This window comes from Oryctolagus cuniculus, chromosome 19 (assembly GCF_964237555.1).
Source record: "Oryctolagus cuniculus chromosome 19, mOryCun1.1, whole genome shotgun sequence".
In the NCBI taxonomy this organism is placed as follows: Eukaryota; Metazoa; Chordata; class Mammalia; order Lagomorpha; family Leporidae; genus Oryctolagus; species Oryctolagus cuniculus.
The window spans coordinates 30,599,394-30,660,341 of NC_091450.1; the positions used below are offsets into that span (position 1 = coordinate 30,599,394).

Genomic DNA, 60,948 nt, shown 5'->3' on the forward strand with positions numbered 1-60,948 from the left:
CCTCCCAGGTCAGCCTGGCCTGGCCCAGGCCGGTGCTGCATTTGGGGAGAGACCCAGTAGATGGGGCATCTCTCTCTCTCTCCTCTCTCTCTCTCTCTTCTCTCTCTCTCATTGAATATAATAAGAACAGGAGTTCCCCTGGTGCACAGACCCTGGAGTGGTTTTTCAGCGAGCGTCCGTCAGACAAGAGTCTGCAGTGACAGAAAGCAGCGCCGTGGGAAGGGTAGGAGTCCAGCCCCATTGTCTGTCCAGCACTGGACCCCAGTCTGGCCGCAGGGATTCTCTACCGGTGAACAGGCTGGGGATACACAGGTTGTCAGTTCGCTGGGTCTTCGTGCTCGCCAGGAATAGTTTTTCACAGAGCCGAAACGCTCCCCGCCGTCAAAATAAAAGTGGCATCCAGTCCCCGAGGGGGCAAGAGTAAGGTCAATCACCTTGATTGTTCTTTAACCGTGAGAAGCCGTCAGTATTACCAAACAGACAGATCTGTTTGCGTAACCAGGTCTCTACAGGATTCTGGGAATAAAGGTTTTCCTAAGTGGATGATCTGCACAGCGATAGCCTTCGGGGCTCTGACGAGCAAATGTTCCTTTAATTACGAGGGAGGCCAATTACCACGGCATCGTCACATTGCGTTGCGCCAGCGCTGCGGCGCCGGCACTGTGAATTCTGGGGAAGCCACTCGAGGCACATTATGCCAGAGATGAAGACGTTTTAGCGAATTCAATTTAATCTACAACATTAAAGTTATTTTGTTGAATAAAACATAATGCAGTAATGAGCCCGTGTGTGAACCCTGTAGCGGAGGTAATAACCACTGGGGAGCCGGCCCTGCTTGTTAGCGTGAGGGACAGCGTGGCCGAGGGAACCTCGCTCTATCCGAGCCGCCTCTCAGCCTGGGTGTCCCGGCAACTGAGGGAAGGCCACATGACTAACCCGGGGCCATTCCCAGAGGTGCTGCTGCCCGCGGTTATCTCCCGAGATGCCTTGCTCCCAGCCCCAGCCAGGAAGGACTTCGTCAGCAGCCCGGGTGAACCCCTGTCTTCATGCCCTGGGCCCGGGAGGTGTGCAGGGCGATGTCGGCAGAGCAGCATGACAGGGGTGGGCAGAGCTTCTGCAGCCGTGGTCTCTCTTCCGCCACTGGTCAGGGGATGGACGGCTACCCCCGCCCAGGACTCAGCTGTTCTTGTTTGTCAAACAGAGGAGTGGAGGGGACGTCAACATTCCCGGACGGCACCTGTCTATAAAACACTTCCTGTTCATGCACACAGGAACCCTGACTCGCGCTGAGATGATGCCATCGGCAGCAGGCTGGGCACAAGCAACATCACCTGGGGACACAGAAAGTGACACGGACAGACGACTGCCCAGGAAGAGCAAGAAACGCTGGGCACACGTTGTGCTCAGTGTGCCAGAAGTGGTCCTGCACGCCAAGGAAGACTACAGTTCGCAGCCTCCCTTGCAGGGATGTTTGGGGTCATGTGACTGCATTTCCACCAATAGGAATACAAGAGACCACATGGCTGCGGGTCCAAGATGATTTAACTAAAGGGTGGGTCCTCCGTGTATCCTTCCATCCGGATCTCTATGGCAGAAACAGCTGAGGTGCCTGGAGAACTGACCCTCGCCTACGTGGGGTCGTGGAGCCCTAGGATCTCGCGGTCATTTGTCACCGCAGCAGTGTCCGTCATTGCCCTGACTTAGGAAGGTTGAGTCCCCACTGTCGTCCAGCAGAACGACAGACACCTGACTTCAGTGACACCCTCACCTTCGTTATATATTCAAAAATAGGCGCCGGCACTGTGGCTTAGCAAGTAAAACCGCCGCCTGCAGTGCCGGTATCCCATAGGGCCCCAGTTCAAGTCCCAGCTGCTCCACTTCTGGTCCAGCTACCTGCTATGGCCTGGGAAAGCCGTAGAAGATTGGGCCCCTGCACCTGTGTGGGAGACCCAGAAGAAGCTCCTGGATCCTGGCTTCAGATTGGTGCAGCTCTGGCTGTTGCAGCCAGTTGAAGAGTGAACCAGCAGATGGAAGTCCTCTCTCTCTCTCCCTGCCTCTCCTTCTCTCTCTATGTAACTCTTTCAAATAAATACATAAATCTTAAAAAATAAATAAATAAAAGATAAAAACCCTCTCCTTACAAAAACAAAAAAAGATAACCTGTATCCCTTGTAAGCATACATGATACATTTGCAAAAACCCGACCACACACTGGGCCCTAAGGAAGTCTCAACAAAATCCACCAGTGAGTGACATTTATTTCCTGAGCATAAAGCAACAAAATCAGAACTCAGCAGCAACAAGAGAACTAAACAGGGGCCAGCGCTGTGGCTCAATGGGTTAATGGGTTAACGCCCTGGCCTGAAGTGTTGGCATCCCATATGGGCACTGGTTCGAGACCCAGCTGCTCTACTTCCAATCCAGCTCTCTGCTATGGCCTGGGAAAGCAATAGATGGTCCAGGTCCTTGGGCCCCTACACCCACCTTGGGAGACCCAGAAGAAGCTCCTGGCTCCTGGCTTCAGATCATCGCAGCTCCAGCCATTGCGGTCAATTGAGGAGTGAACCAGCAGAAGGAAGACCTCTCTCTCTCTCTCTCTTTCTGCCTCTCCTCTCTCTGTGTAACTTTGAATTTCAAATAAATAAATAAATCTAAGAAGATTTTTAAAAATGTTCTCAATGGCCGGAGCCGCGGCTCAACAGGCTAATCCTCCGCCTTGCGGCGCCGGCACACCAGGTTCTAGTCCCGGTCGGGGTGCCGGATTCTGTCCCAATTGCCCCTCTTTCAGGCCAGCTTTCTGCTATGGCCCGGGAGAGCAGTGGAGGATGGCCCAGGTGCTTGGGCCCTGCACCCCATGGGAGACCAGGAGAAGCACCTGGCTCCTGCCATCGGATCAGCGCAGTGTGCCGGCCGCAGCACAGCAGCCACGGCGGCCATTAGAGGGTGAGCCAACGGCAAAGGAAGACCTTTCTCTCTCTCTCTCTCTCTCACTGTCCACTCTGCCTGTCCAAAAAAAAAAAAAAAATGTTCTCAGGGCACTTAAAAAAAAAAAAAAAAAAGAGGACTAAACAGGAGCCTGTGTTGGAGTAACCATGCCTGGGAGGAGAGATCGCGGTGGAACTCCCTAAATGTTTACAAGCGAATGACAACAACACTGAACCTTTCAGGGTCAAGGTCAGCTCGTCAGCTCCTGCTCTCCTCCTGCCCTTCTAGAAGTTGAGGGGGCGTATTCCACCCCTGCATTTACTGTGACGGGCTGGGGGCAACACAGCCGAGCGGGCGGCAGGGAGTGGGGTGCCAGCACACGCCCGCGACCGTACACAGCGGCACCAGCAGGGACCCAGCTCCATCTCGGCACTGTCCCAGGGTGGCATTCACCAGCGTGGGCAGCAGGTTGCAAGTACCAGCAAGAAAAGAATGCGAGAAGAACGTCAGACAAGGTTCACACGGCCAAGAGAAGTCGGTGAGAGCAGAGAGAATGCCTCGCTTTAGCTGCAGGGATCTGTGTCCCCCTGCTCCGAGCACCCCAGGCCCCTTTCCAGACCCTAAGGGGTGCATCCTCCTCCTCTTGCGGCCACAGCTCAGCAGACGGCGCCCCAGCCTGACACTCTGATCCCATGCAAAGGGCTTCGAGAGGGAGGTGACTTCCACTGCAGCAGTGGCGAGCGGGTTAATGGCTGGAGTCTTGTCAAGTCCTTCCAAGTGCTTCTTATACACCGGCTGGTTTAGGCCTCACATAACAGTGAGGTAAATGAGACGATCTCCATTCTACAGACAAGGAAACTGAGGCAGAGAGACGCAGCCCAAGAGCTGGAGCTTGCTGGCGTCCAGATCTGACCCCAGGCAGTGGGACTCCCAGTTCCAGGCTCCCTGAGTCTGACCCCTGTCTGCTCCATGCCTGGCCCTCCAGTACCTTGTTTCTGGTGCTCCCCGCAGCCATCCAGTGCAGATCCTGTTGCATCAAAGACCCCCATGTCCCTTGCCACTGCGTCCCCGCATCACAAGGCTCCCGGCGGCAGATGAAGGTGTCGGTGGCCTGGACACACCTGAGAAGCCGTCTTGAACACGTGCCCTGGAAGCTGTGGCAGTCTCAGAGCTCCCCAACTGCTGTGCGTCAGTCCCTCTATCAGGGTGAGCAGTGAAACACGGGTGCTGAAAAGGGTGGGCCGGCCGTTAGCAGTTAAGGTGCCTGCATCCCCGAGAGTTTTTAGGTTCAGTTCCCAGCTCTGGCTCCTGACTCCAGCTTCCTGCTAATGTGCACCCTGAAAGGCACTGGCAATGGCGTAAGTAACTGGGTCCCCACCACCCACACGGGGGACCCAGATTGAGTTCCCAGCTCCCAGCTTCAGCCCTGGCCATTGCAGGCATTTGGGAAGTTGATCGGTGGATGAGAGCGCTCTTGCTCGCTCGCTCTCTCTCAACACCACAGTCCCTGTGCAGCTGCTGAGTCAGCCCGTCCCGACCACCCAACTTTCGGAACGTTCATCTCTGCAAATCTGCAGTGAACTTGAGACCTGAGATTGTCCTCTGGATGAACAGGGACCGGCTCCGAGTTCCCACTGGCAGGTGCAGGTGCAGGTGCGGGGAGGGTCACCGTGCAAGCCGCACAGGTGGGAAGGGGGCCTGGATCAGCCCTGCCACAGGGCGCTCGCTAACAGCTGTCCCTGTGTTCTCTCACTTGGGCCACGGGACGTCTGCGAATGCTCCTCCACAGCCGAGGCAGCCAGAGAGGGACAGAGGGGGACAGTGATGTGACAAGACGGCCGTGTCGTGGCTGCAGCTAGGTGAGGGCTATGCAGCGTGCATTGAACTGTTCTCTCTACTTTTTACCTAAGTGGAGTGTTCTACAATAAAAATGTCTCAAGCACCCTTAGAATAATTTGGCAATCTCTAATAAAACACCAAATAGTGGTATGTGTCTATACAACATTGACTCAGCAATTCTACCCTGGAAAATCAGCCACCCAAGACACCCAGCCCAAGTACCTAAGGAAGCAGGGCTCGGTGTGGCATCTGTTGAAAGGACAAAGGCTGGGAAAATGTTCAACAGGAGGGGATCGGGGAAGTAAAAGTACCGCTCACCCAGACGGTGGAGCACTGGAAAACCACGCTCCACGTGTTAGAATCGTCTCTAAGGCGAACGGCGGAGAACAGATCACAGCCCCCAAAGACGGCCACGTCCAAATGCCTGGGACGTGGCCACGTCAGCTTACATGGCAGCCTGGGCTTGGCAGTGTGGTCAACTTAAGGAGGGCGAGACGAGAGGACCATCTTGGCCCGCCCTGGTAACCTGAGGGGGTCACGGGGGTCTTGAAGTAGGGAGGGGAGGGGCAGAAGCAGAGAGCCGTTGGAAGAGCATTGTCTGTGGACTCAAACCCCGAGGAAGGGGCCGAGAGCCAGGGCGGGCAGGCAGCCTCCAGCCAGGCCCTTGCAGGCTTGGGGCCTCCAGAACTGGGATATCAACTGCAGGGTCATTTTCAGGCTAGAAACCGATGCCTTCAGCCACTGCAGTTACACAGTTTGTTACAGCAAAACTAAGCCAGCAATGCATAATTCACATGGAACAGGCAAGTGCAACACTGCATTTACAGCAAGGTATCAGCCACAGGAGAGGGACCGGCACAGACACAGATGCACAAATACACATGAGTTTAAAAAAAATTACAACCAAATAAACTTATCTTTTAACTCCAGTTTCCATGATTTTTGTGGTGGGGAAGAGGGAGACAGACTGACTAAGCTCCCATCTGCTAATCATTTTCCAAATACAAGCAACAGAAGCCAGAAACTCAATCCAGGGGGCTGTGGCTTAGTGGGTAAAGCCGTCCGCAGTGCCAGCATCCCATATGGACACCAGTTCAGGTTCCGATCCAGCTCTCTGCTATGGCCTGGGAGAGCAGTAGAAGATGCTGCACCCACAAGGGAGACCTGGAGGAGGCTCCTTGCTACTGGCTTCGGATCAGCACAGCTCCAGCTGTTGCAGCCAACTGGGGAGTGACCCAGCAGAGGGAAGACCTCTCTCTCTGCCTCTGCCTCTCCTTCTCTCTCTGTGTAACTCTGACTTTCAAGTAAAATAAAATAAACCTTTAAAAAAATTTAAAAAAGAAACTCAGTCCAGGTCTCCCTCATGGTGACAGGACCCAAGTGCAGAATTGGGAGCTGGAGCCAGGATTCAAACTCAGGCATTCCAGTGAGGGAGGCCGGCCCCCCTCCATCATTTTTTTTTTTTTTTTGACAGGCAGAGTGGATAGTGAGAGAGAGAGACAGAGAGAAAGGTCTTCCTTTGCCGTTGGTTCACCCTCCAATGGCTGCTGCAGCCGGCACACCGCGCTGATCCAATGGCAGGAGCCAGGTACTTATCCTGGTCTCCCATGCGGGTGCAGGGACCAAGGACTTGGGCCATCCTCCACTGCACTCCCTGGCCACAGCAGAGAGCTGGCCTGGAAGAGGGGCAACCGGGACAGAATCCGGCGCCCCAACCAGGACTAGAACCTGGTGTGCCGGCGCCGCAAGGCGGAGGATTAGCCAAGTGAGCCGCGGCGCCGGCCCCCCTCCATCATTTTAACACAGGCCAAATGCCTGTCCCCTGCCCCAACTCTTCACTGGGCCCTCATAGGAACCCACTCTGGGCAAGGAAGGTGGCCAGGAGGGTGGGGAATGGGGACAGGGGAGGCGTCTTTGCTGTGTGTCCCGCCTCATGTCCTCTGAAGCATTCTACCAAAGTCAGCCGTCCATCAGTCCTCCCCACTCACTCCCTCTATTTAAAATGTACGTGGCTGGCTTGCATCTGCTCCAGAGCACCCGGTCCCAGTCCCACTCCTTCTGCTTCCAATCCACCTTCCTACTAACGCACACCGGGCAGGCAGCCGGTGATGGCTCAGGTATGTGAGTCCCGGCCCCCATGTGAGAGACCACGATGGAGTTCAGGGCTCCTGCCTTCAGCCTGGCCCAGCCGTGGCAACTGGGGGCACTTGGGGAGTGAACCAGCAGAGGGCAGAGCTCTGTCTCTCTTGCTCTCTGCCCTCCAGATCAAATGCAAAAAAAAATAAATAAGAAGAAATGTATCAACTCCAGGAAGCAAAATGGAAACCGAGTCATCACTACCTAGACAGCTGCCCCGTGCTCAGCCTCCTCGTAGCGAAGAGAAACACAGGAGACAGGAAAACCTTGCCCAATGGCGCGGGCCTCCGGGCAGCCCCCAGCCAAAGACAAACTCAGAGCGGAAATTGCCCCAAATAATACCTAAGCTCACCCTGCTCACCTCCTGCAGGCTCCCTCCGGCTCTGCCCGCTGCCCCAACGCACCCCGGACGGCCGAGGGAGCAGCCCAGGATGCACACTTGTCCTGGAGCCTGGTCTGTCCTTGTGTACTCCTCGGTACAGCTGCATCCCCCAAAACCCCTTGCTCTGCCTAAAAACCTCCTCCATTACCAGCCTTTAGCTTCAGCTGAGGAAGCAGAGAATTCTAATAGCCACAGGCAAAAATGCTTGCAGCCCTAAAGTGATTAGCTTTATGGGAGCCATTATGTAAATTTATGGCCATTTTGAAGCTAGGCAGCCTTAGGGAGACCTAGCAGAGAAAGGGGGAGGGAGCAGAATTTCAAAGTTTTTGATGACCCAAGTTCACTTAAATTCAATTTGCTTACTGAAGCTCTCTGCAATTACTCTGTGGCCTGGGCACCCTCAGCTGTAGGTTTTGCTTACATCCTGCCCCAAACCAGGTTCCCTGAGATTCAAGATGGTGACAGTGAGGAACAAAGGTCGGTTCTCAGCGCCAGGGTGGTTTGCAGGCCTCACCTGGATACCTGGCCCAGGCGTCAGCCCGCACTCACCCCTCACAACGGACAACACAGAGAGGCAGCTGCAGACTTGCCAAGCCCAGAGACGGTGAGCCAGGAAGACACTGCTGACCCACCTCAACCAACGCCGCAAGGATTCACTCAGCTACTCCTCCTGGCCACCTGGTGAGATGGGCACTCAGAGAAACCACCATGAACTTCATACCTTGAGGGAAGACAATTCAGTTTAGCTGAACGGGCAAGACACCAATCAGGGTTCAATGCCGGCTTTGGCTCCCAATCCCAGCTTCCTGCTAATGCAGACCCTAGGCGGCAGTGGTGATGGCTCAGGAAACAGTTCCTGCCACCTACCCAGGAGATCTGGACTGAGTTCCAGGCTCCTGACTTCAGCATGGCTCAACCCCAGCTGACCATGGCATCTGGGGAGAGAAACAGTGGAGGAGAACTCTCTCCCTCTCTCCCTCTCTCCCTCTCTCCCTCTCTCCCAGTTGTTAAAGGTGGACCATTCAGGGGCCGGCGCTGTGGTGTAGCGGGTAAGGCAACCCCAGCGGCTCCACTTCTAATCCAGCTCCCTGCTAATGCACCTGGGAAAGCAGTGGAGGATGGGCCAAGACCCTGGGCCCCTGCACCCACGTGGGAGACCTAGAAGAGGCTCCTGGGTTTGGATTGGGCCAGCTCCAGGTGTTGTGGCCATTTAGGGAGTGAACCAGCAAATGGAAGTCCTGTCTCTCTGCCTCTGCCTGTTTGTACTGCTGCCTTCACCTGTACCAGCACCCGCTTCCTGGGTTGCGAGGCCACGCCTATGAACGCACAGGGCAGGGACGGCCACACACGTGCTCAGATCTCAGGGGCCACATCAGGAGGAACCCCAGCTCCAAGGTTCACCTGGAAGTAGGGGAGATCAGACTGAACCTCATGGGGGAGTATAAGTGCCCCTTGAGGAGTCTGGGACCCCCGCCCCCCGCCCAGTGTGCAGCGGCTCCACCCACGCCATTCCTTTCTCAGGAAACTCGCGCAGCTGCCCAGTGCCCAAAGGTGGACACGCAGGCTTGAAGGCACAGCTGGCTCCCACCTGCTTCTCCGGGGATCACAAAGCCTCAGAGGCTGCCCATGGCACCTGCAGAGGGTCCTTTGACCCACAAAGAACTGGGATCTCTCCTCACTGCTCTTGAGACCTTGGCTCTCCCAAGCCCGAGGACCTCCATCTGCAAAGCAGGGGTGGTGTGTGCCCGTTGCACAGTTGCCATGGTTATTAAATGGGGCCATGACTGACAGCACCTGCCACAGCTCTTGGAGAGCACTGGACCAGAGGCAAGCAAGCGCCTGTGGGTGCTGGGGGTGCCATGCACTCCATGTCTTCATCCCCCCCCCAAATGCCTACACTGAAGTCCCCAGTGGGATGGCACTCGAAGGCGGGCTTTGGGGAGTAATCAGTCACCAGAATAGAACCCTGGCGTGGGATCAGCGTCCCAGTGACAGGGACCCCAGAGAACTCGCTCCTCCTCCTCCCATCACGTGAGGACTCGATGAGAGGGCGGCAGTGGGCAGCCTGAAGGGGGCCCCAGGGCCTGCCCTGCTGAGACCCTGATCTGGGCTTCCAGCCTCCAGAACTGGGAGAACCGCATCTGATAAGCCACCCTCTCTAGAGTACTTTGGGACCAAGACGGGCAAGGGTCAGGTGGCAAACATCTCAGGCTTGGCAGGCCACAGAGCCTGTGACCATCACCCAACACCACTGCTGCCATGGGAACTCAACCAGAGACAGAATGTAAACGAATGGGAGGGGCTGTGTTCCCATAAAACTTTATTGACAAACACAAGTGGTGGGCCAGACAGAGCTGTGGGCTGCATTCGCCTCACTGCCATACAGTATCCTGTCTGAGCTGCACCGGCTCCTGTGGCTCCCACACACAGCCCTGCACCCCCGCACGCCCAGCCTCCACGTGAGCTGATCTCAGCCCAGAGACGTCCTCCTGTGTGGGGCCCCTCCTGGCCTCCGTGCTCTGTCAGCCTCCTGGTGACTGTTACAATCCCATCTTCCAAACTGCACAGGGAACCTCAGCCGCCCACACAGCATATCTCGAGGGCTCAGCCCTGCCCACAGCACACCCCGGAGAGGGTCAGTGAACACCGTGGACAAGATCCACGGGAGTCTGGCCCCCGCCACCTGCACGCGTGTTCCCAGCACTCAAGGGCTCCTGCTGGATGGTTCAAGAACAGGAGCAAGCAAGCTTGGCGACAGAGGTCAGAGCAGACGGATGCCCAGAGCAGGGCAGGGGGTCTAACTGACCAGCGAGTCTCCCCTCTCCCTAACGACACCACCCGCTCCTCAAAGTGGAACAACCTACTTCCCTCTCCTGTGTGGCTGCAAACTCACCCACCCTCCCCAAAATTTGGCCGGGCCCTGCCCTTCGCGGGGGCTGGGGACAGACCGATGGGGAAGCAGCCTCTGAACGAGCAGGAGCCGCCAGCTGTACCACCACCACCCCCCCCCGCCCTGTGCCAGGCTTGGCAGCCAAGAAGGAATTTTGGAAGGCTGATTACACATTCTTTTTATTGGGGCTATGCTTGTCGTGGCAGCTGTCCCCAGCTGGAGCTGCAGCAGCTGACCTAAAGCTACATGAATGGTGAAGCAGCCCCCCCCCCCATTGCAGTCTGCCTCAGGCATGCAACTCCGGCACCACAACGGTGCCTGCTCCACCCCTGTTCCACCCAGCCAACACCCACCTACAGGGGACAGGACAGATTGTTTTTGTTTTTGTTTTTGTTTTAAGATTTATTTGAAAGAGTTACAGAGAGAGGTAGAGACAGACAGAAAGGTCTTCCATCTATGGTTCACTCCCCAGATGGCCGCAACAGCCGGAGCTGCGCCAATCCAAAGCCAGGAGCCAGGAGCTTCTTCTGGGTCTCCCACGCAGGGGCCCAAGGACTTGGGCCATCTTCTACTGCTCTCCCAGGCCACAGCAGAGAGCTGGATCGGAAGAGGAACAGCCCGGACTAGAACTGGCATCCATATGGGATGCCGGCGCTTCAGGCCAGGGCTTTAACGCGCTGCGCCACAGCACCGCCCCAGGACAGACTGTTCTACACGGATCCGTGGGAAAGGAGTGGAGCACCTGAGATCCTTACAGATGCAGGAAAGGTGATGGTTGGGATTTTCTGCAAACTAACCTGAGTCGGGGCTGAGCTGGTGTGGGGTGCAGGTCTGGAAGAGGCACGTTGTGCTGGCGGGCAAAGCCTCTGCCCATGATGCAGCCATCCCATCATGTGGGAGACCTGGATGGACCTCCTGGCTTCAGCCTAGCCTGGCCCCAGCTACTGTGGCCATCTGGGGAATGAAGCAGAAGATCAAGCTCGCTCGCTCGCTCGCTCTCCCTCGCTCTCACTCTAACTTTCAAATAAATGAATCTTTTTAAAAAAATACTTTCAAGCCTTATGCTAAAGTACTGGGCTTCCTGATAAAGACGACATCATCATCATCATCGTTTCCCTTATCTTACTGATGAGGACCCTGAACGTGAAAAGCTGAAGAACCCTGCCCAAAAGCAGTGGACACAGCACCTGCACGCAAGTGAACCGAGGGGGAGCCCTGCTTTGAACACCGAAAGCCTCCAGCCTGACACACGGGCCCAGAGCGAGCCTGGACGACCCTGTGGAAATGCACCCAACTCCCATGAAGGTTAGCGGGTTGCCATTAGCTTTAAAAATGCGAGAAACTGCACTGGAACCAGGTCTTCCATGGGGGCATGAGGGCCTGTCCAGGAAACCCATCACCAGCACTCCAGTTCCCCTCCAGGCACCGGCGTCGCACATGACCACACGACTGCTCCGTGCAGCAGGAGCCAGTGTCTGTGCTGAGGCCTTGTGAGCTCACCAGGCCACCTTCCCCTGCGAGGGTGATGTGGAACCATGCAGAGCCGGGCCCTGGTCAGGCCGCATGCATGGCCTGGTGAGCAGCCCAACATCCCAGCGCAGCCTGGACACGAGACACGGCCGAGAACAGACTCGCTGCTTCAGAGGCACAGGGACCCAGGAGCCGCTGTGGCTGCCACACGACTCACAGACCACCATAACCGGAGGTTTTTACCATAAGCACGGGTACTTTTAAGGTCTGTGGCGCGAGCCAGGAACACTCGGATCTGCCACGCTGTCAGGCTGCGGAACCCCAACAAAGCCCACGGGCATGAGTTGAAAGCAACAAATGGAGCCGTCACAACAGGCACAAGCGACTGACCGGTGACGGTGACGAGCTCCGGCAAGACGCAGACGCTGTCAAAGTCATCGCTCGCCGCGTGCCCGAGTGCACCTGATGTCGGCTAAGGAGAACGCGAGGTGCCCGAGCTCGCGACCCGGGGTCCAGAGAGGCAGATGCCAGCGTGCAGCCACCCCATGGGTGCTTGTTTAGGAAGCCACTCCCACTCCCGCGGCTGTGGAGGGAGACGGCCGGAAGTCGGGGGAGGAACAGGCGGAGGCTGAGGCAGAGAACCAGGAGGGTCTACCTCGTGGAGAAGCCGGGACAGACTTCTCTGTGGAGGTAAAAATTAAGCCGAGACGCAAAGGACGGGCAGAGGGCAACCACCCCAGCAGGCACAAAGGCCCTGTGGGAGCCAAAGGTTTGGGGGCGCAATGAACCAAGAGTGGGGGGGCCAGGGTAGCCAAAGCGGGGTGAGGCCGCAGGGGTGTGGACGAGGGGGCGGGGGCTGGTGGAGACATGGGCTGCGATGTTTGTATTCGGCAGGCAGTGGGGAGCAAAAGCAGGGGTGAGGCTCTGTTTTCACCCTAGGATCCCTCAACCTGCCAGGCAGGAAGTGCAGGGTGGAGGGTGGAGGGTGGAGGGTGGAGGGTGGAGGGTGGAGGGCTGAGGGCTGAGAGCTGGAGCAAGATGACCTGAGCCCAGGCAGGAGGGGTGGGTGCCGGGTGCTTGGGACACCCATGTCCCAGGTCAGAGTGCTCCTGGCGACTCCACTTCCAACCCTGCTTCCTGCTAATGCAACCATGGGAGACAGGAGGCAATGGATCAAGTACTTGGGTCCCTGCCACCCATATACGAGACCTGGATTGAGGTCTGGGGCTCCTGACTTTGGCCCAGCCCAGCCTCTGCTACGGTGGGTATTCGGGTTTTCGGGAATGAACCAGTAGATGGATAGCCTCTCTTCCTCACTCTCTCTCTCTGCCTTTCAAAGAAAATGAAAATAAACACATTTTCAAATGACCAGTCAGAAGGCTGCTGCCACAGCCCAGCTGAGAAACGGTGGCACCTTCAGCAGAGAGTGAAGACGGAGAGTTGGGACCACTGGAGAGAAAGCTCAGAACCCAGCCCCATGGATGCAGACAGAGCCCAAGAGGAGTCAGGGGCAACACCAGCCCACTGCGTGCACAGCTGGCCAGCGCAGGGCCCCTGGAGGGGGCAGAGCCGTCCACCAGCCCAGAGGAGCCCAGGCAGGAGTCAGGCGCGACGCCAGGTGTTCAGAGGGGAAGTCTAGGCTGAAGACCAAGTTCGGGACTTGGTTGCTGGGGGTCAGCATGGATAGCTCCAGGCAGGGGGGCCCACCCATGAGCATGGGGTGTTCAGCATGGAGGTCCCGGCTGCTCTGAGCAGGGAGAGACGGCTCAGGGAAGCACACATGACCGTCCCACCTCTGAGATCTTTCCCAGACCGAGCAGATGGAGCCTCTCTCTGCCTGTGCAGCGGGAGTGGGAACGCTGGGCCACAGAGACGTGAGGATGTACTCAGTCTGTTCTGCGCTGCTAGGGCCATCGGGGACCCCTGTTCTTCACGCCTGGCAGCCTCCTTCCCATCTCACACCTCCCACAGCACAGTCGCGGCCTTCATTCCCGACCCGCTCGCCCTCCCGATGCCCACAGAGCCACGGGCAGGATCCTCATCTGCCGTGGCCACGTCTTCCCCTCCGGGTCCTTCTCAGAAGATGTGGGGACCTCTGGGCATGGAGCACTGAACTTCAGGGGTCAGCGGGACTGGACTCTCCAAGGACACTGGTCACCCCTGCTCTCGTCCTCTCGCTTGGAACACGGTGTCAGACCAGATCCACACATGGAGAGAGGGGGACAGGCACTCAGAAAAGTGTCACCACGGTGGGGGAAAAATGAAAGCCACCAAACAGGCAGTGGTCAAAAGAAAGAGGGCGACCGGGCTGCAGAGAATATTCTGGACAAGGGTTTGCGATGCTGTGGCCCACTGAGCCCGTCCAACGTGCCCGTGGTTCTGTAGATGAGGTTCTCCCAGAACGCAGCCAGGAGCACAGTCGTGTTCGTGCTGCCGTAGCTGAGTGACGCTGTCCCAGACCCCTCCCAGAGAAAGCTGGCCAAGGAGAGGAGGGAGGGAGGAGCAGACAGGAATGTACGGCTGTGTTCAAACACCTGCCAATCAGAAAGAGGAACCGGACTTGTTCAGTGTGGCGTGAGACGACCACAGCAGGAGCAGAGGTTTCGATCCAGGATGTGGCTGATGGCAGCAAGAGCTGTCCCACAGCGGCGTGGCTGCCTGGAGCCGTGCAGCGATCGATGTTGCCGGAAATACCCGACGGGGCAAAGGCCCTGGGGCCACCAGAGGCGTGCGTGTGCAGCTCCAGCTGTGGCTGCAGGAGTTCTGGAAGGCAGGGTGAGCGTGCAGCCAGGGCTGCAGCCAGGGCCGGCGGCGGGAAGGAGGAGGAGCAGCAGAGGCCCGGCCGCCGGGCGAGGCGCTCCAGGAGAGGCCCACGCTGTGTTGCCAGGCAACATGCTCGCTGCTTCTCTGTCCTCCCGAAACCCCTCGCGAAAGCAGTAATTTGTCAGCGCTCCCAGGGTTGTGCTGTGGGGACAAGGAGGGTGGCTTTTGTCTCGAGCAAATAGCAAGCCGTCTCAAAGAGGCGTGGGTGCATTCCGTGGAAGCTGCCTCCCGCGTGCGACCCAGCTGCCGGGGGCCCGGCCAGCCAGCTAGCTCCGCAGCCGTGTGTCTCGGGCAAGTGTACCACGGGTGCTGGGCCAACGTGGACCCACTCCTCAGGCTCAATCCCACATGCAAGGTTCCCAGGGGAAAGTCATTCCTGAGCTCTGGGAATTCCCTCAGACAGCCCCAGTCAGTGAGAACGGCACCCGCGTTTCCAAGGAGGAGGACGCCACGGACGGCAGCGAGCACTGGCCTGCATCCTGGGAGTGGCGGGGACGTGCAGCCCACCCACTCCAGGCTGCTCAGTGGTCCGTCACATCCCGAGTGCAGAAGCTCTGAGCCACAGGGAAGGGCTGGCTGGGCACTTCCTGCAGCGTTCCCCTGGGCTCCCTCACGGGCTCCACCTGTTGGAGGCCAGGCTGGTCCAGGAGGCCCACAGATCCTGCACGTGCTCGGGAGCTGGTGCCAGCCGTCGGCCGGGGGCCTTGGTCTCCTCGTGCCCTCCAGAGCCTTCCTTGCACAGAACGGTAATGAAGCTTTGCCTGGTGCTGGCTCCCAACAGGGATAAGGACGCTAAAGGGATCTTGGAGTCTAGGACCACAAGCTGGACACCAACACTCAGCCGAAGCATCCCACAGCAAACAGAGGGAAATTGTTCAAGGAGAGGCAGGTGAACTCCACCTGTCCGTGGGAAGGTCGGTGTAACCACATGGCCAAAGCGCATCTGCGGGATGTGGCGCCCTCCTCTGGACAGCACCTGCTACACACACACACACACACACACACAGATAACACACACCCCTGAAGCTGCATCCACTTCCAGCCAGAGCCCAAGACGACCTTGCCCGTGGAAGAGCCGGCTCCTCCAGCCCCAGACGCCAGTCCTCTGGCTGAATGTCGGCCTCGTCTCAGGCAGACCGGGCCGTGGCTGGGGACACGGTGGCCGTCCCTGCGAGAGGAGAATCAGCGCCCAGCGGCAGCCTGCGCGTGGGGAACGTTCAGCTTGTGGTGGTTCTTTCTTCTCTGCTGATGGTGCTCTGAGCTCCACAATGAAGCTTTATATTCAAACGCTTTTAAAAGCTCCCGTAATGAACAAATTGAACAAGACGGATCTCCACGTCCTCTCCCTGAACCACACGCGGCTCTCTTCCCGCCCACAGCCCTCCCCTCTCCAGCCACCGACTGCCCTTCTTCTGACCCCAGACATGTGACTCTGGGAGGGAGCTTTGGGGGTGGGGGGGTTGCATGAACCCGCCCCCTCCGCCACAGGTGATTGGCCCAAGAATGAGTGTCTGATCCAAAGAGGCCAATTAAGGCCGGAGCTGTGGTTTAGCTGTAAAGTCCTGGCTGCTCCATTGATCCAGCTGTCTGCTATGGCCTGGGAAGGCAGTAGAGGACGGTCCAAGTCCCTGGGCCCCTGCACCCACGTGGGAGACCCAGAGGAAGCTCCTGGCTCCTGGCTTCAGATCAGCCCAGCTGTGGCCATGCAGCCATTCGAGGAGTAACCCAGGGGATGGAAGACACCTCTTTCTCTCTCTTTCTTCCTCTGCCTTTCAAATAAATAAATAAATCTTAAAGAGAGAAAGAGAGACAGACAGACACAGACACACACACCCCAGAGTTCTTCTCTTGGATCTTTTTCTTTTTCCTGAACTGGCACTGGAACCAGACCACTGCTCTGTGATGACCAGAAGTGCAGAGAAGTACAGGAGCCGCTGTGACCACATTCCTCCCCTCGCAGAGACAGCAAGGCCTGAGCGAGAGGAGGGCTGGTGGGGCATCAGTCTCGTCCCCGTGCCCAGCCGCACCCCAGCTTTTCTGCAGAAGGGCTTCAGAGGCCTGCAGGTCACTCCCAAAGACCTGCCCCTGTCCCCTGCACCCAAGGATGTCCCCTGGGACAGACAGCAGCCCCCCCCCCAGGCAGCAACGGGTGGGAGGCAGGTGCAGAAGTGCCAGCATCTCCCTCGTGGGCCCCCCCACCCCGGTGGGACCCAGCCCCAGCTGCCCAGAGGACAGTTCAGCCCAGGAAGCCCCCGTGTGGCCTGCTCGCCCTTGTTGAATCAGTGCCCACTCCCCTGTCCATGCTCCCTGGGGTCACCTCCCACGACCACCACCTGCAACCCTCACCTTGTGTCAGGGTCCGTTCCGGCAGAGGGGGGTGGGGGCGCCACACTGCGATCTCAGCCTTGTCCAGCCCGGGCTGGCCGCATGAGCTCCCATCGCTCGCCTCTGGGATGAGCCCTCAGCTGGGTCTGGAAGCTCCCGGTCCCCTTCCTCACGACTACACCATCAGTCTGTCTATTTCTTATCAAAGCTTGCTGATCTTCCATCAACCTGAAGTTCACTCCCCTGATCCACCAGCCACTCCAAAGAAGTTGGGAGTCAGAGACGGCGCCGCCAGACGGATGGGGTGGGAGATGCTCCTGGCTCTGCCGCCCTTGGGCCTGCACACCCCAAAGGTGAGCGCCAGGGCAGCCTGGAGAAACCGTGTAGAAGCCTGGCACTCTCTCTCGTTGTTCATCCCCCACCCGGTCCTGCACACTCATAGAGAATCTGTTGAATGAATGACTACAGGTCACCCAGGAGAGAGCAGGACACACCCCAGTGTCGTGGCCAGCAGCACTGCCGTGGCTATGAAGAACATGAGGGACTCACTCCGGCCAGCCGCCTCCCCTGCACCCCGCCGATCACCCGAATGCCCTGCCTCGGCTCACTCTGGTGGCCGTGGCAGACGGACGCCTGCCTGGTGGCTGTCTGCACTGTTTCTGGAATGCAGAGCTGCATGGGGACGGTCCCTAGCAGGGGCCTGAGTGATGAGCATTCTGAAAGGCCAAGCCACGTAGTCAAAGCATTCGTGCCCCCCACTCCCCAGGGTGCACTCCCAGGATTCTCCCCCGAACCTTGGGCAGTCCCAAGCCTGGCTTGGCTCTGGCTTTCTCAGACGCTACACTGTTCAGAGCCACCCAGGATGTCCACAGACGCGAACTAAAGGTAAGAACACCCTGTCACCCCTCGTCCTCTGTCCCTCCCACATGCTGGAGAAGTGCCAAGTCCACTCCGTCCAATTAGAAAACACCAGCGTTGGCACAGGGAGGTCACATAACCAAACACACGTGACAACTGATGACCCCACCAAAAGCACATTTCCGGAGACCAACTTAAACACGGCACGTGCCACACTGGGGGGCACAGGCCAGGTGACACCACAGCAAACACACTCACCCCTCCCCTGGCTGGAAGCCATCTCTCCCCCACCCTGGAAAAGGCTGCCTGAGAACGAGCCACACACAGAGATGAGCAGAGCTGAGAAAATGAGAGAGACCACGTGTGCGACACAGACAGAGCCACTGAGTGTAACCACAACTCACGCTGCCACACCATGCACACATGCTCCTACTTCTGTTCAGATTTGTTGGAATTGAGTTCCTCCTACTGGCCACCAAGACATCTCTCCTAATAAGTTTTTTGTTTTTTGTTTTTTGTTTTTGGGGGGGGGGGGGTTCTTTGATGGGAGATTTTTTTTATTTAGTAAATATAAATTTCCAAAGTACAGTTTATGGATTACAATGGCTTTCTCCCCCCATAACTTCCCTCCCACTCGCACCCCTCCCATCTCCCACTCCCTCTCCCATTCCATTCACATCAAGATTCATTTTCAATTATCTTTATATACAGAAGATCAATTTAGTATATATTAAGTAAAGATTTCATCAGTTTGCACCCACACAGAAACACAAAGTGTAAAATACTGTTTCAGTACTAGTTATAGCTTTACTTCACATTGGACAACACATTAAGGACAGATCCCACATGAGAAGTAAGTACACAGTGACTCCTGTAGTTGACTTAGCAATTTGACACTCTTGTTTATGGCGTCAGTTGTGGGGAGCAACCCGGACTAGACTGTTACTGGAATTAAGACTTATTCTATGCATCTGCTCTCCCACAATATGGCGCTGGGAGAGAAGAAAACAGCTTCTACACAGCTGCCTCCAGTTCAGCCAATAAACTGTAGGACTTGCTCCTGATTGGAGGAGAGCAGCGTACTTGGCATGTGGGCAGCCGAGTTGGGATTGGCAGAGGAGGACTATAAAGGAGGAGAGAGACGGCATGCACCAGGAACATCTAAGGGGAACATCTAAGGCGAACACCTGTGCAGCCCCCGAGAGAGCCGGCCAGCGGTGTGCCGCTCCCCTGCGGAAGTGGGGAATGTGGCCAGGGGGAACTGCCCTTCCACGGAGGTGGAGTGGACAGTAGCCAACTCGGGAAGAACCAGCAGCAAACCCGGGGAGGGCCGAGCAGACGAAAGAACAGCGCAGGGTCCTGTGTCGTTCCTCCATGAAGAGGGGGAGCGACAGTCAGTAATCTCCCTAGGCTCTAGTCATGAGTTGCCAAGGCTATGGAAGTCTTTTGAGTTCACCGACTCTGATCATATTTAGACAAGGTCATAGTCAAAGTGGAAGTTCTCTCCTCCCTTCAGAGAAAGGTACCTTCTTCTTTGATGGCCCATTCTTTCTACTGGGATCTCACTCACAGAGATCTTTCATTTAGGTGTTTTGTGTGTGTGTGTGTGTGTGTGTGTGTGTGTGTGTGTGTGTTTTGCCAGAGTGTCTTGGCTTTCCATGCCTAAAATACTCTCATGGGCTCTTCAGCCAGATCCCAATGCCTTAAGGGCTGATTCTGAGGCCAGAGTGCTACTTAGGACATCTGTCATTCTATGAGTCCGCTGTGTATTCCGCTTCCCATGTTGGATCATTCTCTCCCTTTTTAATTCTATCAGTTAGTATTAGCAGACACTAGTCTTGTTTGTGTGATCCCTTTGACTCTTAGACCTATCAGTGTGATCAACTGTGAACTGAAATTGGTCACTTGGACTAGTGAGATGGCATTGGTACATGCCACCTTGATGGGATTGAATTGAATCCCCTGGCACGTTTCTAACTCCACCATTTGGGGCAAGTCCGATTGAGCATGTCCCAAATTGTACATCTCCTCCCTCTCTTATTCCCACTCTTATTCTCCTATATTACAAGCATTTGTGGGCCATTTAATTCACGTGACAAATGGTGTGGACCCTGGGAATTTAAAAATGATCGCTAATGGGATTAATGACATCACCTCGACCTCAATCAACCGATGCCCCTGAAGTGGAGAAAGTGGGGAGGAGACAGGTGAAGTCATCGCCCACAGTCACGCAGGTAGCAGGGCGCGGGACAGCTGGGGTGGGCCTCGGGCTGCCCACACTGCCCACAACCAGAGCCCCAGCCCCACTGACATCCTTCATGGAGGGCCCAGGGCAGGTCGACAGGAGGGCTGCCCCATCTTACCAGACGTCCAGGTGGGTGACACAGCCAACTCTGAGTCACCCACGGGCCTGAGGCTCTGCAGGGTTCAGAGCTCCCGGCAGTGCCTGTCCGGGGGGCCGTGGACCGCCCTGCAAGGATCAAGGGGCTGGCGCCAGGGCAAAGCCAGCAGGGAAGCATGGCCCGGGAATCTGAGAGAAGACCCGCGGGCAAGGTCGCCTTTGACGGAACAGAGAAAGGCACCGGAGGAGAGGGGACAGCAGGGATTAAGGCCGGGAAGTAAGCGTCCACAGACAGACAGACGGAAACCAAGACGTGGTCCACCCATACAATGGGACCGTGTGCAGCCATGAGCAGCAACAAAGCAGAGCTGCGCACCAGCCACAGCGTGCACGAGTGCTGAAAACACGCCAGCTGCAGGACACCATGGTCCACGGGATCCACCTACGTCTGACCCCAGAGGAGGCGGAGCCAGAGAGACAGAGAGCGGAGGGACAGCTTCCAGGGGAGCGGGGAGCAGGGAGCAAGTGCTGAACGGGTCCAGAGTCCCATCTGCGTTGCCGAGAATGTTCCAGAACCGAATGCAGAGGTGTGCTCACCATCCCTGACTCACACGCTCTCCAGTGGGTAAAAATGGTCCCTGCCTTCCATCTGCCAGTTCACTCCCCAAATGACCGCAATGGCCCCAGCTAGGCCGATCCAAAGCCAGGAGCCAGGACCCTCCTCCGGGTCTCCCACCTGGGTGCAGGGGCCCAAGCACTCAGGTCGTCTTCCACTGCTTTCCCAGGCCATGAGCAGGGAGCTGGATTGGAAGTGGAGCAGCTGGGACTCAGACCAACGCCCACATGGGATGCGGGCACTGCAGAGGCTCAACCTGCTACGCCACAGCGCCCCCTTGTTTCCAATTCTGAGATTTAATAATTTTTAACACTTTGCTACACTCACTTTATATTTAATTATATACATGCATGAGCACACTAATTTTTTTCTTGAAAACAGGGATACAGTATCACAGAGTGTGGGAGGCCTGACAGTGATTGTAACAGGGAAAGTGTCGTGGAGATGGTATTTCACAATACACCAGATAATACGATGTCCGTGCAACTTCATACTCTGTGTGTTAACTTCCACAATTGAGAGGAAACGTGGCATTTTTCTTCTTGGGTCTGGCTTACTCAGCATAGCGATCTCCAGTCCCACCTCATTGGCTACGAATGTCAGGATCTCCTTCTTTTCTGCGGGTCAGGCTATTCCACCGCATGTATGTACCACGTCTTCTTCAGCTGGTGGACACCCAGTGGGTTCCACAGAACTCCAGGACACAATCCTCCTGTCTGGTTTTGTAGCCGTCAATCAGCCTCCCTCCTCCCCCTCCCTTCTCAGCCTCTGCCATCCACTCCACTTCTTCTTAAAGATTTTTTTTATTTCTTTGAAAGGCAGAGTTACAGAGGGAGACAGAGAGAGGTAGAGAGGTCTTCCATCTGCTGGTTCACTCCCTACAAGGCCACAGTGGCCAGGGCCGGGCCAACGTCAAGAGCCAAGAACTCCATGTGGGTCTCCCATGTGGGCGCAGGGCCCTAGCACTTGGGCCATCTTCCACTGCTTTTCCTGCATTCATAAGCAGGGAGCTGGATCGGAAGTGGAGTAGCCGGGACTGGAACCAGTGCCCGTATGGGATGCCGGCATTGTGGCTTTACTGGCTATGCCACAGTGCCGGAGCCTGCTCCACTTCCATGAGATCAACTTCAGCTCCCACACGACTGACCACGCACACTACCTGTCTCTGCTCCTGGCTTACAGCAGTTCTGGCATTTCCCACTGTAAAAACACAGAACACACGACCCGCCACCTGCAGGAATGACTCGGGGTGCAACGTGCGTCCTTGGCTGTATGGCCATCGCCACCTTCCGTCCGCAGGACACCTTCATCGTCACGGGGAGTGTGACCACGACCTGGACGTGGATGCCCCCGGTGCAAGCTGCCTGCCCATGGCAACCTCCCTGTCCGTCTCACCCCAGTCAGGTAAGCATTGCTGTGTAGCTTGGGCCGGGGGCCCACACACACCAGACCCAGGGACGGGAGGGGGTGTGCAGTGTGCTCCAGTCACCCTCCGGGGGCCAAGGTGGCTGAGCCACAGGGGCTCCTGCAGCAAGCACCCATCCAGCCCCGGCCGTCACTCACACCCACCAGACAGCACATCCAGGAGCTGGACAGGGGCTGCAACCTTCTAAGGGAGCCCCCCACTCTGCTCCCCATCCTCCCCCCTGCCTTTCACACCCAACCAGTGGTCTTCTTAAAAAGTAAACAATTAAAAGAACCTCACAAAAACAACAGAGCAGCAGAGTCCAATAGCTAACTGGAAGAAGTAACTCCCCTGCCCCGGACGCTCCGGTGGTGACCCCGGCACTCCCAGCACAGAACTCTGTGCTCCTGTGGCCCCAGAGGTGTCACATGGCCTCGGCCCGCCTCGCTCAGGCCCCTCCAGACCACACAGGCTGCTGCCAGGGACCTCCCGCCTGCCCAGTGCCACTGGCCCCAGGGCCTCTGCCCGTGCCAGTCCCCCCAGCTCACAGGGGAGCACATGGCCCAGCCAGGGGGATGGACATAGACGACCATCACCCTCACACCTCTTACTGCAACTCAGGAGGAGGCAATGGGAAAGCTGTCCAGGAGAAAAACCCAGGGGCATGGACTTAGAACTGAAGTGGCTGCGACGTGGGCATCCGACACGAGTGCTGGTTCCAGTCCTGGCTGCTCCACTTCCAATCCAGCTCCCTGCCCCGCACCCACGTGGGAGACCCAGACAGAGTTCCAGGCTCCTGGCCTCAGCCTGGCCCAGCCCTGGCCGTTGTAGGCATTTGGGGAGCAAACCAGATGATGAAATGTATCTCTCTCCCTCTCTCCCTCTCTCCCCCCAACTCTGCCTTTCAAATAAATAGAATTTTAAAAAGTAAGAATTGAGAGAAGACTGAGCAATTGAACTGACGACCGCTCAGGAGATGGGAGGCAGGAAAGAGGCTCCAGGCAGAGAGGACTACGGGGTGAGGCCTCGGAGGCGGGAGCATGGTCGTTCCAGGACCGAGCGCTGCCACAGACAGAGTCCAGCCTCCCAAGGAGAGAGAGGACGGGCCAGCCAGCAAGGGTTCCCGTGGACAAATCAGCCACCGGACTCCCGCTTCTGCAGCAGGGACCGGAAGCCAAGGCCGTGCTAAGCCCCGCACCTTCACCATCCCACACACAGTCACGCGGCAAAGCAAACGCTGGGCTGTCCTAGCGATGAGGAAGACGACGGCTCAGAGAGGCTGGATGGCTCATCAGCGGCCTGGCCGAGAAGTGGGGAACCAGACCTGGAACTGGGACGGGGCGGGGCGGCACAGACCCCCCAGGACTGGCTCTGAGCCTGGCGTCCATCCACAGCCCCCTCGCGTGGTGGCCCCGAGGCACAGAACGGCAGAGCAGCGAGGACAGCGGAGAGGACGCACACGCTGCAGGCGCCTCCTCCTGGGGCCGCAAGCTTCATATATGAGCCCGCAGAGGCCGACTCTGCTGTGAGTGGAGGGCCTCAAGGTCGGTCCCCGGGGAGCTGTCAGCACCGGCAAGCAGGAGCTCAGCTTCCCTGGGGACGACGAACACCGTTCCCAGCACGTTAACTCCCCAGCACCCCGAAGACCTCCGGTGGGCAGGCCGCACCCCTGCACCCCCAGACCCTCACAGACACAAATATCACAAGGCGCACCCCCCACCCCACTAATTCCCAGGAGGGTTCCGACAAGAAGACAGCCACACAGAGCGCAAAACTGCAGAACCGTCCCAATCGCCCAGCTCCGCTTGCTGCCGGAGGGAAGGGAAACAGGGTGATCTGGTGACCGCTCAAGAAACCACGAATGCCAGGCTGCCTGATGTGTGGTTCCACAGGCAGGGCTGTGTCCCACAGACGCACCTGCTGGGTAGAGAACGGGCATGCGCTGAGCTACCCCTGCGTCGGTGTGTTCAACTGCAAATCGCAATGTTGATGCACCTCTGCACCACTAGAAAAAACAATGAGGGAGGGGCCAGCACCATGGTACAGCAGGTTAAGCCCCTGCCTGCAGTGCCGGCATCCCATATGGGCACTGGTTCAAGTCCCGGCTGCTCCACTTCTGATCCAGCTCCCTGCTAGTGGCCTGGGAAAGCAGTGGAGGATGGCCCAAGTGTTTGGTTCCCTGGTATCCATGTGGGAGACTTGGAAGAAGCGCCTGGCTCCAGCCTGGCCCATCCCTGGCTGTTACAGTCATCGGGGGAGTGAACCAGCGGATGGAAGATCTCTCTCTGCCTCTTCCTCTCTCTGTAACTCTGACTTTCAAAGAAATAAATCTTTAAAAAGAAAGAAGGAAGGAAGGAAGGAAGGAAGGACGGACAAGGGGGCTATTTGTGTCGTGACAGGACCGGATCTCCAAGATGGCTTTGGGGACAACAGTGCCCATAGCACGATGAATCCACATGTGCACGATACACACAGACATGTAACAGGTACACATGTGTAACGTGCACTCATGACTAAATGCACACCTGTGCCTACAGGTGCTGAGAGAGCCCCAGGCAAGTCAGGCAAGTTAGTAACCCTGGCTTCCCCGGCAACAGGACTCGGTGGTCAGGTCCTGGGCAGCTGCCAGCAGTGCCTACGAGTGACAGGAGACCCCTGCTCATCGCTCCCACTCACCTGTGGGGAAGCACGCTCCCCTGCCCCTCTTTCTCATGACAGGATTGTGCCCCTTAGCCCGGCAGGTGCATCCGTCTCAGCACCGCTGGCACTCGGGGCCGTCCTGTGCACCGCAGGTCAACAACACCCGCTCCCCCTTCCACCACATGCCAGCACCCACCTCGCGTGACGTCAACCCCAGAATGTCTCCAGACACCGCCCAATGCCCACAGGGGGCCAAGCTCACCCCAGATGAGACCACCTTGCGCAGTTCGCACCCAGCGCTAGCCTCCAGGAAACATTCAGCAGGTGCCACGGTCATCATCAGAAGCTGAGGTTACTCAGTGGCCGAGGGGCAGGGGCAAGATCTGAACTCTGTCCTGCACGGATCCAGAACGTGGGTCGTCAGCCCCCGCCGCCAGCATGCTCAGAGCCCGCGGCTGTCTCTGGTTCTGATGAAGGAATCGTCCCATGTCCTTTGAGTCACTCCCGTCTTGGAGCACCCAGGTGACAGGGACCTGCAGGCTCAGCCAGCCTGTGGTCCCGTGAGCACAGGAACCACCTGTGACACAAAAACCAACGGTGAACGCCTGCACTGCCGGCGCCCAAAGCTGCAGGGACGGGCCCGCCCCAAACAATGCTACAAGGTACTCTGCCAGCCCAAGGACGTGGCAGCCGCAGGGGATGGTGGGGGCGACAGCTGAGTTCCCATCAGGCTGAGGGCCATGTCCAAGGCACCCAGACAGAGTCCAGCAGGGGCCAGCTGGGCCAGAGCAGAGAACAGAGCGGCAGAGGCCGGTCCCCCAGGCCCGGGTTCCTCTGGGAGGGCCTCGCTAGGACACAGGGCTTCCCCTCTGGGCAGCTAGAGCCACAGACCCCTCCCCGTGACTGGGGAGGCCGCCAGGTGTGGGACTCTCAGCCCTGACTCAGGAGAAGGGCCCGTGGGCTCAGTCCTCTGCACAGGGAACCTGGGAGCCCCGGCTGCGTGGATGATGGTGGCAAACCCTGGCTGGGGTCCACATCTCCCACCTCACCCACTTCCTGTGCGCCCCCTTCCTCCACACAGCCACCCTGGCCCAGCACCACCTGACAGGTGCAAGGCAGGTCCCAATCTGGAATCTCCGCTCCCAGATGCAGGCCGAGAGCCGGCTCCAGGAGACACCACCGCCCACACTCCCCATCACTGGGGCCTGGGCAAGGCTGCATCCTGTGATGAAGCTTCCCCCTCCCACCTGGCTCATCACCTCCCGCCATCCACGGGGGGCGGGGCAGGGGGAAAGGCAAGGGGGAGGGGGGCTCAGAAGGGAGGGGCGTCCTGCATTTCTGTGCAGCTCAAAACCCACCTGCAACTCTGCAGCTTAAGACACTTGCCCGTCCTCTCTCTGGTCAGGAGCCTGGGCTCAGCCTCTCGCCAGCCGGGGCTGTCCCGAGCTCACGTGGGTGAGGGCATTGCCCGTCCTCTCTCTGGTCAGGAGCCTGGGCTCAGCCTCTCGCCAGCTGGGGCTGCCCCGAGCTCACGTGGGTGAGGGCAGACCTCGTTTCCTTGCGGCCAGGGCAGCTGAGCGTCTCTCTCCTCCACGCCCCTCTTGACACTCTCGCCTGATCAGGTCAGGCCCACCTGGATGGTCTCCCTTTTGATTGGCTCCAGGCGAAGTGCAGTGGGAGGGGCTCTGTGATGTTAGCAAATCCCGGCAGCTGTTCCCTCTTGCAACCATGGGTCCTGCCCACCCCCCAGGAGGAGGTGGCACGGGCGTGGACCTGGGGGGCTGCCTCCCACACAGAGAGCCCTGATGGACCACATCCCTAGGACAGCCAGCCTCTGGCAGCCACAGCCCACAGGAAACAGGGCCGAGCCTGGATCTCCAGACACCCCCAGATGTCCTGTTGGCCCATGAGCCTTTGTGTCACAAGTGGTGTTTTGGGTGCCCTGGGAGCTGGGCTCCCGCTTCAGGGTCAGCCGCTGCGGCCGTGCTGGGGTGAGGAGGAGGATGGGGTGGGCTTTAGAGGGGGAGGAGAGTGGAAGGGTCCCTGTGTTTCTTAGTGAAGAACAGCCCCGAAAGGCTCCAGACTGGGTCTCACCGAGCCGGCTCACTGCCCAGCCCCAGCGCCTGGAGCTGGGACCATGGATCAGCACTGAGCGCCCAAGCAGGGGTCAGGGTAGGATTAAAAATGGGGGTCCGTGTCTGCCCAGCAGAAAGTCCGGGGAGCAGCGGGGGTACAGGGAGCCCTGTAGAGCCCCGCCCCGGCCTGGGCTGCACCGTGGTCACACACGCAGCCACCACCACCACCACCACCACCACCCGGCACCGTCCGCCAGGCCCCCTGACTCTGCTGCCGCTCCCCACAGAGGTCGCCGGCTCCGGGCTCCAGCCACACAGGTGCAAACCTGCACTTGCTGCCTGGCCACGGCACTGGCGGGAGCACTGTGGCCATCTCAGTTTTCACGGCCAAGCAACTGGGGACCAGAGGGAGTGACGCCCCCACGCCACAGCCACAGGTGCTTTCTCCCCCCGTCAATCAGCGGAAAATCAGAGGCTCCGACGGTCGGCTTCCGGCAGGAGCTGTCAGCACCCAGCTTGGGGCTGGGATCTGAGTTTAAGATCGAGTCCCGGCCGGCGCCGTGGCTCAACAGGCTAATCCTCCACCTGAGGCGCCGGCACCCCGGGTTCTAGTCCCAGTCAGGGCGCCGGATTCTGTCCCGGTTGCCCCTCTTCCAGGCCAGCTCTCTGCTGTGGCCAGGGAGTGCAGTGGAGGATGGCCCAAGTGCTTGGGCCCTGCACCCCATGGGAGACCAGGAGAAGCACCTGGCTCCTGGCTTCAGATCAGCGGCGGCCATTGGAGGGTGAACCAACGGCAAAAGGAAGACCTCTCTCTCTCTCTCTCTCACTGTCCACTCTGCCTGTCCAAAAAAAAAAAAAAATCGAGTCCCACAGACACAGCGCGGGGTGGGAGTGGACACTCTGCCGCCGGATAACTGTCGGGAACAGGAACAGGGAGGTCCCCTCCGTCCACATTCCTCCTTTCTCAGGACACTCATGTGGTCATCAGGACCCCTGGTGGCCACGAAGAAAATCTCCTGGTACCGTCAGCCCGCCTGCCCCCTGGTGGCAGGACAACCCCACAACCAGAGCATCCACTCACATTTGATGCTGGGGGTATCACTTCTGTGAACACCATGTGGGTGGCGCCCCCTGGAGGTGAGCAATGCAACCGGGCACAAGTGCCCCAGCCCTGCCAGTCCCTCCCAAGTCAGCCTCTGCGGCGTGGACACTTCCCTTCCACGCTGAGTCCCTCGTACAGGACGCAGGAGCAACAGGGGCACCGAGTGCTCGGACGCTCGGGGTCTTGCACCTCCCAGCTCCGACGTTCAGGGCCCACTCGTTCTTTGTCTGGGGGGCCTGTCCTGTGCCTTGGGGAGTCTTTGGCAGCACCCTTGGCCCCATCCTCCAGAGGTGCCAACCAGAAATGTCTCCAGACACCGCTGGGGGAGCCCAGTCGTCCCCTGCTTGAGAATCCCACGTAAATCAGCCTCGGCCACGCCGGTGACACTGCATCCGTGGGACAAGGACAGAGTCAAGAGGTGGCAAAGAGACGGGAAACCAGGAGCCGGTTCCTGCTGCGGGGCCCCAGGGGAAGGCGCAGGGCAACCACTGGCTGTGCCCCCACCAACAGTTCAGACCGGAAACCCACACGAGCAGACGGTGCACCACCAAGGCTGAAGGTGCCCCTCAGAGACCAAACGGGGAAAAAATGAAGACGTGGACAAAAATGGAGATTAGGGAAGGCCGGGCGGCTGGGGTACTTCCTAGCCTTTCATGAGGGAGACTTCCAGCAGGTACAAAAAGGAGAGATACACGGCCAAGCCATGCACCCCCAGCCCGTCAGCGAGCACCAGTCCAGATCCCGCCAGAGTGGAGGGATTTTAGAATCTTTAAAGAGATCTGGACACGGTGGATTTTATCTGCAGCACACCAGCATGAGCACCCTGCCTGAGGGTTTGAACCATTTTGACCTTTGTTTTGACCTCCATGCTGCCATATGTACCGGAGTCCTGGCTCTGCTTCCCATCCAGCTCCCTGCTAACACACACCCAGGCAGGCACAGGTGACAGCTCAGGCACCTGGCTCCCTGTCACCCACCTGGGAGACCTGGCTGGAGTTTCAGACTCCCAGCTTCAGCCTGGCCCAATCCAGGCTGTTGTGAGCGTTTGTGGCGTGAACTAGCAAATGAAATCTCTCCCTCTCCCTCTCCCTCTCCCTCTCCCTCTCCCTCTCCCTCTCCCTCTCCCTCTCCCTCTCCCTCTCCCTCCCTCTCTCTCCCTCTCTCTCCCTCTCTCTCTCCCTCTCCCTCCCTCTTTCTCTCTCCCTCTCTCTCCCTCTCTCTCTCCCTCTCCCTCCCTCTTTCTCTCTCCCTCTCTCTCTCTCTCTCTCTCTCTCCTCTTCCTCCTCCTCGTGAGAAAAGATGGAGAGAAATGCTGAAGAAAGAACAGGTCCGGTTTCCACGGCCGTGGCCACTGAGGCAGAGCCCGTGTGTTACCCGGCTCCTGAATGACACTTGGGTGCAGTGTCAGCTGCCTGCCCTCCCTACCGCCCCTCGAGAACAGGCCTGCATCTTGACAACCGATTAAGAGAAGAGGCGAAGAGAGGAAGCCACTCACCGCTGGCCTAGTTCCTAAGGAATCGAGCCTCTGCCTGAGGGCCATTCCCAGGACTTCTTCAAGGATACAATGATTTATCGACGGCCGTAATTAAAAAGCAGTGTCAGAAGCGGCGTCAGCATTTTCCATCGTGCTCACGTGCGAGCCAGAGCGGTGCCGTCAGGTGGGCTGGGGGGGTGGGGGGCGTCTTGCCTCCTCTGTCCAGAAAAGCGCACTGCTGTGGGTGCTGGCACTGGGGCCAAGCCTCTGGCCTGGGGTGGACGTCCATGGGTGCTCTGAGCTCCCTGTGCCACCTCCAGCCCGCTGTCGCCCAGGGGATGACGGATGGGTGTCACTCTGGGTGTGTGGCCCTGGGGTGAGGGTGGCTCTGACCGCACTGGGAGCGGTTTTTCCATCGGTGTCTTTGCTGTGGCCCTAGGAACCCAGCAGTCCACATCAGAGAATGGAGCTGACGGCAGGAAGCCGGCTCTCTCCTGCTTGCCACTTAGCGAGGTTTCCTTCCTTCTCTGAAGGGAGCACTGGGTCTCCGAGGCTGCAAGGGAGGCTGCAAGGGAAATGGAGATGGCAGAACAGAACTCCTGGACGCGCACAGGGTACTGGCCCTCACAGCGGTGCTCAAGAGGCCAAGTGCAAGTGTGCCCTGTGCACGGGCAGCCTGCAGAGTCCCGCCTGACCATCAGCAGGCAGGAACTCAGCAAGGCTGTGCACGGGCACACGCATGAAAGATCCCTGTTGTGGTCTGCCTTGTGACGCAGCGGGTGAAGCATGTTCGAGTCCCAGCTGCTCCACTTCCAACCGGCTCTCTGTGATAGCCTGGTAAGACTCTGGAAGACGGCCCAGATGCTGCTGCCCCCATGGGAGACTCAGGTGGAGGTCCAGGATCCTGGCTTTGGCCTGGCTCACACCTGGCTTTTGCAACCATTTGGGGAGTGAACGAACAGATGGAAGATCTCTCTCTCTCTCTCTCTCTCTCTCTCCCCTCTGCCCCACAACTCTGCCTTAACGGCAAGGCAGACGGTGGGCCCACCACGGTGGCCGTGGTTCCTTCTTTTCCCAGCTGACTTCAGACCACATCCTCTGCTTCTTGCTTGTTCAGATCATACCCATACCTAGGCACCTGCGCGCTACCTAGCAGGCAGTCGGGGGAAGGAGTCTGTTCAATTAAATGCAGCAAAGATTTGTAGAATGCTGCTAGGGAGAGGGTCCCGTGCCGTGGGCCAGGGAGGGACAGGAGTGAAAGGGCCCAGCCCCCCTGTAGTAAAGAGGAGGCAGACTGTCGGCCACGGCCTGCAGTCCAGCGGGAGGTGAGAGTGATGCTGCCTCAGAGGTGGAAGTGAAGCGGACGGTGTGGGAGCCCCCTTGGGTGCCGGCTCTGGTGACAGCTGTGACGGCTGCAAGAGACTGAGCAGTGGGCGCCACTCGTGTGACCTGAAGCCCCTTGGAGGCTGCTCTCGTCCCGACCTCCAGGTCAGGGAGGAACAGAGAACGGCTTTCCTCTATCACAAGTCAAGGAACAGTCTAGAATGTTGGCCAAAAAAAAAAAAAAAGAGAGAGAGAGATTATTTTTTCATGACTTTTTCAAAAGATTTATTTATTTATTTGCAAAGCAAAGTTGCACAGATGGAGAGACAGAGAAAGAGATCTTCCATGTGCTGGTTCACTCCCCAGATGACCGAGGCCAAGGCTGGGCCAGACTGAAGCCAGGAGCCAGGAGCTTCTTCCAAATCCCCCACACGGGTACAGGGGCCCAAACACTTGGGCCATCTCCCACTGCTCTCCCAGGTGCATAAGCAGGGAACTGGACCAGAAGTGAAGCACTAAGTCTGCCTGCAGTGTCGATAGCCCACATGGGCACCGGTTCGTGTCCCGGCTGCTCCTCTTCCAGTCCAGCTTTCTGCTGTGGCCTGGGAAAGCAGTAGAAGATGGTAGTGCTTGGGCCCCTGCACCCCTGTAGAAGACCCAGATGAAGCTCCTGGCTCCTGGCTCCTGGCTTCGGCATGGCCTGGCCCTGGCCGTTGTGGCCAATGGGGAATGAACCAGCAGATGGAAGATCTTTCTCTTTCTGTTTCTCCCCCTTTCTGTGTAAGTCTGCTTTTCAAATAAATACACAAAATTTGTTTAAAAAGATCTGGAACGGAACCCTCAAGGCAGCTAACAGTGGCAAGAACAGAGTGCATGCACATCAGTGCTCAAGCTGCTCACAGAGTCCCGAGCGCTTGTCGCCCAAGAGGCGCAGGGAGCCAACAGCCCGAGGCACACGGGTGCCAGGTGGGCCCTAGAGCTGCCAAGAGACACAACGGTTTGACATCAGGCAGCTGCTGCTGGGTGGCGAGGCCCTGGGCTGGCTCCCACGGTGCTGGCGGGAGACCCACAAGGATCAGCAGCCACTCAGGGGCACAGCCGCACGGCTGGGCAGGGCGGGGCCGGTGCCTGCTCCTGTCCATTGCAGACACCGTCCTTGTCCCAACGCCCCTCCGGGCGCCTCTGCGGAGACGAATGTGTTAGCCTTGAATCTGGCTGCAGCATCTCCACCCACCGCAGAGCTGTCAGATGCCATCAAGACGAGAACTGGCAGGCCTCGGCAGATGACACTTCAGGGAGAGACGATTCCCAGCCCTCCCCCCCCGCCCCCAGCAGGGCTTCCTGATGGCCGGGGCAGCAAGGGACAGAGTCCACCCCGGGAAGGTCAGACTCCCTGTGAGTGTCCCCGGTCACCACGTGCAACGCTGAGGTTCTCACCAGGGTCCCACGTCCTTGACCTCAGAGGAAGGCAAGCAGCCCTGGGGGGCTCGGGGCAGGTGCACCTCCTCGCACAGAGCCGGGCAGTGGCTGGAGTGCAGTTCTGCAGAGGGGTGGGCCCATGGCTGGCGAGGGTCTGGGGCAGGTTAGGACCTCGGCAGGTGCCACCGGGAGGGGCTCTGGAGAGCGAGCACTGGGGCTCTCAGTGTGACCTGGAAAAGAGCCCCCAAGGCTCAGCAGTTAGCACAGTTAGCAGTTAGACCCCCACGCCTCTGGTACAGGGCGTGGCCTGAGTCCGGGCTCCCCTGCGTCTGAGCCAGCCTCCTGCTAACGTGCACCCTGGGAGGCAGCCGTGATGGCTCAAGGACTTGGGTCCCTGCCACCCAAACTGAGTTCAGGGCTCCTGGTGCAGCCTGGCCCTGCCCTGCTGTTTTGGGTATTTAAGAAGTGAACCAGCAGATGCAATCTATCTCTCTCTCTCTCTCCCTCTCTCCCCTTCTCAAATAAACTTAAACTTAGGAGCGTCGTGAGCCCGCCACCGTCCTGAGCCCTGGCTTTAGGGAGCATCCTGGGCGTTATGAGTGACAGGCCCAGCTCTGAAGGGTTGGGGCGCAGAGCGCAGAGCCCAGGGCTGGCGTGTGGGTCCCTCTGAGCCCCCAGGCTGCGGGGGCCGTGCGGTCAGTCGGGCTGGCGGCGCGGCACAGAGGGGGGCATCCCCTGCACCACAGGTGCGTCTCTGGGAGCGGCTGGCGCTCAGGTTCCATGTGGCCCCGCGGCAGCCATGCAGTCATAGCTCCTAGATAGTGCTCACCGCCTCCCGGAGCTCATCCGGACCTCTGCCCTCCCAGTCCCACGCTCCCCTCCCCGCGCCAGCAGCGCAGCCCCTGACCTCTGCCACGCGCACCCTCGCCAGAGGGCACGGGGACGCACGTGGAACACGGGTGCCTGGTGACCCGGATCCATCACCTCCGGGAGGACCAGGCAGCACCGGAACCCAGGAGGATGCCCCGAGGGACCTGGTGGGCTCTGCAGGAGAGCCAAGTCAGAGAAAGCCCCGCCCCCTCTGCCGAAGGATCTGGAACCCAGCGGAAGCAGCGATTTTGCCGGCAATGCTGATGATGCTAATTAAAGCGTAGGAGAGCAGACACCGGCTCTTCACCCAAGCGGTGCTCAGACTATTTCCCACGAGAGTTTGTTGAAACCTACTCTAGATGATCAGAGCCCCCAGCCAGGTGTGGGCTGTGTGTGCAGGTGTCTACACACGTGTGGGTGCTCATGCTGCTCTCCTGAGCTCACTTCTTGGAGCAGCACAGCGCCTACAAGTCCTAGGAGGCCAAATAAGAAAAACCACAGGCCGGCGCCGTAGCTCACTAGGCTAATCCTCCGCCTTGCGGCGCCGGCACACAGGGTTCTAGTCCCGGTCGGGGCGCCGGATTCTGTCCCGGTTGCCCCTCTTCCAGGCCAGCTCTCTGCTGTGGCCAGGGAGTGCAGTGGAGGATGGCCCAAGTGCTTGGGCCCTGCACCCCATGGGAGACCAGGAGAAGCACCTGGCTCCTGCCATCGGATCAGCGCGGTGCGCCGGCCACAGCGCGCCTGCCGCGGCGGCCATTGGAGGGTGAACCAACGGCAAAGGAAGACCTTTCTCTCTGTCTCTCTCTCTCACTGTCCACTCTGTCAAAAAAAAAAAAAAAAAAAAAAAAAACCACAATTCCCTAAGTCTACAGCTTGGGATATCTTTGGCACCAGTTCGAATCCTGGGTACTCCATTTCCAATGCAGATCCCTGCTAATGGCCTGGGAAAGCAGCGGAAGATGCCCCAAGTGCTTGGGCCCCTGCACCCGCGTGGGAGACCTGGAAGAAGCTCCTGGCTCCTGGCTCGGGCCCTGTACCATCCCTGTCAATTGCAGCCATTTGGGGAGTGAACCAGCAGATGGAAGACTGCTCTTTCCCGATCTCTCTCTTTCTCTCTCTGTTCAAATAAGTAAAATAAATCTAAAAAAAAAAAAAAAAAAAAAAAAAAACAGCATAAGAGAACAAGTTCAGGTTAGGAGCACCTGTGATGTCACCAGCACCCATGAACTGGGAGAGCAAGAGGAGGCTGTGGGCCTCCGAGGGAGGCCAGTGGCACACACGCCTTCACATGCATTCGATCAACACCTGGCCTGTCCCAGCCCCGGGAAAAGGGCGGCCAAGCAGACACACCCAGCCCCTCCTCTGCTGAGCTCACGCCCTCCAGCAAGGAGACAGAGAACAAGGAAGAAATCCAAGTGAGATCAGCGCATACTGAGGTCAGTGCTTTAGAGAAAATGAACTGGGTCACACACAGAAAATGACAGCTGGGGGGACCAGAGTTGTGGCGCAGCGGGCTAAGCCAGGGCCTGGACGCTGGCATCCCATGTCAGAGTGCCAGTTCACAACCCGGCTGCTCCACTTCAACTCCCTGCCGATGCGCTCGGGAGAGCAGTGGGTGACGGCTCAGGTCCTGGGGCCCCTGCGCCCGCGTGGGAGACCCGGGTGGAGTTCCTGACTCAGCTCCTGGCTTTCGCCTCGGCCTAGTCCTGGCCATGGCAGCTATTTGGGGAGTGAACCAGCAGATGAAGACCTTTCTTTCCCCCCTCTCTAACTCTGCCTTTCAAATAAATAAAACACATCTTGAAAGAAAGCAAGGGAGGGAGGGAGGAAATGACTGCTGGGGTGCGGGGCACAGGCTCTGCCTACCTGTGGACATGGGAGGTGCTGAGCCTTGCAAAGTGAACGGATTCAGATTCCTGTGCAGGGTCAAGATCCCTGCAGCCAGGGATTCGGTTCCTGTCACTCATCCCTTGGGAGTGAGGAAAGCAGGAGAGGGGGCAGAAAGGAGCAGAGCACGTGGTCCCAGCTGGAGCCCACCCTGAGGCCGGGGCCAGGGGGCCAGGGGCCAGGCTGGGATGTCCTTTGTCCTCCTCTGTCAGTCACTCACAGCCTGGACTGCTGGGGGAGGAAGCCATGTGGAGCACCCCCCAACCCAGGCCAGGGGAGGTAGGGCTGGCTCTCAGGAGCACAGGGCAGTTGATTGATTAGCGATTAGCCGCCACCCTCACAGGAGAGGATGGGGTCCCGCTGGCCCAGGAGGGGGTCTGGGTGGGGCACAGCTTCCACCTTGTAGCCCTGCTTGTCTCTCTCAGCAACGTGGGAAGTCATTTAAAATTTTATTTATTTATTTGAAAGACAGAGTTACAAAGGGAGAGGGAGGAAGAGGGAGAGAGAGGTATCTTCCATCTGCTGGTTCAGTCCCCAAATGGCTGCAACGGCGGGAGCTAGACAGGAGCTTCTTCCGGGTCCCCTGTGTGGATGCAGGGGCCCAAATCCTTCACTGCTTTCCCAGGCCATTAGCAGGGAGCTGGACGGGAATTGGAGCAGCCGGGACTCAAACTGGCACCCATATGGGATGTTGGCACTGTAGACTCCAGCCCCTCTTCTTTTTTAAAATTTGTTTATTTTTTATTATTTGAAAGGCAGAGTTACAGAGGGAGGGAGCAAATGGCAGCAATGGCTGGGGCTGGGCCAGGCAGAAGCCAGGAGCCAGGAGCCAGAAAGTCCAGCGGGGTCTCCCGGGCGGGTGGCAGGGGCGCAAATGGTTGGGCTATCTTCCACTGCTTTCCCAGAAGCAGGGAAGGCACCTGGGGAAGCAGGAAGCTGGATCAGAAGTGGAGGAGCCAGGACTCGAACCCCCACTCGTATGGGATGCCAGCACTGCGCCACAACGCCGGCCCCGATGCTGTTCACGTGTTGACCACACAGCCAGAGCTCAGAAGCCACCATCCCCCAGTTCCTCCCAGCCACTCACGGACAGCACCCCTACTCTAGCCAAGGAACTCTGGAGTGTTTGTCACAGCACCCTCACCCCAGGGACACAGGAGGTGCCACACAACCACCCTGCGTGAACAGCAGAGACAAAGCCCCCCGAAAGGCAGGCCCCTCACTCCTGGAGCGCCTGCACGTGAGCACCTGCCATGCCCCTGGTCCTGGGTAAGGAGCAGGTCCGCGGCACCACCAGCTGTCCGGTTAGCCGTGAGAATGCACCGCGCTATTTTCTCCCCTAGCAACTTTACCAAGCTTTGCCCCCAAGTGCCCCACCCACCCACCTCCCTGAGGAAGACCCCACTGTCTCTGAGACAGTGGCCCCTCAGTCCTGCTTGTTGTAAAACCTTGACCCTGGTCCAGTGAAAGCTGTCCCCCCGGCTCAGCCCCGGCCCCCGCAGCTCCCTGCTCCGACAGCCCCTAAGGCCTGGCGTGGCAGGAGCCTGGTCAGGGTCCACTAGAGCACGTGGCCTTTCTCTAGCTTAGCCCCTGGGGAGGACGGATAAGGGACATCAGGGCTGCCCAGGGCAGCACATGGGGAGGCAATGGCTGGCTTCCTGTGGCTGTCACTTGCGGCCACACGTCCCTGAGCAGGGCCCGGTGCACAGACATGAAGACACCAGCCCCACAGGCCACTGACCCGAGGCCCTTGCCATGCTGGCCCTGCTCCCGCGGCTGTCAGCAGTGCAGCCACCCCTCCGATGACGCCACTCCCGGTGGCCTCACACCGCAGCCGTCTGCTCTGTAGTCCCCACCTCTGGGTGTGCAGGAATATTCCGGATCCATCTGCCGGGGCTGTCAGGAGTGGAGGGAAGCAACCCTGCCCTCCTGCCCTGGCTGTGCCACATCACATGATGCTCACTGTCGCCGAAGAGAGGCCAGGTGCACACTGAAGGCACGTGCCCACAGGTATCTATCTACCTGGCAGGAGTCCCATCCCCACTTCACAGAGGAGCAAACTGAGGTGGACAGGGAGTGGTGGCGAGCCGGGAGCCTCGTGCCCGGAGATGCCAGTCTCCCCTTCTTGCAAACACCCCCGACATCTCACAAGCGCTCTCCTTGGACCCCTCGGCATCAGAGTTGGAACAAGCAAGGCAGCCTCTGCCCTCCACGACCCCCAACAGAACACCCGACAGGGGCACTGACTGGGACCCAGGACCCGGGCTGAACCAGCGGCCCTGGCCTGGGGACGCGGGGTCCTCTGATTGGCTGGGCCAGAGCCACGCCCACCTGTGGATCCTAAGGCGTCGACACCCCTGAAACAGGGACCAGTTGCAGAGGTGCGGGGCACAGACCGAGGCGGGGTGGGCGAACCCCGCTCGCCCCTCCTCATGGGGGGAGCAAAAAGAGGCGCGCCTCCTGCCCGCCCCCGCGTAAGCCTCCCAAAGCTCCCGCCGGCTCCTCCGCATTTCACAGCTGGAATCGCTGAGGCCGGCCTAGGTCTCTGCCTGTGGTGCCGATGTCCCGCGTGGGCGTGGAGTTCCTGAGCCGTCAAAACCCTAAATCTGGGTGACACAAAGAAGAGCGGGATCCTGTCTGGGACTCTGGTGCCACCTTTCCTTCGCCGGCTGTTTACAAACCCAGGCCAGGAGGGATTCGGGTACCCTCGGGTGACGGATGGAGTGCTTAGAGCAATTACACGCAGAACCGGGGGCCTGCCCCAGCCTCCCCCGCTCCCAAGCTACCTCCCGCCCACAGATCTTGCCCTGAATTTACAGGGAGCAGCTCGTCCTGCGGAAGAGGAATCAAACGCATGGCCAACTCACCAAGTCACTACAGGGCTTTCCTTCTGGGCTTAAGAGTTCTGCTACAGGGGCCAGCGCTGTGCTGTAGCGGGTAAAACCACCACTTGTAGTGCCGGCATCCCATCTGGGTGCCAGTTCAAGTCCCGGCTGCTCCACTTTCAATCCAGCTCTCTGCTGTGGCCTGGGAAAGCAGTAGAAGATGGCCCGAGTCCTTGGGCCCCTGCACCCACATGGGAGACCTGGAAGAAGCTCCTGGTTCCTGGCTTCAGATCAGCCCAGGTCCAGCCATTGCAGCCATTTGGGGAGTGAACCAGAGGACAGAAGAGCTCACTCTCTCGCTCTTGCTCGCTCTTTCTCTGCCTCTGCCTCTCCATAACTCTTCCTTTCAAATAAATCTCTTTAAAAATAAAAAAATGGAGGGGCCAGCATTTTGGCAAAGCTGGTGAAGACACCACCTGCAGTGCCAGCATCCCATGTGGGTGCTGGTTTGAGTCTCGGCTGCCCTCCTGCTGATCCGGCTCTCTGCTGTGGCCTGGGGGAGCAGTGGAGGATGGTCCAAGTCCTTGGGCCCCTGCACCCACATGGGAGACCCGGAAGAAGCTCCTGGCTTCGGATCGGCAGTTCCAGTTGTTGCGGCCAATTGGGGAGTGGACCAATGGATGGAAGACCTCTCTCTCTCTCTCTCTCTCTCTCTCTCTGCCTCCCTGTAATTCTGCCTTTCAAATAAATAAATAAATCGCCAAGAAAAAAAAAAAAAAGGAGAGTTCTGCTCAGCTCTGTCACCCTGTTCCTGTCCCATTTCCCACAGGAGCCTGTGGGGAGGGGTTTGACAGACAGCAACCGATAACCAGGACATCCCACAATCCAATTCTCAGCAAATTGGGTTCTAGCAAGTCGGTCATTTGGCAAAGTGGTCGTTAGGCAAACGGGTCATTTGGCAGAGATGGCGTTTAGGAAATCAGCTTTCAAGGACTTGCACTGTGAGATTTTCTATAGTGAGCACTTTCTGGGGTTCAATGTGCATTTCACTTCCATAATTAATATTCACGAGTGCCTGTGCAAGACTTCCCGGGGGACCCAGGAGCAGTCACTGCAGCCCCCTAATCATCAGACAATTCATTAAAAACCCTCTGGCGTCCTAACGGCATCAGAGACATCAAGGGCGTCTGCTCAGGGAAACGCAGAAGTCGGGCTCAGCGTGGCCAGGGCAGACGCCGTCACTCATCCTGGGGTGGTGGTCAGACACGGGCACAGCCCACGCGAACCACTTCCTGCCCCCTAGGGCAGCACAGGAGAATCCCGGGCCACAGCAGCCTCCCGGACAGTGTCCTGGAGCCCAGGGCTAACCATCGGTTGTCACCGCTCTGAAATTCTTGATCATTTAACCAAGCCCTGCATCCCCACTTCACGCACGTCCCAGTTGTAGTAATTTCCTAGGGCTACGGGAAACGCCACAAAGGGGGTGGCTGAGAGCAATGGAGACTTCGTCACACAGACCTGCTCCCTCTGAAACCCGCACGGGACTGTCTGGCCTTCCTGCTGGCTCTGGGCTGCCGGTGCTCCTGGGGGTGCTGTCACATCACTCCCACCCCCACCTCCATCATCACAGGGCCCTCTTCTCCCGTGCCCTGGCCTTCCCAGGGCTCCCCGTCTGCTACAGAGACACCAAACGCTGGATTCAGAGCCCTCCCGCAATCTAGTATTGCAGTGACACCTTGACAGCAGGGTCCCCACCGTGAGACTCTGGTCTGAAACTAACTATGTCTAAAACTCACACAATAACAGTGCACTGCGTCCCACTCGGCAGAGCATCGGAACTCCCTAGCAAGGTCGCTCAAGGTTAAAAGCGGATAGGCTGCACCTGGAATTAATGATAAAATTGCAATTTGTCCCACACGTGATTTTTTTTTTTTTTTTACAGGCAGAGTGGACAGTGAGAGAAAGAGACAAAGAGAAAGGTCTTCCTTTTTGTGGTTGGTTCACCCTCCAATGGCCGCTGCGGCTGGCGCATCACGCTGAGCCGAAGCCAGGAGCCAGGTGCTTCTCCTGGTCTCCCATGGGGTGCAGGGCCCAAGCACTTGGGCCATCCTCCACTGCACTCCCTGGCCACAGCAGAGAGCTGGCCTGGAAGAGGGGCAACCGGGACAGAATCCGGCGCCCCGACCGGGACTAGAACCTGGTGTGCTGGCGCCGCAAGGTAGAGGATTAGCCTAGTGAGCCGCGGCGCCGGCTCCCACACGTGATTTAGGCCGATCCCTGGATTGATGTCAACACTGGAATGGGAATTGTTAAGATTCTAATGGTGATGTCAAGATTGTAATTAATATTGGTTTCCCGTATGTTTCAGGTTATGAATGTAATTGGTGTTGTCAAGACTGTACTGGATACTAGTTTCCACATAGGCCTTAGGTCAGCCTGACCCTAACAACCGTGTATCCCCCTCTGGTCCTTGTGGTTTCTGCCTTTATAAACCCTGCTGCTTTGGGCTTCGGGGTGGAGAGTTCTTTGGGCATGAGCTCGCTGCAGAACGCCAGCAACAGACTCCAAAGTTTGTCAGTGTGGCTGGCGCTCACTCAGACACAACAGGATGACCTCATCTTAACTGACCGCAGGTGCAGAGCCTTGCTTGCAAATGAGGCCACATTCCTAGCTGGGGGTGGGGGGACCAGGACTTGCAACTTACCTTTCTAGGGGCCGCAGCGTAACCCCTACACTGGTCCTCTCGCCCCCAAAGCATCCCACGGGCACAGCCGTGGTGCACCTGTTCCCGCATCTCAGACGGCCCAGGCATCAGACGGAGCCTCGGGGTTTCCCATCCCACCCGCTCTGACCATTCTGCTGAAGTTAAAACTCTGGTCTCGCAGCAGCGGCCCCTGACCACTGCCCAAGGGACGCTGGAGTTCACTTAAACCCCACCAGAAAGTCCACATGAACACAACTCACATCCGAAGTATAAAAATGTCCCCTACGTTGCAACACGCCCCAGAAACCAGCGACGCTTCAGACAGGATCCGATGGGTCCTCGGCCGCAGAGCCGGGGACGAGGCGGGGGTGGGCAGCTCCTGACCCCCGCGCGCGTCCCCGCCGGGAAGACCCTCCCGAAGCGGCAGGCGTAGCGGCAACGCCCACGCGGGCCTGGGACCCACTGGGCGCCCCCACGGAGACCTCCCGCCCCGTGCGGGCCGACGCGAACCCGGCCCGACCTCCAGGGCCTCGGACTGTAGCTCCACCGCGCCCCAGGGTCTGGCACTCGCCATGGCCACGCCCCCAGGGCACAAGCCCCTCCTCGCCGCTCCACCCCCAAGCCCCACCCCCAGGACGCAAGCACCTCCTGGCCCCGCCTCCAGAAACCTGCCAGAAGCCCCGCCCCCAAACTCCACGCCCCGCCTGGACCTAAGCCCCGCCTCCAGAATGTATTGGCCTCATCCTCCCCCACACCCCGCCTCCCCACGGCCCCAAAAGCCCCGCCCCGACGACGCGCTTCGCTGGCCCCGCCCACGCCCCAGGCCCGCCTCCTCTAGGCTCCGCCCGGTCTCCCGGCAACGCCGCGGCCCCGCCCCCGCCATGGCGCCGGAGGAGCGCGTGGGCACGGAGCGCCTGCTGCAGACTTTCGAGCGCCGCTTCCTGGCGTCGCGTGCGCTGCGCTCCTTCCCGTGGCAGGTGGGCGGCTTAAGCGCGGGCGAGGCCGGCGGGGCGTGCGGGCGGCGGGGCAGGGGCGGGTCTCGGCCCGGCGCTCGCGTGGCGGCTGTGGCTCCGGTCCCGGTCCGAGTGCGTGGCGTGGTGTGGCGTGGCGTGGCGTGGCGTGGCGTGGCTCGGCTCGGCTCGGCTCGGCTCCCCTCCCTTTCGGGCTCCGCGCCCCTGCCCCGTTTGCATCTCGCCGCGCGAGCTGGCCGCGGAGGTCGCCGGACGCGGCTCCCCCCGGGAGCTGCGCACCTGGGCGGCCAGCTGCGCGCGAGCCCGCGGCACTGGGGGATGAGCTCGGCAGGCGGACCACGCCTTCCCGCCCCGTCGGGACCCGCCGAGCTCACCCACGGCGCTCACGGGTGACCGGGGGTACTTAGGGAGGAGGCGAGTACTGAGACCGCAGAGACCGCTCGCGTCGACTCCGCCCGGCAGGCTGTTGCGGGGTTGCTGGTAGTGTTTCCTCCGGGGACCCCGTGTTTGTGGGGTGCCTTTCCGTGGGGGCCGCCGTCCCCTGCAGACATCTCAGGAGGCCAGGAGCGGAGAGTGGGAAATGAGGAATGGGCCCAGGGCAAAGCTGGAGGGGCAGGGGGAGGTCCCCACTGCGCTGCGGGAGGGGGTGGGGGGCGTGCAGCTTGCAGTGTGTGCTTGGTGGCCCCACGACTCGCCCTTGAGCGCGCGCTCTCTCGCTCTCTCCCTCCCTCCCTCCCCAAACAGAGCCTGGAAGAGGAGTTAAGGGGCCCGTCGGGGTTGAAGCTGCTGCAGGATCTCGTGCAGAGGGTAAGCACCCGGAGCCTCCTGGTAGCAGGGCCGACACTGCGCCCTGGGGCACGGCCCTCAGCGTCCCCCGCCAGTACCAGCAGCCACCCCTCCTCACACACTCCACCTGCCCAGTCGCCTCTGAGTGCCGGTGACAGCCACCTTGGCGTGCCCCCACTGTCCCTGCCTGCAACGTTGCACCTGCTCTCCGCTCTTCCCGGAGCCCGCCCCGGGCGGGGCCCCAGCCTGTCCCCCAGCCTGTCCCCGGCTGCTCCTGGATCACAGCATTCCTCACCGCTCCTCCTTGGCCTGGGACAGCAGCCCACGGAGGGCTGGGACCTCCCCCGGAGCCAGGGTCCCACGTTGTCCTCACCACGCACTCTGGTTGCCACGGCTGCCCCGGGAGAGGTTGGCGGGCGTGGGTCCTTTCACGCCTGGTTCCTGCCTGGGGAGGGGCTTAGGCACACTACCCCCACCTGGGCGGGGAGCAGACTGCTTCAGGACTGAATCCCCCAAGTGCCTGAGGGCATCCGCTGCCCACTCCTCGCTGGAGGCATTAGACTGGGGCTCTCCCGCCCTAACCGCTTGGCCTCTCATAGACCGCGAGACACCCTCTGTGTGTGAAGCACCCGCCGTCGGGGACCTACGTCCGGCGCTTTCTCTCGGAGCTCATCAGAAAGGTCAGTGCTGGCAGTGTCCACTCGCGGCCAGGCTGCTGGCAGGGCCTGGCTGGCTCTGTCTAGGGGCGCTCGGCCTGTGCCCTCTGCCCTCTGCACAAACCTGTGTGTGGTAGGGGCCTCTCTGGACAGTGCGGCCAGCGGGGTGGATCTGTGCGAGGCAGTGCAGGGCAGGAGAGGGGAGAGGCCCAGCCGCTTCTCCCTCCTTGCTCTCAGGGCTCTCTGCAGCAGCTGCCTCTCTGGGGCCCCGCCCACTCTCCCCGTGTCCTGCAGCCCAGTGGGCTTGCCCGTTGCTGGGCTGCTGCCAGCCCACGTGGGAGGCTCCTGCTCCTGCAAGACCCTCAGAGCAGTCCCCTGCTCAGTTCTCCCCATTGAGCTCCCTGGCACTGCCGCTCTTCTAACCACCACGGGGCGACAGTGAAGGGCGAGCTGGCTGGACACTGGGCAGGCGTCAGGCGATTTTTCAGGGCCCCTCCAGGATGTGCTGTGACCACCCACATGGGGCCACACCTCACCCAGGCTGAGCAAAGTCATCCCTGCTCCCCTAGCGGCTGCCCACTGAGGTGGAAACCACACCCTGTCCTGGGCAGCCCGTCCTGCGGCCCCTGCCCAGGGTTCTCCTCACAGCTGCCACCGGCCTCCCTGTTGGTACCCAGGGAAGCCCAGGTGTGCACCTGCCCAGCCCTGGGCCCTCACACCTGTGAGTAGCCCCACCCCCAGGGGAGGTTTCCATGAGCCAGTTTCTCAGGTCACAGCGGAGCAAACTGCGGCTCGTTTACGGCGGGCAGCTTCCTGCTCTCAGCTGAGGCTGTCACTGTCCACCCAGCACGAGGCTGTGCACGCAGAGCCCCTGGACGAGCTGTACGAGGCGCTGGCGGAGGTCCTGGCCACCGAGGAGTCCACGCAGTGCCGCCGGAGCTACTTGCTGGTACGAGATGTGCACCTGCCCCTTCAGGCAGTGAAAACCCGGGCTCCCGGCGGCCTGGGCGGGGTCTGCTGTCCGGGAGCCTCCCCCCCAGGCCTGTGCTGGGGGGCTGCGGGCTCTGACGTAGCTTCCACACGGTGGGTGCCCGAGGGACGGGCAGAACCAGGCACGAGCTCTCCCGCGTCCACCACTACCGTCCTGGCCCTGGACAGTGCCTGGGATTCCAGCTTCTTGTCATAGCTGGTCAGATCTTGGTTTTCATTGTTGGTTTTGATCTTTCGTTACAAAACACAGTGTGGATACAGAGAAGCACACAGCTTGAGTCACCCAGCTACCGCTGTTCGAGGAACAGAGTCTGGGCATCGGGCCCCCGCCCAGCACCAGCCCCCGCTGGCCTGCCCGTTAGAGGATTCACACCCTTCCATTTCTTCATGGTTCCCTCACTCATGTCTGCTTGTGAACCAGGCGTGGTCTGACGTCTCCTTCCGGCACTTTCTTTCCTGAGCTCGCCTCATTGAAGGCCTGGGCCGCCTCCTGGCTGCGTGGTCACGGTGCCGTCAGCCTGTTCCTCCCCGCTCGGCCCCACATGCTGACGCGTGTCCACCTGCGCCCTCCGGCAGCAGCACGGTTTGGGGTCCTGGGAGCCAAGGCGTTTCTCGTTTGCCCCAGGCGGAATCGGCTTAGACTCCCAAGCGCAGGGAGCGCTCAGGGTGATTTTCGGGTTCTCTGCTGTCTTCACACATCAGCTGCAGGAAGCACCAGGAGCTGCCTGCCTGCATCCCCCGTCTCACCCAGGGGTGCCACTCACACAGGAAGGAGGGGCTGAGGCTGGATGCCTGGCCTCTGCCCGTCCTCAGGAGAGTGAGCCGGGGCCATCTGGCTTCAGAGTCTGCCGTCGCCCTGCCGGATCTCCTGCTGTGTTCCCCATCCCACTTCCCGACTCCCCTTGTGTGTCTCCTGCAGCGGAACTGTTTCTTCCAGAAGCTCTGGGTTCTTTCGGGAAATAGTTCGAGCCCCTGGTGTTGGGGCATAGCAGGGAGCATGGGAGGGCCACGTCTGGGCGTCTTACGGTGACGCTGCTGTGAGAGACGGCTGCTGTAAGGCATAGGCGGGTGACCGGGTTACTCTGCTCCTCTGGGATCTATGTAGCACAAGCTGGCCCCTGGGAGCAGAGCATGTGACGGAGTCGGGCCAGCCCATCACTGCCCACTAGCTTTGTCCTGTTGCCCCAGGAGCATCCCGGAGCGCCAGCCCATCCTGTCCCCAAGTGCCCCCACCCTGCTGCCTGGGCCGCGCTGTAACCACACTGTCACCACAGAGCCATCACCCTGTCGTGCTGCAGTCAGAACACATTACCACACCGTCATCTCAAACTCAGCTGCTTACAGCACCGTACGCTTAACTGTCCTGCGCTTGTGCAGCTCAGACGTGGGGCGGGCGCGGCTGCTTTCACTCCTCCAAGGCCAAGATCCAGGTAACGGCAAGGCCCTCGGGCACATCCAGGTCATCGGAGTTCAGCCTCCGGCGGCCTGGCACTGAACTCCATTTCCTTGCTGGCTCCTGGCCAAGGGGTGTTCTCAGCTTCCAGAAGGTACCGCCCCACAGTCCAGCAGCGGCAGGTCAGACCCTGCTCCCACTCCAGATCTCTCCCACCTCTCAGACCCGAGCAGCCATGTTCAAGGGCTCGTGACACGGGTAGCGTCCCCATCTGGTTTTCTGTAGCCTTACGTGTGCACATCTTGGGAGTGTTTGTGCCGCGCGCTGTGCACGGGCAGCTCTGAGGGCCGCTGTCCCTCCCGCAGCCCTCCCTGTGGCTCTGAGGGCTCAGTCTGAGCTCCACAGGCGAGTCACACCCACGCTGCGCTCTGCTGACGTCCTCCCTTCTCCGGTGGGGTTCCTAAGGCCAGCGCCGGAGGCGGCGCATCCTTGCCACATTCAGGCCGGCAGTCGGTGTTGCCGAATGCCTGCTCCTCGCCACTGGAGTCTCCGTCCTCGTCGGCTCGCCTGTCTCGGTCTCACTCTGGGTCAGCATCTCGGTGGGCGTGCGCTCCTTCAGTGCTTCTCCGGTCTAACCAGCAGCAGCCCGAGTTTGGCTGCTCAGCTCGCATAGCCCTCGAGACCCGTCCATGCTGCTTGGGTTGGTTCTGGTTTGGTTCTGGAGCCAGCGGGTCACTCCTCGCACTGCCACCGCGCATCCCGAGGTGTGGCCGTGCCGTGATTTCTGTGAACCGCCAGCTCCCGCCCCGACGGCTCAATTAACTCCCTGTCCCCGCCCTCTCCTGGTGCAGCCTTCTGGAGATGCGGTCACGCTCACAGAGAGCACCGCCATCGTGGCGCACGGCACCACAGGCCTGGTCACGTGGGACGCCGCCCTGTACCTGGCAGAATGGGCCGTGCAGAACCCAGCAGCCTTTGCTCACAGGTGAGCCTGGGACACGGGCAGGTGAGAGGCGGGTTTGCCGGGGCCCAGTCACAGACACGATCCCCCTCCCCGACCAGGACCGTCCTGGAGCTGGGCAGCGGGGCCGGCCTCACGGGCCTGGCCATCTGCAGGACGTGCCACCCCAGAGCGTTCGTCTTCAGCGACTGTCACAGCCGCGTCCTCGAGCAGCTCCGCCAGAACATTGCTCTCAACGGCTTCTCCTTGGAGCCAGACGTGACCGCAGACCCCCGGCAGCCCGCGGTCACCGTGGCCCAGCTGGACTGGGACGTCGCCACGGACCTGCAGCTCTCTGCCTTCCAGCCAGACGTGGTCATCGCCGCAGGTACCGCCCAGCCACGGGTAGGGGAGTGATGGGGCCTCCGCTTCCCTGAGACCACAGCCCCCTCTCTGCAGACGGGCCAACTCCTGTTAGGGCTGCCGTGTCGGCCACCAGGCCCTGGCTCTTCCCAGCAAGGCTAGAGGTGAGAAAAGGCTCCAGGCCGTCTCGGCAGCCCCAGGGCAGCGCCTGCATTGCTGTCTGTGACCTGAACGGCAGAGCACAGCTGCCCATCAGAGCCGAGGGCCAGGCCCAAGATGCCAGCATTCACCACCAGGCATCCAACAAGGCTGCGCCTGCGCCTACGCCCACCCCAGGCTTCAGATGCGGGCAGGGAAGGGCACGGCAGCCCCCCGCGGTCCTGGGGCCCTAAAGAGCATCGCGGCTCCACCAGGGCTGCGCCTGTCCTCGGCAGGTTGCCGGCACCCAGCGGCCCCCACCCATCCACACTGGCGTCGCCTGTCCCACGCGTGGCTGTGCTCACACTGTTGTCACCACGCACCTGTGCAGCCCTGTGGCCCTGGCTGTCCCCACCCACACGTCTGCCCTACACCCTGAGTCTTACAGGTCGCAGGAGGGGGCCAGGTGGTGCTCGGCTGGGCCACCAAGGGCCCTGTGTCTGCTGCCGCACTCAGTTCCCCTTTCCGCCTCAACAGAGCTGGGCCTCTGGTCCTGGGCCCCACAGTGGCCAGGGCCACAGCCCCTGCAGGCCTGGCTGACAGAGACCGACGAGCGCATGCCACCCACAGCCAACACCAGCAGGTCCCAGGCAGCAAGTCGGAGGAGGCCCTGCCTCATTAAGACACTCCCCCTAGGCCCAGGGCCAGGGAAGCGTTCCTTAAAGAACCCCCGTGAGTGGCGGCAGGTCTTTTCTCCATCTGTAGCTCATGGTTATATAAAACCGTGCACCCCAGTAACCTGAACCCTCCCCCCAGATGTGCTGTACTGCCCAGATGCCATCCTCTCACTGGTCGGGCTCCTGCGGAGGCTCTCGGGCTGCCGGAAGGAAAAACGGGCTCCCGACGTCTACGTGGCCTCCACCGTCCGCAACCCAGGAACACCCCAGCTGTTCACTGCGCAGCTAGGTGAGCCCCTGGCTACAGGACGCCAGCAAGGCAGACGTGGCCAAGAGGGACCCTGGGACACAGCCAGGAGGCCCCGCAGGCAGGGGCCAGGCAGTGATCCCGGAGACCAGAGCAGGTTGTGAACATGCAGGCGGTGGGAGGGGCCGTCAGGGTCAGGGTCAGGGTCAGGGTCAGGCCTGCCGGGTTCTGGGCCCTCACTCTCCCTGCCCTTCAGGGTCCTGCCTTCTCCGCTCGGGCGACATCCACCCCAGTGCTGGTGCACTCATACGGTGCCACGGCATGCCTGGTGAGCACTCCCGTGTGCCGGGCACCACCGAGCACAGCTGACACCTGCCTCCAGGGGAGCTTTGACTGCTAGGATAGTGCCAGGCACACAGGGACTGCTCACCAGGCACGCTGTGGCATGTACAGTGCACCAACAGTGGGACAAGCTGGCAGCCAGGCTACACCCACCCCACCCAAAACCACCTACCGCAGGCCAGGGCAGCCGTGGACAGACCACGTGCAGTCCCCCCGTGCCGCAGAGCAGGTGCAGGCAGTGTGGTTCTCCTTCAGCCGTGGCAGGAAAGTTCCACACGGCCCACTCCCAGCTGACGAGCTAACACGGCACACCAGGACCTGTACACATTCACATCTTTACTGCTTCCTTCATGGCAGAAATGCAGAGGCCCCTGGCTGGCGTCCTTGCACTGGTCAACACGCGGCAGGACGCCATGGCCGCCAGCGTCCTGAGCAGCCAGGCAGATGCGGGTCAGATCCCAGACCTTCTCAGCCTGCACCAAGGCAGCGGGGGCTGCCCCCGGCTGCCCGCCACTGCTGACAAGAACACAGGTTCCTGGTGCTAGGCTCTGGGGTGGGCCTGGCAGTCTGAGCCCATCAGACCGGCAGTCTGTCCCTAAACACCCGCATCCTGTGACGCGTGTGCTCTGTTTGCAGGCCAGGCCGGGATCCGCTGGGAGGTGGTGCCCCCTCACGACCGGGCTCTGTTTCCTTACGAGGAGCAGTGGGAGGTGGTGATTCTGAAGCTGGCGCTGTAGGCTCCCTTCCCGGACATGGTGAGAAATCAGGATCGCAGGCAGCGTGGGAAGACAGCTCCCGTGGAAACGCTGACAGTGCTGTCCCTGGGCTTGAACGCTGGGGGAATGTTCCATTCCACTCCGGGACCCACGGCCTTGCTCCACTCAAAGGTGCACCATTTCAGGCTCAAGAAAACCACAGAGCACCTTTCCTTTGTGCAAATGAAAATGTGTATCAAGTACGACGGTCCCTGAACTCCCAGTATCAAGTACGACGGTCCCTGAACTCCCAGTATCAAGTACGACGGTCCCTGAACTCCCAGTATCAAGTGTGACGGTCCCTGAACTCCCAGTATCAAGTACGACGGTCCCTGAACTCCCAGTATCAAGTATGACGGTCCCTGAACTCCCAGTATCAAGTATGACGGTCCCTGAACTCCCAGCCCCTGAGAGCCAGGCCGTGGCAGAGCCTGTGTTGAGGCTGCAGGAAGATGCTGGGGTGACGCTGAGGTCGGGAGACGAGCAGGGGGGTGAGATGCTGAGGTCAGGAGACGAGCAGGGGGGTGAGACGCTGAGGTCCGGAGAAGGAAGCCGGCTGGGGCAGCGGCCCTGAGAGCAATGAGGGGGTTCCCAGTCTCCCAGCAGCAGGGAGGCCCCTGGTTCCTGTCCTTACAAGAAGGGCTGCTCCTGCTGTTGTCCTTCTGTCTCCTGGCCACTGGGGGGCGCTGCCCGGTGTCGGCGAGCAGGACTCACCGGTCCATCAGGAGAGGAAGCACGGTCTGCTCCCAGCTCTCATCCCATCGCAGCTGCCGTGACTCCCGGAGGTTCCTCCGGAACTGGCTCAGCTTGCCCGCGGGATCCGGGAACTTTGAGAAGAGCATCTGCAAGGAAGTGGACCAGAGCTTGCCTAGGCCCTCCTCAGGCCCAGGCCCCCCCATGCACCCCGTCCTGTCCCCCCCCAGGCCCCTGACCAGCACCCCGTCCTGTCCCCCCCAGGCTCCCACATGCACCCCGTCCTGTCCCCCCCCCCAGGCCCCTGACCAGCACCCCCGTCCTGTTCCCCCCAGGCCCCCACATGCTCCGGCTCCTGCCTGACAGTGCTTTCTGGAAGTCTCCCTGCACACCCTCCTCCTAGGCTCCGTGCCTCGGGCACCTCCCGGCCTCTGCCAGCAGTTCCTCCGTGGGCCCTCCCCAGCGTGGTCCACCCGTCTGCCGGGAGGGGCACGGACTGCCTCGCGCTCTGCTGCCTGTAGGTCAGGTCAGCAGGCCACGTCTGGCCCCTCGCCTCTGAGTGAGGGTTTAGTGGTACCCGGCCCCCCACCCCACCCCCAGTCTGGCTGCCTTCACGCTGCGGCAGGCGTGTGGCAGTTGGCGTGGCAGCGCCTGGGTGGAAGCCTGCCAACCACTATCTTGTCAAGGACGAGCACGCCAGGCCCTCGCTGTGGCAGAGTTGGTAAGCCGCTGACGCTGACGTGCACATCCCACATCAGGCACGGGCAGCGTCCCAGCTGCTCCGCTTGCAGTCCAGCTCCCTGACAGTGTGCCTGGGAGAGCAGCGGATGACGGCCCAGGTGCCCAAGCCCCTGCCACTCATGTCGGAGACCAGGATGGAGCTCCAGGCTCCTCCCAGCCACGGCAGCCGTCTGGGGGGTGAACCAGCAGATGGAAGACACCTGCTTTTCCCTCTCTCACTCTGCCTTCCAAATGAGTAAGTCTTTGCCAAACAGAACGAGGAATTTTTGTGATGCAGTTTGCAAAACCCCAGCCATCTCTCAGGGCTGCTCCAAAGGCTCCGTTCACTGCCCACTCGCACCTCCGATCCTGACTGCCCACACAGGGCCACCGTGAACCTGGAGGGCAGGCAGGAATGTGTCCCAGCTCTGCGCCCACTGGCCTCTGGGAGCCTGCCGCCCAGGCCCACCCCCACCACAGCTTCTCGCTCCCACCACTGCGAATCCAGGAGCGAGGGACCGACGTGGCTACCTGCAGCTGAGCAGCCAGCTCCTCCGAGTCCTGGAAGACCAGGCCATTCTCTTCATGCCTCACAAGCTCGTGTAAACTGCAGAGAGAGGGAGGCCCGAGCTGCATGGAGAGGAACCTGTGGCCGTCCTGGCGCCCCACCCCCAAAGCAGGGGGGTTTCTGACTCTGCTTTCAGAGTGTGTCTGCACAGAACGCCTGACCTGTGGACCACACAGCGTCCAGGCTGATGTACAGGAGGGGCCTGTGCCAATGCACGGAGCTCAGGCACTGCCTGTTCTTCAGTGAGAACCCGCTCAGGGGCTGCTTCCGTCTTAACTCCACGCCCAAGAACAAAGGTAGAGGGTGCCCCAAGATCGGCTCCGTACACGGTGGCAGCTTCTCAGGGCCACGGACAGTTTGATCTGTCCTAGCTCAGCTCACGGGAGGGTCGCGCCCCCTCAACCTCCCACAGTGCCCAGCCCTGGGGCCACATTCTACAAACTCTGCCAACACCGCCCATTCCCACAGCAGCAGTGCAGTCACACGATGACACACGGCTGACACACCCCACTACACGGCTCAGCCAGAGGGGACATGGAGAGAGAGGCCACCGTCCCCATTCTGTGAGCACAGAACACTGCTGCTGTTGGGATGGGCGGTGCTGGCAGTACATGGAAGCCGACTACTCCATGCTCAGCTGAGCCACAGGAAGCAGAGGGTCCTTGCCCTGGGCAGATGGGAGGCGTCCTGCTGGGCCCCTGTGCCCAGCAGCTGTGACCCCCTCGGCTGAGAACCCACACCCGGAAGTTTGTTTCCACTCCTACCACTTGAAGGTCACTGCACACACAGGCAGGCAGCACCCGAACATGTCCACCACCTTCATGGGCAGGTCCAGGCCACTGGAGGACTTGTGCAGACACACACCCAGGTCCGCCGACCCTGCAGGGAGGTGGGGCGGGGTGTGAACACAGAGCTAGCAGGGCTGTGCACACCTCCCGCGGCAGGCAGATCAGGGAAGGTCTAGGCTGCACACACGGGGCTGACACCGGCCAGGGCAGACCCGGCAGCACTGCCCAGTGGCCACTCCAGGCCGTCCGGCCCAGCGCTCACCACTTAAGTTGAGCTCACTCCACGCTGCACCCGTTTCCTGTAAAGAGGCTCCCGGGCAGTCACTGCACACGGTACAGTTTCTGTTCCGGTGACGACGGACACAGGGAGTGGTGACGGTGGCTCAGCACCACGCACATAATGAACGCCGCTGAGCCACACATGGCCGAACGGCTGATACGGCGACTGATTTTACTGCGATACTTTGAAAAAGAACCCAGGGCAGATCCAGCTGTCCTCATGAAGACACAGCATGCGGGGCAGGCCTGGGCAGCACGGGGTAGGCCTCAGCTTGGGACACCGCACCCCTTAGCAGAGCGCCAGTTCCAGGCTGGCTACCGTGCTTCTGATCCAGCTCCCTGCTAATGCATCTGGGAAAGCAACGGAAGATGGCCGAGTGCTTGTGCCCCTGTACCCACGTGGGAGGCCTGGATGGAGTTCTGGGCTCCTGGTTTCAACCTGGCCCAACCCTGGTTGCTGTGAGCATTTGGGGAGTGAACCAGTGGGTGGAAGCGTTCTGTCTCTGTCACTCTGCCTTTCAAATGAAGCAAGCCCAGTAGTTAAACTCCACAGACACTGGAAACTGCTGCCTGCCGAAGGCCGTGGGCTGACACTGCTCACAGCTCACAGTGGCCACTGGGAGATGATCCAGGGACAGTCCCCAGCTTCCCTCCTCCCAGCAACCGAGAGGGAGACATGGGGCTTTCTCTGCTGACAGGCCGTCTCTGCACACCTGGGAGCTGCCACCTCCCACTCCTGGAGGACACAGGCCCCAGCCAATCCCAGGCCCAGCCTTGGTACAGACCGCAGAATGCAGGGTGTGGGGGCTGAGGGCCCCTTGGCAAACAGCCTCTGGGTTCCTGGGCAGGGAGGGGCTGGCATGCCACAAAGGGGCCTCTCCAGGACTCAGCCAGGGTTCCCGGCAGGCCACCCCTAGATGGCCAGTGGGCCAGGGCCCAGTCTAGCCCGAGGCCTTTGTGATTGGCCTGTGAGCTGAGCGTGGCTGGCACAGTTCTGAAGGTTCTGGCCGACCTCCCGGACCTCCCCAAGCCCCACTTCCCGCCGATCTCTCACCTAGGAGTAAGGGGTAGTCCTCGGCCTCCAGCCACGGGGTGCACACCTGGACGTGCTGGAAACGCCGCTGGGCCAGCAGGCGGCTGTAGTGCTCCTTCAGGGGCCCTTTGCCTTGGCAGAGAAAAGCAGGGGCTGCAGGAGGCCCCCTGCCCCATGGCCCCAGCTCTGGCCACTGCCCCAAAATACCTTCCCCTCAGCAGCCAGTCAGGCCCCTCCGGGCCCATCCACAAACAGCCTCAGGAGCCAGAGATCCCACACGGTGGGCACTCAGGCCACTGAGGTACGGAAGGCCCTGCGACCTGCGGCCGCCGGCCCCGGACTCTGAGCATGGCCGGGATAAATGCTGGCCAGGTGGACACAGCATCATCATGTAAGCCCCGGTGGGGACACGGGCCTGCTTCCCGCCCCGCCAGGAGCCAGCCAGGTGAGAAGAGGGAAGGGAGCGGCCAGAGCGCCGAGCCCCACCCCCACTCCTCACCGGTGCCTGGAGGCAGCTCTGGGCCCCACATGACCTCTCAGGTTTGGAAAATAAAAGGGTGCTTAGAACCACTGAGGGGCCGGCAGGTAAGCAGGCACAGCCACCTGCACTGCCACCACATGGGTGCCGGCTTGAGTCCCGGCTGCTCCACTTCCCATCCAGCGCCTCCCTGCTATGGCCTGGGAAGTCAGTGGAGGACGGCCCAAGTCCTCGGGCCCCTGCACCCACGTGGGAGACTCAGAAGAAGCTCCTGGCTCCTGGCTTCAGTCTGGCCCAGCCCTGTCCTTTTCAGCCATTTGGGGAGTGAACCAGCAGACAGAAGATCTCTCTCTCTCTCTAACTCTGCCTTTCAAATAAATAAATGAGGGGCCGGTGCAGTGGAGTAGTGCGCTAAGCCTCTGCGTGCCACACCAGAATCCCACATGGGTGCTGGTTCGAGTCCTGGCTGCTCCTCTTCCAATCCAGCTCTCTGCTATGGCCTGGGAGACCAGAGAAGGCCCAAATGCTGGGGCCCCTGCACCCACATGGGAGACCTGGAGGAAGCTTCTGACTCCTGGCTTTGGATTGGCCCAGACCCAGACCAGACATCGCAGCCATCTGGGGAGTGAACCAGCAGGTGGAAGATCTTTCTATCTCTCCTTCCCTCTGTGACTCTACCTCTTAAATAAATAAAAAATAAAAAAGAACTAAATGCTAAAAATAAATGAATCTTCAAAAGTGAATAAATAAATAAAAACCACTAACAATGTGGAGAGCCCACTGCCCGAGGTCTTCTGAGAGTCCGACCTGGGCCTTGGTTCCCCTTGTGAGGAGTGGACGAGGAAACCCCACCTGCAGAGCTGAGGCAATGCTGTGCGGGAGCTGAAGGCCGCGCGCTCACCCACCCCCTCCCCCAGCACAGGGGCGTGGAGTCCGGCAGTACCTGTTATCACACAGACTAGAGCAGGAAGGTTGTCTCCGTGGAGGGCCAGCTGTTCAAACTCTGTGGACAAAAATACTGAGCCACTAACCGGGCCACTGGACAGCAGAGCGGGGGCAGGGGAGACAGCTGGAGATGCTCTCCCAACACAGCACCTCACATCAGACCTGGCCACCCCATGGCCCAAACGGGGCCCGAGAGCTGCCCATGTCCACTCCTGCTGTCCTCAGGCCGTGCCTGCCCACCCAGGGCCCGGGGACAGGAGCACGCAGCAGGCCTGCCAGGCCAAGCATCTCACAGCTGTGGGGTCCCAGCAAGCCTGGGCTGCAACCGAGCCACACACCTACTTTCTAAGGCAGCCAGCAGGATGGAGAAGTCCTCGTCCTCTGCAAGAAGAGAACTGAGCGTCACAGGCCTGTCCCCAGGTGCCCCGCCCGGCGACCCACCCTCCCCTCCTGGTGGGGGCCTCAGGGGGCAGCAGGTGCCCGTCACCCAAGTGCCCGGGGCAGGGCTCAGGCACACCTGTCCAGCTTGTACTGCTGACCAGCAGGGCCGGCCGCCCGCGCAGCTGTGTCACCGCCCCGCTCCGAGCATCGCGCTCCGTGAAGGCCGACCTCTCCACAGCAGGGTCTGAGGGCTCTGAGCTGGGGGAGCAGAGGAAAAGTGGGGAGATGCCGCAGGGCAGACTTAGGGCCCAGGATGCTGTCTCCCACCTCAGTGAGGCCCGGCTCAGAAAGCACAGGCACCTGCCCACAGCAGCACCGCCCTGCCCACCCCGCCACCAAGGCCTGGGAGAGCGGTCACTTGCTGGCAGGGGCCACAGCAGGAGACAGGACTCCCAAGCCTGACCTTCCCCCACTTGTCTCTCAGACAGAACACCGTGACACCCTCGGCCAGCAGGCTGGGTTACTGGGGACACAGACAACACGTATGCAGGGCAGCACAAGGGCCCCTCCTCAGCTCCAGGGGACACCCCGAAGACAGGTCCAGGGACCCCAGCACAGGCACGGAAACCAGCACAGCTCCACAACCGCCGCAGGTGGCAGGAGGGGAGGGTGCATGCCGTGTGCCCAGTAAAACTTTATTTACAAAACCCAGGGGCCGGCCCTGGATTCCTGGATTCCCAGGTCTGCGGTGGAGACAGGGGAGAGGCCACCACGGCAGCGAGGAGGAGAGACGGCGGCCGAAGCCAGCAGGCCTACCGGGCCCTGAAGGGAGAGTGGGTGTGGCCCAGCTTCAGGAACAGCTCGTGCTGCAGGTGCAGGGGCGTCTCTTTGAAGAAGGACGGCGGCTTGTCGTGGACGGTCACTGCTCTGCAACGACATCACGGGGCACTCCAGGGAGGGGCGGGCCAGGCCCCAGGATCCTGGGACCCAAGCCTCAGACAATACAAGGCCTTGGGATCACTCCGAAAGCAGAGATGTGCTAACAGCAAAACTGCCCGGGGCCTCCCAGCTGGCTGGCAAAGAATCCCGGCCCCCCCACACCACTGGTGTCCCAAGGCCAGCAAGCACCTCCCAGCCCCTCGGTGTTGCCGAAAGCCTCGCTGCTCCCTTCCCCACCAGCCCAGGGCCCCGGGCCTCCTTCGGCCTGATGGGCATCCATACCTGATGTGCCAGTTCTCCGCCAGGTCTTCCCGCATGGCGTTGGTCACACACAGGTTGAAGTGCACCAGGCGCCCAAAGAGCCTCTCGTACCTGAAGAGACGCGCGGCTGATGGGCGGGGCACCCAGCGCAGGGAGACCCCGCCCGCTCCCTACAGAAGAGGCTGCAGAGCGAGCAGCCCTGAGCTGCCTGCAGGTTCTCTGCACCTTCCTGTACGTCCGGGCACCTTCCAGCACAAGTACCGGGACTCGACCAAGTGAAAAGTGGCCTCTCTTGAAATGCAACACAGGCCTCCTGACGCGATCCCAGCCGCCCTGTGCTCCCGCTGCCCGAGTGGGGGCCCACACCTGCTCTCACCATGGTACAAAGGAAGTCAGCAAAGGTGCGAGAGGTGCCAAGACACTGTGGCCAGGCCTGAGGCAGGCAGCAGGTGACGCTCAAGGCATTGAGTCCCTGCCACTCACGCAGGAGACCCAGGAAGAGCTCTGGGCTCCAGGCTTCAGCCTGGCTCAGCTCTGGCTGTTGCGGGCATCTGGGGGGTGAGCCGGCATAAGGGAGACCTCTGTGTCTCTCTACCTTTCAAGTAAATGTCAGTGATTTTTTAAAACGGGTGCTTTCTGCTCTGGGTCCAACCTGCTGCACGGGCCTTTCTTCCCGCCACAGTGACTGTGGTGCTGATTTGGGACCTGCCCTCACTCTCTGTCCAGCCATGTGGTCCGGGTGTGACTCGCACCCGTCTCTTGTCACAACAGGGGATCACAGTGCCTCGCGTCCGTGGGCGGATGAGACCTACATGAGCCAACCAGGGACACTTGCTCTCCCCTGGAGCCTCATCGCATGGGGATGCAAACTAGGGGAGCCCCCGGACCCTGAGACACCCTGCGAAGAGATCACAGAGAGAGAAGAGCCAGGCCCCGCTGACAGCAGCCTAAGCTGGAGGCCAACTCTCAGGACCTCCCAACGCCCTCCGTTGCTGACGCCTGTTCCTACCCAGCCAGGCCCTCAATCTGCAGACACACAGGACCAGCCTGAGTCCACCCCGTTGACAAGGTCCGAGGGACGGCATTCACACCCTCCACCCGGATCTCACCACTTGGCCAACAGGACGAGGGGGTGGCGGGGCCCGTGCACCAGACCCATGATGGAGTAGCCGTAGTTGTGCCAGTCGACGACGAGTTTGCTCCCGCAAAGGCAGCCCACAAACCAGCAGACAGCAATGGCAGGCAGGCCGGGGGGGTTCTGGGACAGAAAGGGCAGGATGAAGACAAGGAAACCCAGACCAGACTCCGCAGTAACAACACACGGGCTCCCGACAACCAGGAAGCAGAAGATAGGCCCTCTCTGCCAGCGCAAAGGGACGACACGTCCTAAGAGAAACAAATGGGCCGGCGCCGCGGCTCACTAGGCTAATCCTCCGCCTTGTGGCGCCGGCACACCGGGTTCTAGTCCCAGTCAGGGTGCCGGATTCTGTCCCGGTTGCCCCTCTTCCAGGCCAGCTCTCTGCTGTGGCCCGGGAGTGCAGTGGAGGATGGCCCAAGTGCTTGGGCCCTGCACCCCATGGGAGACCAGGAGAAGCACCTGGCTCCTGCCATCGGATCAGCGCGGTGCGCTGGCCGCAGCACACCGGCCGCGGCGGCCATTGGAGGGTGAACCAACGGCAAAGGAAGACCTTTCTCTCTGTCTCTCTCTCTCACTGTCCACTCTGCCTGTCAAAAAAAAAAAAAGAGAGAGAAACAGAACTGACCGAGCGGAAGTGAGCAGGATCACCCACGAGCAGACACGAAGCCGCGTTCACCCACCACAGTGAGGCTCTGAGCCCAACGTCGGCTGGAGACGGAGGACGCAGGGGAGCACGGCCACCCCGGTCAGTGGGGGAAAAGCCGGCCCGGCCCTACGGTAAGGCGACCCGGGATCGGATCCCAGCGTGTTCCAAGTACACACAACTGTGGCTGAGCAAGGCCACGGCCAGGAACCCACCTTCAGGAAGAAGCTGCCCGGGCCCACTGCACTAACGTGAGCCGCACTGCTTGTGTTAGGAAGAATGTCTGGAAGAACCCGACTGTCCGTTAAGGTGAGACTAAATAAACACAGTACTGCAACCGGGTGCCGCCCACCGGAGGAAGGTGTGCCCGCGTGTCAACAGCGGGTGAGGGGGAGACCCGTAAGCTCCGTGCTAGGGCCGCGCTGTGGCACGGCGGGTTAAGTCTCTGCTTGCAAAGTCAGGATCTGAAATCAGAGTACCACTTCTAGCGCAGCTGCTCTACTTCCAAACCAGCTCGCTGCCAGTGAGCCTGAGAAAGTGCACAGACGGCCCGAGTGCTGGGGCCCCTGCACCCACGTGGGAGACCCGGGTGGAGTTCTGGGCTCCCGGCTTCAGCCTGGCACAGCCCGTGTTGCAGCCATGTGGAGAGAAAAGCAGCCAATGGAAGATTATCTCTCTCTCCCCTTCTCTTTCATTTTACCTTTCAGATACATAAATAAATCTTAAAAAAAAAAAATTCAACTCTAAGAAGATTCAAAAGCGGGGCTGGCACTGTGGCTTAGCGGGTAAAGCCACCACCTGCAGTGCCGGCATGCCATATGGGTGCTGGTTCAAATTCCAGCTGCTCCACTTCCGATCCAGCTCTCTGCTGTGGCCTGGGAAAGCAGTAGAAGATGGCCCAAGTCCTTGGGCCCCTGCACCCACATAGGAGACCCGGAAGAGGCTCCTGGCTCCAGATCAGCTCAGCTCTGGCCACTGCAGCTACTTGGAGAATGAACAGGCAGATGAAAGATCTCTCTCTCTCTCTCTCTCTCTCTCTCCCTCTCCCTCCAACTCTGCCTTTCAAATAAAATAAATGAATGTTTGGGGGTGGGGGGGACAGCATCACGGTTTAAAAAAAAAACAACACAGAAGGTTCAAAAGCTAACTGTGCCACTTCTTAGCTGTGCAACACGGAGCTACTTTCAGAACGCCTCTGGGTGCAGGCTTCCACATCCCTGAAACGCAGACGACACAAGAACCTGCTGTGTGTGGTCGCCTGGGGATTAAGGAGGTAACACAGGCAAAGCAGCTGAACACGAAACAAGCGCAAGGTAAGACGGCCCCTAAAGGACAGAGTACTGACGGGCCCCATCGACAGAACGGAGTCACCGCACAGGCTCCTGCTCACGTCTTTGCGAGTGCACACGCACACACGCACACACACGCGCGCACACACACACACGCCACTCTCTCAGCTGAGCCTCTGTGAAAGGCTGGGAGGGCAGCAACACTGGTTACAGGGGATCTCTAGGAGGAAGCCAGCGGCTGAACCCACCTGGAGAAAGATGTAGGCGGCGGGCTCCGTGCATATCAACCTCCACAGCAGGTGCACGGCCTGAAACGCAACTTTGATCCCGTACTGGAGAAGTCGGGGCCCGACTGCAGGTCAGAAGGCGCCGTCAGCACCCGCGCAGCCCCACACCGCCCCCGCGGAGGCCCAGGAGGGAGGCTGACCGCACACTACCTGCAAGGCGCCGAAGCTCAGTCAGCCTCACCATCTGAATGCGGTCGCTCTGCAAGAGCTCATCGCGGGGTTTGGAGTCTGAAAACAAGAACCTCCCATTTGCTGTGCCGGCAACAGCAACGCACCCGCCGGTCGGCGCGACTCTGTTCGCACTGACCACCGGACGGGACTGTCCAAAAACCTTCCTCCCTTCCCCAGCAGCCAGGAGACAGAACGAACGAAGCCCATGCCCGCCCGGACTGCACGGGCGCCCACGGTGTCACCCTAGGCGCCCACGGTGTCACCCTAGGCGCCCACGGTGCCTGGCACAGTGCGGGCACGCCCTGCACTAAGGCAGACCCTCCCTCCGCCCCCGCCCCGGGGCTGCAGACTGCACGGGGACTCCAGGCCGCAGGGTCAGGCTACCAAGGAGACGCTGGGAGGAATCTGGGGGCGGCCGCCTCGCCCCCGACCCGCGCCGGGCTCCGCGCTCACCGCAGAAGCCCAGGAGCGTCACGGAGAAGCCGTGCTTGGCCAACGACAGTGCGTGGTACTGCATGCGGGGGCTGCGGCCCACGTCGCCCAGCACCACGACGACCACATGCCGGGACGCGCGCCCCTGCCGCCGGCGTTTCCCCGCGCGGAGCAGCAGCAGACACAGCGCCAGCACGGCCAGCAGCGCCACGCAGGACGCCGCCATCTTGACAGACAGCCACGTGACCACGCCCCTGGGCCGGGCACGCCGTGCGCAGCCGCAGACCGAGCCTCCGCGGCGCGCACGCGCTCTCTGACCTGAGCCGCCCGTGACCACGCCCCTGGGCCGGGCACGCCGTGCGCAGCCGCAGACCGAGCCTCCGCGGTGCGCACGCGCTCTCTGACCTGAGCCGCCCGTGACCACGCCCCTGGGCCGGGCACGCCGTGCGCAGCCGCAGACCGAGCCTCCGCGGTGCGCACGCGCCTCTCTGACCTGAGCCGCCGCGGAGGAGATCCGGGGGCGCGGGCGCATCCCATACAGAGAGTTCAACCTGCCGCGGGCACGTTCGCTTTTCAGGATTTTTATTCTGCTTGAGTAAAACATAAACGATACAGCGAGAGGGGAGGGAGCGAGGCAGGCAAAACCCTGACGACCTGTTTTTAAACTGTTCCCAGGAAGAGGCGACCATTTGCCCCCTGCGCCTTCAGTGCACCTGCTGGGGCGGCCCGGGGCGGAGGTCAGGGGCGGCCACGGCGTACCGCCTCGCCTGGGCAGGGGCCCTGGCTGTCAGGAAAGAAGAGACAGAGACGAAGCCACAGCCAGACCAGGTTCATTCAGAATAAAGCCGGGTGGGGGTCTCACTCCCGGGTGAACGCTCGCAGAGCGAGCCCCTTCCCGCCGCTTTGTAGATGAACCGCTCCGTAAGGGAGTCTTGGGGGTCTGAGCTAAGCTGGGCTCGTTCCAGAGGTCCTGCGAGATCACAGTGCGAGCTGCGAGGGGTTTGGGCTGGGGCTGGGGCTGGACTCGGGCTGAGCTGGAGGGAGAGAGCTTGGAGGAGTGGGGAGGGCTCAGCTGAGGGCTGGACTTTTCACACAGTGGTGTGTCCAGCAGACCAGGCGGGCGGGGCTGGTCAAGGCAGGGTGGGGCTGCATTAGCGCAGAGAAATCGGGGCCTGCTTGCTGTTGTGTAGGTCGGAGGTCAGCGTGGACCTGAGGCGTTTTGTCCTTGCTCCATCACTAGCCTGCGCACACAGGGCACTCTGCGAAGCCACCCCGCTGCCCACCCCTGCCCACGGCCCCAGCACGGGTGGCGCCAC

General features: G+C 60.3%; 2 protein-coding genes across 4 annotated transcripts; one reads left to right on the plus strand and one right to left on the minus strand.

Moving 5' to 3' along the window:
- The first annotated feature begins 41,153 nt into the window (after positions 1 to 41,153).
- EEF2KMT (eukaryotic elongation factor 2 lysine methyltransferase) lies at positions 41,154 to 48,790 on the plus strand. Of its 2 annotated transcripts, XM_070063978.1 has the most exons (9): positions 41,164 to 41,306; positions 42,045 to 42,107; positions 42,686 to 42,766; positions 43,590 to 43,691; positions 45,977 to 46,110; positions 46,188 to 46,453; positions 47,104 to 47,298; positions 47,383 to 47,532; positions 48,469 to 48,790. In XM_070063978.1, the coding sequence occupies exons 1-9, from the start codon at positions 41,211 to 41,213 to the stop codon at positions 48,567 to 48,569; spliced, it is 1,188 nt and encodes a 395-aa protein (XP_069920079.1). In that variant the 5' UTR covers positions 41,164 to 41,210; the 3' UTR covers positions 48,570 to 48,790. The 2 variants fall into 2 exon arrangements, with proteins under 2 accessions (XP_002723739.3, XP_069920079.1); XM_002723693.5 differs by lacking the exon at positions 47,104 to 47,298 and having other exon boundaries at positions 41,154 to 41,306.
- On the minus strand, positions 48,149 to 59,921 carry ALG1 (ALG1 chitobiosyldiphosphodolichol beta-mannosyltransferase). 2 transcript variants are annotated; one of them, XM_002723692.5, is made up of 14 exons: positions 59,654 to 59,921; positions 59,180 to 59,257; positions 58,991 to 59,094; positions 56,782 to 56,930; positions 55,694 to 55,783; positions 55,289 to 55,399; positions 54,609 to 54,730; positions 54,434 to 54,472; positions 54,090 to 54,149; positions 52,690 to 52,800; positions 51,333 to 51,447; positions 50,532 to 50,607; positions 49,302 to 49,429; positions 48,149 to 48,760 (listed from the first exon to the last, which is right to left on the minus strand). In XM_002723692.5, exons 1-14 carry the CDS (start codon positions 59,856 to 59,858, stop codon positions 48,736 to 48,738), a joined length of 1,413 nt encoding a protein of 470 aa, XP_002723738.3. In that variant the 5' UTR covers positions 59,859 to 59,921; the 3' UTR covers positions 48,149 to 48,735. The 2 variants fall into 2 exon arrangements, with proteins under 2 accessions (XP_002723738.3, XP_069920078.1); XM_070063977.1 differs by lacking the exons at positions 56,782 to 56,930; positions 59,180 to 59,257; positions 59,654 to 59,921 and having other exon boundaries at positions 58,991 to 59,068.
- Positions 59,922 to 60,948: the final 1,027 nt, after the last annotated feature.

Bases quoted from the DNA above. Each gene is read 5' to 3' on its own strand.
- ALG1 (XM_002723692.5), bottom strand. From the start codon at position 59,858: ATGGCGGCGTCCTGCGTGGCGCTGCTGGCCGTGCTGGCGCTGTGTCTG. The intron at 54,473-54,608 runs GTGTGCCTGAGC...CTCTTCTTGCAG, and splicing joins CAGCAGTACAAGCTGGACAG to AGGACGAGGACTTCTCCATC. The intron at 48,761-49,301 runs GTGAGTCCTGCT...ATTTGCACAAAG, and splicing joins CTTCCTCTCCTGATGGACCG to GAAAGGTGCTCTGTGGTTTT.
- EEF2KMT (XM_070063978.1), top strand. From the start codon at position 41,211: ATGGCGCCGGAGGAGCGCGTGGGCACGGAGCGCCTGCTGCAGACTTTC. The intron at 42,108-42,685 runs GTAAGCACCCGG...GGCCTCTCATAG, and splicing joins TGCAGGATCTCGTGCAGAGG to ACCGCGAGACACCCTCTGTG. The intron at 46,111-46,187 runs GTGAGCCTGGGA...CTCCCCGACCAG, and splicing joins CCAGCAGCCTTTGCTCACAG to GACCGTCCTGGAGCTGGGCA.